At 44.5% G+C, this 72089-nt stretch overlaps 1 protein-coding gene across 1 annotated transcript; it reads left to right on the forward strand.

Annotated features, from left to right (window-relative positions):
- The first annotated feature begins 18922 nt into the window (after positions 1–18922).
- Positions 18923–51934, forward strand: ATP1A1 (ATPase Na+/K+ transporting subunit alpha 1). The gene is made up of 23 exons (XM_084630689.1): positions 18923–19102; positions 27801–27914; positions 29067–29126; positions 30647–30850; positions 31246–31359; positions 31956–32090; positions 32424–32541; positions 33754–34022; positions 35166–35364; positions 36669–36778; positions 37918–38052; positions 38589–38781; positions 39334–39509; positions 40375–40511; positions 43265–43415; positions 44189–44357; positions 45312–45466; positions 46458–46581; positions 47399–47544; positions 47681–47811; positions 48264–48365; positions 49556–49647; positions 51617–51934. The coding sequence occupies exons 1-23, from the start codon at positions 19091–19093 to the stop codon at positions 51643–51645; spliced, it is 3075 nt and encodes a 1024-aa protein (XP_084486815.1). The 5' UTR covers positions 18923–19090; the 3' UTR covers positions 51646–51934.
- The last annotated feature ends 20155 nt before the right edge of the window (positions 51935–72089 follow it).

Genomic DNA, 72089 nt, shown 5'->3' on the forward strand with positions numbered 1-72089 from the left:
GTTCTTGGCAGATCCACAGGGCCTGGCTTGGTTCTCCACTGCACCCCCAGCTCTGTATTATGTGGCTAGATTTGTGTTCCATTTTCAGGAAGGGGAGGAAGGAGTTAATAAAATTCCTGAGGGAGGAAAATTACCTGCCACAGTCTGAAGGCAAAATACCAGGTGTCAGTCCTGAAGGGAGGGGCTGACAAATGAATCTCAGTAAGAAACAGGCCAATAAAAGGAAAGGTTTGAAATGAGTAGAGCAAATTGATCTGAATCTTATGTCTCAGAGGATCCAATCTACAGAGCTCCCTAGTAAACAGCCAAGAGGGTGAGAGATTCTGTATTATATCCCCTCTCTAGAGAGGAGCCTCTGTGGGGGTAGAATGTGCTGTGATGTATTTTGTGCTCAGCACTTATGCACAACAACAATGAGGTGAGAAACAAACAGATACAAGGAAACTCCCAGCTGCACTAACTAACCTGCATTATGCAGGGGCTGTTAAGGGAATTATTCCTGCAGTGGACCAGGGAAGGTCTGAGCTGTTTTCCACTGCTATCCCCACTCAGTTTTCTGTCTGTCTACTAGGATATAATATTTTATAGTAACCGTATGATTGACATTGTTTGTTAGTTGTACAACCTAGATGTTTCACCAGTATACAAAGGTGATACCTGAGGAACATAAAACTGATGACATCATAAAACTTTTGGGAAGCTATTCAAAAGGCATATAGTCTGAGGCAAATGCTTTACCCACCTTCTTTAAATGTTAAGTCTGAATAGCCCCTTTGGCAAGGGGGGAGAGTTAGCTCATGCAGGGAACCTTGCCTCTTCCAGCTGATGCTGACTAGATAACTGAGTGGGAGCAGGGAGAAAAATGATTCTGTGGTGAAAGCTTGAGGCAGGTAAGGAATCTGTATGCCTGGTTCTGTCGTGGATTTGCTCTGTGACAGTGGGAAACTTGCTCCATGTCTGTGTGCCTCTGTCTTCCCAATCTGTGAAATAGAGATAATCTTCCCAAGGCTGCTGAGGGACTTATATTGTGAAAGCCCCTGGAGGTTTGTAGAGAAAGGTGAGGTTGTAACTGATGGCATTTCTCTGGTTGAAATACAACAGCCCCTTCATCTGTCTGGGAGCTGAGCTGTACCCACCAACTCACAGACACTGGGACAGGGAGAAGATGAAGGAGCAAAGGGGGCTGCAGCTATTTAATGAGCCCCCCCCCCCCCCCACTCTGGGTCAACACTGCATTGGCCATACAGAGGGGACCGTGGGATGGATGCTGTTAGTCGCTATCCAGCCTGCTTTTGAGTTGCCTGTACTCAATGCTGACCACCCTAGTAAATAACTGGATCGCTGCTGCTGTCTCTGACCAGGCTCATGGCTATACAGAGAATGAGATTCTAGGATGCAAGCTTCAAAACCGCAGCTCTGAGTGTGAGAAGGGGAGATAATCAGGCCCTTTCTTTGGGGCATAGATCAAAGCTGTTACAAGTAAAACCAACTGTGTCCAACAGTCTAACAAACCCCCTGAGCAGTGCCATCTACAGATAGTGTAACTGGTATGTAGTGCCCCTTATGTCACAATAAGCAGCCATCTGTGGCATATATTTAAAACACAGAAAACTGAAGTACACTCTCACAACTTTAATGTAGAATGTTATGGGTTAAACTCTATCTTATAAAACCAGGGTAACCCATTGACATTTGCCGAGGGTTTCTCTGCATTTTCATCAAGGTAACAAAGAATAGACTGTATCCCTAAAAGTTGGATTTAAGTATAGAAAATACACTTATCATATTTTCAGGGTCTCTTTTATACAATAAATAGGTAAATCAAACCTTTCTTTTAAGAGTCTGCAGTCATGTCACCTTAGCTGTCATCTGAACTCCACTTGCACTTAGAATTGAACATGAGCATCTTTTCACTCCCTTTTCTTACCTGTTGGGTAATATTGTTGAGTGCTATTCATCAGCTGCTGTGTTCTAGACCAGAAACAGGTGTATTTTCAATGGAGAGTGAAGTGATCACTGTACACTTACACTGTTCTTTGGGTTGAAAGATGGTGTATAATCATAAAATTATTATCCTTGTACCTAAACCTCATCCTAAAACCCCTTCATAAATTAGGATTCACGTTTTTGAGAACAAGTCTACCACTAGTAGAGAAATTGATGTTAAGATTGATTTGGCCGACTCTAGGATGTGAGCATTGTGAGAACATAAAATATCTTCTAGGCTATAGTTTCTCTGTTGGATAACTTTTGCTGATGAAGTGTATGTTTGTTATACAGTGTGGGTTAGTGGGATAACTCACAGCTCAAAACTATGATGACAGGAATATATTCATAATGTGAAATCAAACTCCTCATACCCATAGCTGTCTCACTTTATTCCCATGTATTTCTAGCACTTTTTATGGGAAGTGTAATTGTTAATAAGGCTTATTTTTTGTACATTCAGTTTTGGGGAATGGAGGATTCTATTCTGTTTTTGTTAGCATTTTGTCATGTTTTCTATTTGTTACATAGCTAAAAATAGCACTGTACAAAAACAGAACATATGCATGCACTGACATAGGCTTCTTCATCATCACCATCATTATTTCCATTACGGAAGCATCTGAAGGCCTCAGTCCAGACTGGGTCCCAATTGTGCAAGTCTCTGTACAAACACATAGTGAGAGACTATACCTCAATCTAGGGCATCCCTGCCCCCCCAAAATATTCTTTTTACATTGGCATAGCTAACTCAATGGAAAATCCCAGTGGAGACAAGGTACTATAGTGTTTTCTTCAATGTAGCTATTTGAGATCAACCCCAGGTAGAATGTATAGGGTTGACCTTGACTAGCTGTGACAAAGTTTAAAAAAAAAAAAATGACCATGCCTTGTCTCCACATAAATCCTCACTGTATCCAAGTTAACTGTGCATCTAGGATTGAGCATCCAGGTTAGCCTAACTTGCATGCAAGCAGCCACAGTGCAAAGCCTAATCTGAGTTCCTAGGTCCTCACTGATGCTGCGTTTACCCATGTGTGTCACTAGGACTTCTGGGGGAAATCTGTGCTGCAGTGGACTGCAGTGCTCTGTGAATTGTGGGAGAACTTGTCCGCCCTTATGGGCGCACGGGGAAATAGTATTCCAGTGCCTTTCCACCATCTGCACCTGTGTGATTTAGCCTGCATTTCCCCTGCAAAGTGGGTGAGTTACCAGCCTGCGTGAAAGTGGATTTCAGCCTATTGGCCTAGGCGAGCCAGCTAGCCCCAACTGAAAGTGCTGCTAAACTTTGTCAGTGATTTTTTTGTGTTTGTGGATGGGAGTGGGGCTAAGAGCAACACCTGAGTTACGGCCTTGTCTCTGCTATGAAGACACATCCTAGGATTTTTATATCAGGAAAGCTATCTGGAGTTAGGCCTGGCCTACACTAGAAAATTAGGTCGGTCTAACTGTGTCAGTCAAGGATGTGATGATCCACACCCCTAAGCAGCGTTGTTAAACGGGCCTAAATCCCCACTTAAGACAGCACTAGATCAACAGAAGAATTCTTCCATTCACCTGCAGCCTCTTGGCAAGGTAATTACCCGTCAGTGTAGGAAGTGTTTACACTCAAGTGCTAATGTGGCGCAGCTGTGCCACTGTAGCATTTTAAGTCTAGATGAGCCCTTAACTATCTTGATGCAAAACCTCAACTCCTTTATGCAGTGAAACCATAACTTCCACAGACTAGTCAGACCAGGTGTGGGAGGGAAAATGGAGAATGAGAAGTTAAATGATTTGCTCAAGGTCATGCAGTAGGTCAGTGGCAGAACAGGGAATAGAACCCACTTTTTTGCCTTTCCTATCCACGAATCTCAAGACACTTTACAAACAGCAGTTTAGAGCTGCATCCCTCCGGTAAAGAAAGGAAAGAGTATTAATCCCTGAGGCACAGAATGGTGAAGTGACTTGTCCAGGTCACACAGTAAGTTACTGTTAGAGAGGAATAAGGGTCTTGAAAGTTAGATTGCCTGTCCTGGGATTTAGGAGACCCATATTCACTTCCTTGCTCTGCCAAAGACTTCTTTGTGATCTTAGGCAAATCATTTAGTGTCTCAGTTCCGCATCTATAAAAAGGGGATAATGCACTGCCCTACCTCAGAGGGATGTTGTGAGGATAAATACATTAAAATTGTGAGGTGCTCAGATACTAAGGCAATGGGGACCCTATAAGTACCATAGAAACTTACTGGCAGGTCTTGGGAGCCAAAAACAAGAGTTCTGCTTCCTAGGCTCCTTCTATATCAACTAAACTACACTGCCTACTTCTCTTTCATACAAGAGAGAAAATCACTTAAGTGTTTTAGTTTCCAGCTTACAATGTGTTGCTTTATGGGCAATTAAAATAGAGCAAATAGTGTCAGATTTATATCTGTAGCACTTACACCAAAACAACAATGCCAGTTTTGTGGCACTTTGCAATAATCCACTTCCCTCAATGTGAAAATCTGCATGGGAACTGGATTATCCCAAAGTGAAATAGCACAACTGTGTCCTTATCGCTTTTGCTATGCAGTACTTTCAACACTCACTTGATAAAGCTTGGATGCGAGAATGGAAAAACCTTCCACAAGCCTATTTTGTAAAGCACCCAGAAAATTCAATGCAACCACAAGCAAGACACAAACAGCCTCAGTCCAAACTGAGCTCGGGCACCAGAGCTCAGACACCAACACTACAAACTGGTAATGTATCCTGGTACAGTAGATAGGGCTCAGGCCTGGTCATTGAGAGTTTTGAGTTCTGATCCTTAAAGAATCTTCTTTCTATATGGTCTACTAATGTCTGCACTGACTGCGCATAAGTGCCCACGCGATGATGCAGGGCTATAGGCTAGTCCCTGCCTCTTTGAGTGACGTGCCTAATCGATGAGTCCCTGATTCAGCTAAGTGCTTTGCTGAATCAGGGCCAGAATGCACATCTTGTGCAGGACTCGGCTGTCTAGCAAATAGCTTCAAATATTTTATTGATGTCTCTAAATCTAAATGATTAAAAAGATGGTCATCCAAGGCTCTAGGTGCCCAAACACATCATTAATACAATGAAACTCTTACAGCATTGATCATTTCAGCAGGAACTCAGCCAGTCAGCCACCTACATAGACTCCTTTCTACCCTTGCATTGTTCTGGAAAGCCTACTCTCAGCCTTTTCCAAACACCCTATCAAAGTGATGACACTGGCACTGAGCTAGGAAGGCTACCCAATTCGGCCTATTTCAGACCAAGAAGGGGAAGTCCATTCCAGAGTCCTAGGGAGCCCTCGGAGAACACTCTGCTTGCAGCCCCCTTCTCTTTTATAACAAAGGGATCCAGCTTGAACCCCCTTGCTGACTGGAGCTGTAGGAGTATGATGTGGAGAGAGAGAGAGAGGCAATCCCCTTGTAGGCCAGTTTAGCCCATTTAGGACTTATAGGTCATAATCAACATGTTAAGCTTCATCCAGAGCCCAACAGGCAGCCAGTGCAGGCTGTTAGTATGTGCTCCCAGCAAGATGCCTACTCAGTAAATGAGGTGCACCAGCTTCAGCCTCTGGAAGGATTTAAGGTGTATTGTATACAGCACAATAATCACTTCTCTATCTTACCGCTTTTCTTTTTAAAAAGCGTAGGCAATGCTACTTAAATAAAAGGACATTCCGAGAACATCAAGCTTGCAAAATGAAGAATTCAGAAATCTGTGAATGCCAAAGCTATGATTGCTCATGGAACTATAACTCTGCTTCCTTGAACAGATGCATTGCAATGTAAGACCAAATTATCTGCTAGTGTACATGGGTGGCTCCACTGGAGTCACTAAACTCGTACTCATTTACACCAGCAGCAAATTTGGTCCGCAGCCTTTATTTACAGGCTAACATGCTGTTGTTCCTGCCGAAACCCAGCCTTGTGCAGTACAGCAGCTGTCTGGTGCTTAGTGAATGAGACCGGTTTTCCAGATCTGTGCTTGTCTTTGGTCAAATTCTATTACCATTATGTAAATCTGTAGTAAAACCAAATGCACACAGGTGTAACTGAGAACACATTTTTACCCTCAGACTGAGTACAGTGAATGAGGCAGGGGTTCATTTACTGAACGAGGATAAAATATAAATATTGAACATTTCCTAGCCTCATTCACTGGGCACCATTCAGACTGAAAGAAGCAGGTGTTTTCATTTCCATGATCTCAAACAAATATTGGCATAAGACTATATCATAACGCATACCCACAAAGGGGAGAGTTAAGGTTGCATTTTGCCACTTTCTGACTTCACTTTGCAAGTTTAATGTTCTTGTAATGTAGTTTTTATATGGAATACTCTTATAAATGTAAGATTATTTTAGTAAAATGTAGATACCAAGCTGTTCTACAAGCTATACATTACTGGTAGCTAGAAAAAAAATGCAAAAATTTCAACTAGCTCTAATATAACGAACCACTCTCACAATCAAAATGCTGTCACCACAGTCATGTTAAGAACATGTAGAAGACATATTTTTGGCTGAGGATGATGGGGGTCAACCCCTACACATACAAAGGGTGCCTTGGCAGTTAATGTACATAGAGGACCATGGGCTTAGGGTCTGGTTCAAAAGAAGCATGTACACAGTATAAACTACATAGAATTCAGCTTATCTGCTTTGGAATGTTGACGGGCTCAGACAACCCTGGAGCAATTTGAAGCTGTGGTTCCAGGGAGTCTAGGGATTTCAAAGCTGCTTATCTTTCAGATAACTAATTGGCAAAGAGAGAGGCATCAGAGTTTGTCTGCAGCTAGAGAATGGGATCCTATAGTACAGGTTTTCCAAATGTCTCAAACATAGCTATGGAAAGTATGTCTAGTGGTTAGATCAGGGACTGCGAGTCAGGACTTAGCTCTGATTTGCTGTGCATCCCTTAAGTCACTCAGGCCACTTTTTAAAAATTTGTATTGGAAGTGTCTCAGTTTTTGAGAGCTCAGTTTGAGACACCTTGAACTTGATATTTAGAAGTGCTGGGAAATTGCCACTCCCATGTCCTTCAGTTGGAGGTGCAGTTTGCTTAAGCCCCAAGACTGAGACACCCCAAATCCACTGACCACTTTTGAAGTGTTTGTCTGTCACCTTGTGTGCCTCAGATGCCCCAAATTGAAAGCAAGAATACTTACAAGCACAGCAGGAGGGAGGAGCAGCAAGGAGGGAGTGGCACAAGGCTTCATTGTTAATGTTTTGAAGGGGATTTGAAGGCCTTAGATGAAAGGCACTAGAAAAATGCAAAGTATTATCAACAATGCAAAATGTTTAGATTCCTCCGGGCGGGGGGGGGGGGAGGGGAGCATATGAAGAAAATTAGCAAAGAATGGCATCCGATGAAGTGAGCTGTAGCTCACAAGCTTATGCGCTAATAAATGTATTAGTCTCTAAGGTGCCACAAATCCTCCTTTTCTTTTTACAGTGTTTGTATGTTTGTCTTTGGTATCCTTGATGCTTACCTGTGTGAAATGGCCTGGGTTAGTTTTCTGTTAATGGAATCAGGACCTTATCTTCCAAAATGATCTCATTAAAACTAAAAGACAAGCCAGTAGGGGGTGCGAGAGCTGTAATTACAGCCTGGGAGGTCGATGGAAATGTAGTTACACACAATCACCTTGTGTTCTGTGTCCTCGGTAAGTGAATTACCCTTTTAAAAAACACAAATCCCTTTTGCTTGCCTTTTTAACCTCCTTCATAGATGTTTGACCAGTAGCTCTCTCTCATTTTATCTCTGCCGCTGCTGCCTGGTTTGTGGGCTATAAGTAATGCCATTCTTTGAAGACTTCACCTTCAGAGATAAGGGGAGGGGTGGATGAAGAGAAACAGCTTCTTAATGGGAGCTGCAGGTGCGTGGCTGTTGGATCTGAAGGTCATTCTACTGTCTACAGGCCAAAGATTACCCCTATATATGTATGTGCAACAACTCCCACTGAAGTCAAGAGGAGCTGTGTTTATGTACTTGAGGGCCCCTATTGCGACACCACACACACTGCTTGTAGGTGTATTGGCACCACAATAAAAAAGGATCAGGCAGATAATGGGACACTTGTATACTCTTTAACTCTTTCTCACACACACAACCCCCAGCTTCTGAGTTCAGGCTCTGTCAGATGAGTAAAAAGCTTGGCTTCCCTGTTATGCCAATATATAGTACATTGTAAAAGCAGGTATATGTATGTGTGGAAGGCTTAGGCAGCATGTCTAGCAGTAAGAACAGGAGACTGGGAGTCAGGGGTCCTGGATTCTTATCCTGACTTTGCTATAGACATGCTGCATGGCCTTGGGCAAGTCTGTCCTCTCTGCCCCTCGATTTAATAAAATTCACCTTTGTTAAGCACTATGATAAAAAGTGATATGTAGTGATATGCATTTATATAATATGCTGAATCTCAATGTGATTTACCTTGTAAACTCCATCCGAGGTTCACTTCATCTGCCATTGAAATGTATCCACTTACAGGGTGGAACTTGGCAGCTGAAATGTGGTTATGACATTGGAGTCCCTGAGAAGTTGCCAGATAGAACTTTCAGCCCAATAAACCTGGGCTAAATGTAATCCACCAATCTAGAGGTGAAAGTCTGTGCGCCATTACTGACCCTCTGAGCCACCCAATTTCCCTACCAAATGTGCTTTTTTTTTTTTTTTTTTAAACTTATCAGGGTTGGAAGAGACCTCAGGAGGTCATCTAGTCCAACCCCCTGCTCAAAGCAGGACCAATCCCCAATTTTTGCCCCAGATCCCAAATGGCCCCCTCAAGGATTGAACTCACAACCCTGGGTTTAGCAGGCCAATGCTCAAACCACTGAGCTATCCCTTCCCCCCCGCCCGCGTGCCCGCACAGCTAGATGTTGAAAACACAGACTTACTGATTTTCTTATACTGCTATACCACTTTCCGCACAAAACATAGGCAGAGAGCATGTTTTCTATTTTTGCCCTTAGCAACTAAACACTCGTACACAGAAGTACTCCAGAGCAATCAATGGAGTTAACTCCTAATCTACACCAGCAGAAGTAGAATTAGCCTGTTTTCACCCAAGACTCTGTGGTGGTGAATTTGCAGTGGTGTACCATACTGTTTAGCTGCATATCACATTTGCAATCACAACATGTGAGGCATATGCCCCAGTGGATTAAGGGCATGGCTACACTGGAAACTTCAAAGCGCTGTTGTGGGAGCGCTCCTGCGGCAGCGCTTTGAAGTGCGAGTGTGGTCACATGCAAGTGCTGGGAGAGAGCTCTCCCAGTGCTCCTGGTAATCCACCTCCACGAGGGAATTAGCTCTGAGCGCTGGGAGCACAGCTCCCAGCACTCGGAGCCTGTCCACACTAGTGCTTTAAAGCCTTCAAACTTGCTGCGCTGAGGGGGGTGATTTTTCACACCCTGAGCCAGCAAGTTAGAGCGCTACGAAATGTAAGTGTTGACAAGCCCTAAATGTATAAAGTGGCAGAACTGCTGCATTGCACAGGGCTGAATGGCTCATGGAGTCTGGAAAAAGGGTCTGGTGTTTTTCACCTCCAAGTCGTAACTGAAAGTTGATATTTTTGACAGCTCTTTAGTGTAAGTGGGGGGAAAAAAGTGTGTCATTTCAGTCCAATTCCTAGGAGGCAAGTCTCCACAACAGGCAATAACTATCCCCTTTGCAGGCAGTTTAGCAGAGAGGTCAAGGCTGAGTCAAACTCATGAAGACTGTTTTCCCTAGAGGAGACGCTTCTGTCTAGGCCAGGGGTAAAGTATCTGGGCAGCACAACCTGGGGGAACACGCTGCACAGGCAGTATCTGTTTTCTGGATTGATAGAGGGACTGCAGTCTCAGGGACTGTTGATCCAGACCCTTTTATCGGTACTTGAAAAGAATGGACACCTTACATGCGGAGGGGGCCCTCAGAACTCAAAGCTAAAGTAAATGCTGGTAACACACCCTTGCCCTGAAAACAATTCAGTTTATCATTCTATAAATCAAATCTTAACCGTGTCCTGCATTGAGAGCCTTTGCGATGAGGGGCACTATAGCACAGTGCTTTGTGTGGATTGTGGCAGCACATACAGGAATCGCTTACTGCAACACCGCCTCCCCTGCTGTAGAACATGTTAGCTGGTTCAGGAGCTTGTGGCAACACCACACAACAGTTTAGGACAGTAAGGGAGGGGAAAAAGACTGTATCCAATTGAATTTTGGTAGGTAGAATGTAATGATGGTGACTGGCATTTGAGGGTTAACACACCAACTGAAAAGTGCCACAGAAGCATCTTTGAAAGTCGGCACCTCCAGCAGCACAGTGATTTCAGGCACGGGTTCACTCTTGAATCAAGGACCTTGTCTAGACCAGTGGCTCTCAACCTTTCCAAATTACTGTACCCCTTTCAAGAGTCTGATTTGTCTTGCGTACCCCCAAGTTACACTTCACTTAAAAAATTACTTGCTTACACAATCAGTCTAAAATTTTAAAAAGTGTCAGAGCACACTATTACTGAAAAATTGCTCACTTTCTCATTTTTACCATATAATTACAAAAATAAATAAATTGAAATTTAAATACTGTACTTACATTTCAGTGTACAGTGTATATAAAGTAGTATAAACAAGTCATTGGATGAAACTTTAGTTTGTACTGACTTCACTTGTGCTTTTTATGTAGCCTGTTGTAAAACTGGGCAAATATCTAGATGAGGTGACATATCTCCTGGAAATCCTCTGCGTACCTCAGGGGTACATGTACCCTGGTTGAGAAACACTGGTCTAGACTAGGATTTAAGATATATTAGCATGTGTTTACTAGATTTTTTTTTCTTTTTTTTTAATGTTAGCTTAGGCAAGGCACGCAGACTTTAATGCATGCTAAACTGGTTGAGCTGACACCTAGAGGGGAAGATGGGCTTTAACGGGACCAGCGTAGAACATGTTCAGGTATGCACTGCCGTGTCTACACTAAACTTTTGATACATGTTCCTTAGCATGTATTAGCGAACATCACCCCCTTTTAAATCCTAGTCTGGGACAGAGTGCTGCTTAATGAATCATCAACACCTGGGTTTGCCTTGAAGCTCTCCTATCCTAGTTCAGCAGAACCTTTTTCATTCAGATTGAATTGGAACCATGGAATGTATTCTGATCAATAAAATGTTGAATCGTGCTTTTCCTTGTCAAGGCACCTCACAAATTGGGGAGGGAGCAGTCTTTCACGCAAGTGATGCAAAGCGAGTAACATAACTGAAATGGAGAGGGGCCGATGAGGAGTTTCACTATACCGGTTTGACATGACCCGGCTTATATAGTTGTTTGGAGTTTTGTAGCTGTGTTGATCCAAGGATGTTAGAGAGACAACGTGGGTGAGGTAATAGCTTTAGTTGGCCCAACTTCTCATGGTTAGAAAGGACAAGTTTGCAAACTTTGCAGAGAGTTGTAGAAGAGCTCCGTCACTTCCACCAACTGAAGTTGATCCAATAAAACATCGCCTCGCCCACCTTGTCTCTCCCAGTTATATAGTGAGAGATCAAAATGACAGCTGCAGGTCAGTTTCTTAACAGGGGACTCAAATGGATTTAGGAAGGATAAGAGTGTGATGCAAGGACACTTGTGTTTAAGGTATAGGACTGGGAGTCAGGAGAGCTGGCCTCCATTCCCAGCTCCACCCCATTTTCTGCATGATGTTGGGCAAGTCACTGCCCTTCTCTGGGCTGGCTTCCCCATTTGTAAAATGAGACCATGATACTTGCCTAGCACATGGGGAGAAGAGGGGTGTTGTGTGGAGCTAAAATAATGTCTGTAAATTGCTTTGAGATCTCTGGCAGTATGATGACTAAGAAATACAAAAGGATTTTTTTTCCTCTCCTGCTGGTAATAGCGCACCTTACCTGATCACTCGTTACAGTGTGTATGGTAACACCCATTGTTTCATGTTCTCTGTGTATATAAATCTCCCCACTATATTTTCCACTGCATGCATCCGATAAAGTGAGCTGTAGCTCACAAAAGCTTATGCTCAAATAAATGTTAGTCTCTAAGGTGCCACAAGTATTCCTTTTCTTTTTACAAAGTGTTCTGAACATCATAAACAATGCTTGTTTAACAATAGAGTTGGTTCCCTTCCCCCAGATGAAGTGTCTAAAAAGAAATGTTTATCTAATCAATTTATGCCATTAAAACCTGGGTTAGCATGGTAACACCCTGTTAAAGAGAGACCCAATGATTCTATTACTGTGTAATGTTTCCCTAAACAAAAACTCACTGCTGTAGTGACTATTGTATTGTCTCTAAAAAAGAAAAGGAGTACTTGTGGCACCTTAGAGACTAACCAATTTATTTGAGCATGAGCTTTCGTGAGCTACAGCTCACTTCATCGGATGCATACCGTGGAAGTGAGCTGTAGCTCACGAAAGCTCATGCTCAAATAAATTGGTTAGTCTCTAAGGTGCCACAAGTACTCCTTTTCTTTTTGCGAATACAGACTAACACGGCTGTTACTCTGAAACCTGTATTGTCTCTGATATTCATATAGCTATAGTCTGTAAACCTGTTAAAATTTCCTAAATAAGACATAGTTAAAAAAAACAAAACAAAAAAAAAAAAACTGGGTTAGCACAGGTAATAAATGTATCTCCCACGACACAGAAACCTTCTTTAAAATTGAAAAATAAATCGGACATACCTATCTGAACAGTAATAATAAAATTAAGAACTTGTATAGTGCTTTCCATCTTCAAAGCACTTTACAAACATAACTAATTTAATCTAGGCCCTATACATAAACAAAGGTGCGTAACCAAATAACCGGGAGCAATACAAAGATTTTATCTTTGTTTCTTTTAGGAGGTCCAAAGACATGTTTGCACTTAAGGGCACTGCAGCTGTGCCACTGTAGAGCCTATAGTGCAGGCCCTTCCTACATGAGTGGAAGAGGTTTTTTCCATCAAAGTAGATAATCCACCTTCCCAAGCGATGGTAGTGAAGTTGATGGAAGCATACTTCATTGACCCAGCTGCATCTACACCCAGGGCTTAGGTTGGTTTAACAATGGTACTCAGGATGTGAATTTTTCCTCACACCTTAGCAATGTAGCTAGGTCGAGCTAAATTTTAACTGTAGGCCTGCAACAAGAGACATTTCTTTGACTACCGTGATTTGGCAAAAATCAATTTTGAAAACAGCCTTGTCCAGGCAGATCCCCCTCATAGAGAACATTGACATTTTAAATCATTCTATTTAGAAACTCTTTTTTGCCTCAGACATGACAGGCATTCTCTTATACCTCATCTGCACTAGCATTGTTCAGGAAATCTCCGACCATGGCAGCTACGCTGGAAGTTTTAGTGTAGATTGGCTTCTTTAAAATTTTTTTAAAAAATCAATCGTTATAAAATGAACACACCCATCTAAACAGTAATAATCTTAAGAACTCATATAGTGCTTTCCATCTTCTCACCCTGCTCTGAGGTCAGGATCAGGCCCAGAATTTTTATTTCTTTAAATTTCACATGCTGCTAATTCCCCATGCTGCTAATTCCCCTATCTAAAGGCAGAGTGCTCTGCCTAAAACATCACCATTTGATGCTGTGGAAATGATTTTAATAAAAATAACAGTGATGCTTCCTACATACACTGCATCTTTCATTCAAGGCTTGCAAAATGGCTTACAATTATTTGAATAGGATTGATCCCCGTTTTACAGAGGGAATGTGAGCTGGAGGCAACTTAAGTGATTCACCACAAAGACTACACTGAGTCAGGGCAGAGCAGAGAATGGAACCCAGGAGGTCTAATGCCTTCTCCGATGCTCTACCAACTAGGTCAGTGGTTTTCAAACTTTTGTACTGGTGACTCCTTTCATGCAGCAAGCCTCTAAGTGCGACACCCCCCCCCCCCCTTATAAATTAAAAACACTTTTAAATATATTTAACACCATTATAAATGCCGGGGGCAAAGCAGGGTTTGGGGTGGAGGCTGACACCTCATGACCCCCATGTAATAACCTCACGATCCCCTGAGGGGTCTTGACCCCCAGTTTGAGAACCCCTGAACCAGATGCACTAATCAGGAGGATGCTGACCATATAGGCCTCTAAACCAGGGCTAACTTAAGAGGATTTGAAACAAGAAACTGCCCAGGATGATGAAGTGACAAAATCTTACATGCTCCCATCTTCCCCTTTTTAATGATCTCTAGTCTATTCTGGTTTGGGGAATTTAAAGTCTCCTCATTAAAGGACTGGATAGCCATCCTTAATAAAATGAAGGTTCATCCACTTTGACAGCTACGTCAAATCCAGGAGGCACTCTAGTTCTTCCACTCCATTGAAAACAAGGCTTCATTCTCTCTTCGGCTAGCACCATTTCCTGCAATTGAGCTATTTAAGGATCCACATTTCTGTAATACTACCAAGCTTACTACTTGAAGAAAAGCTACCTCTGTACAGGCAGGTCTCCCTTTAAATTTAAATTAAACCTTTCATTAGGACTCAGCTCTGAAATGCGATTAGAGAGACAGAATAGTGGGTCTTCCTGTGTGTCCCTAACTCTCTCTGCCAGGGCTGAATGGGGTCTACTGGGCTAATGAATTTATTTGATTGGCTAAAATAGGATTTGTAAGCAAAGGAAGCAAACCTGCTGACTAAGGAGAATTTGTACATAGTCACTTTTCATAGGTTTTTAAGCCACAAGGAACCCCTGTGATCTGACTTCCTGCTTAGCACAGGTCATGGAATCTTCCACAGTAATGTTTGTGTCAAGTTCAGTGTTGCCAACTCCTGTGATTGATATTTTTTTTTTTTTGGTCATGAGTGTTTTCCTTAAAGCTCCAGCTCCTGGAGCCAAGTGGATATACGATGATTTGAGCCTTAATTCTTAAAGACAAAGTAAGTTTCCAGCCCCCTGGCTGCAGAGACAGCTTCAAAATGTGACCTTAGTGCACCCTAAAGCAGAGGTTCTCACAACAAATTTTTAGGTGGCCTCAGAGTACAACCACCAACTCTTGCTGGTGGCCACTCTCACAATTTTTCCTAAAATACTTAATTAACTTTAGGAAAAACAAACACATGTGCACATCTACATGTCCAAATCATTGTAATTTATTTATGTAGGACTTTTTTTGCAGACTCAATATTAAAAATGTACAGTTGCCTCTATTCTTTACTGGACCTAAACAGAATAGAAACACAAATAAGGTGCTTTGCACACTCTTGTCTTTTTTACTTGTTGCTTCTTTTGCGGTTTTTTTGGTTGCTTTTTTTAAAGACTTGCTAGAGAGTAAGTCTCTTGTGAAAAGTGCTAACAACGAACACACAAATATCACTTTTCACAGCAGAGATGGTATGGAGGCAGTGGAGCCAGTGACAATGGGGCACTAGGGGAGGCAGTGGGGGCCAGGGTGATATGTGGGGGTGAGCTTGGGGCCAAATCCCATCACCACACAGTCAGGGAACACAGCCTGGAGCCTGCCACCTAAGGGCTGAAGCCCGACCCCACTGCCCCCCGGGAAGGTGAGGAACTCACTGGCTGCCTGCTCCTCCAGCTTTAGCCTCCAGAGAGGGACATGGCCCAACCACTACTGACAGCTTTGGAGGAGGGGCTGATGCTTTGCCGCACTTGAGAAACACTGCCCTAAAGGCTCAAAAAGCAGAAGGCAAATAAAAACATCAGATCTATTATTTTTTTCATAAACTCATGATTTTAAAGCCAATCTCATGATTTTTGGTGAGCCTGACTCAGGATTTTTGAACAGTTGTGGCTGGCAATACTGCACTAGTCATAACTTTCTGGTCATAACTATGCTTGAAAGCACTGAAGTTGGCATGCTAAAGTCTAGTGCAATCTCTCAGCTGATTGCGATTCAGAAGCTATTTTTTGCCACCAAAAATATCTATATATATATTTACTGGCCTTGAACAGGCTTTATCAAGGCTTTAATCCTGGAGTAACAGGGTCACTGGAATTTCAAGTACCCTGTCATCCACCCCGGCTCAGGGCGGGTCTAATCAACATGGTGCCAGCAGCTACTGGCCCATCTCTAATGGAGTCCAGTATTGCAAACACCAGTGGAGCTGACGTAATGCTAGTGCTGAGAAGACTTGGGTGTAGAATGGTACTAGTTACAATCTTTTTAAAGGTTTCAGAGTAGGAGCCATGTTAGTCTGTATTCACAAAAAGAAAAGGAGTGCTTGTGGCACCTTAGAGACTAACCAATTTATCTGAGCGTAAGCTTTCGTGAGCTACAGCTCACTTCATCGGCTCTTTTTAAAAACTGTCACTGCTTAACAGGGACTTTTCTTCACTGAGGATGGTGACATTTCCAGTTGTGTTCTCATAGGGAGCTCTTTGGTCTACATTTACTTGGATTCTCTTAATGGCAAGCAAAATAAAGGATAGGTTTCACTCCTAAATGTAAAAAGAAAAGGAGTACTTGTGGCACCTTAGAGACTAACGCATTTGTTTGAGCATAAGCTTTCGTGAGCTACAGCTCATTTCATCGGATGCATGCAGTGGAAAATACAGTGGGGAGATTTTATATACACAGAGAACATGAAACAATGGGTGTTACCATACACACTATAACGAGAGTGATCAGGTAAGGAGAGCTATTACCAGCAGGAGAGAGAGAAATCTTTTGTAGTGTAATCAAGGTGGTCCATTTCCAGCAGTTGACAAGAATGTGTGAGGAACAGTGGGGGGAGAGGAGGGATAAACCTGGGAAATTTTTTTACTTTGTGTAATGACACATCCACTCCCAGTCTTTATTCAAGCCTAATGTAATGTAATCCAGTTTTCAAATTAATTCCAATTCAGCAGTCTCTCATTGGAGTCTGTTTTTTAAGTTATTTTGCTGAAGAATTGCAACTTTTGGATCTATAATCGAGTGACCAGAGAGACCGAAGTGTTCTCTGACTGGTTTTTGAATGTTATAATTCTTGACATCTGATTTGTGTCCATTTAGTCTTTTATGTAGAGACTGTCCAGTTTGGCCAATGTACATGGCAGAGGGGTATTGCTGGCACATGATGGCATATATCACATTGGTAGATGTGCAGGTGAACAAGCCTCTGATAGTGTGGCTGATGTAATTAGGCCCTATGATGGTGTCCCTTAAATAGATATGCGGACACAGTTGGCAACGAGCTTTGTTGCAAGGATAGGTTCCTGGGTTAGTGGTTTTTGTTGTGTAGTTGCTGGTATTTGCTTTAGGTTGTGGAGCTGTCTGTAAGCGAGGACTGGTCTGTCTCCCAAGATCTATGAGAGTGATAGGTCGTCCTTCAGGAGAGGTTGTAGATCCTTGATGTGTAGGAGAGGTTTTAGTTGTGGTGTAAAGGTGATGGCTAGTGGTGTTCTGTTATTTTCTGGCTTTTTTTCTCTCTCCTGCTGATAACAGCTCACCTTACCTGATCACTCTCGTTATAGTGTATATGGTAACACCCATTGTTTCATGTTCTCTGTGTATATCTAATCTCCCCACTGTATTTTCCACCACATGCATCCGATGAAATGAGCTGTAGCTCACGAAAGTTTATGCTCAAATTTGTTAGTCTGTATCCACAAAAAGAAAAGGAGTACTAACACGGCTGCTACTCTGAACTCCTAAATGTGAGGAGCTGATACCTATATCTGCAAAGGTATGGTTTGACTCAATATTTATGCAATGTAGCTGATATGGTACAGGTGGGTCCCATTGTGCACTTGAAGACTGTTGCCACAGACAAGTTTGAATGAATGCAAATAATGATTACTAGTGATAAATTGTGCAAATCTGGCAAAGCTTCAGATGCTAAAGTCTTGAAACAGTGAGCAGGGGTAAGGCGGAAAAGGTATGCTGCTATTTACAAATGGTTACAGCTCCTGGAAATTATTTGATTATAGGACTGGCATATGGTCTGTCACTCTCTCAGGAGAATAATTCTTAAAAAAAACAAAAACAAAAAAACCTAGTCCATAGTCAGCTTAAAGATAACTTTAGGAGGTCAAGCCCCCCAAAAGCTTGAAAAGATACTACATAGATATGATAGCAACAAGAAGGTTTTGTGTGTGAGAGTGAGGAGGTCTTGATATGCATGGAATGTGGATGTATATCTATTGCATGCATGCATTCAGTGCACATCCATGGTGGCCATGCATGCAAGGCTTGATTCTCCAATCCATTGCACCTGCTGATTTGGTAAAAATTCTACCACATCACAAATTATTCACTTATGCGGTTCATTAAGAGTGTTTTACACTCCCTTTGCACAAGTATAAATGATGGCACAACGTGTGTAAGACGGTTGGTATAGACTGACCTTCTTGCATGAAACCTTCTTGTTCCTGTGGTATCTGTTGTGCATCTACTTTGAAAGTGTGTGGGTGGAGGGGTGTGTGATATCAGACCCTTCTTCCTAACACTATACTCACTGGAAAGGAGCACTGGGTGTCTGTGTCGCTTCTTCCTAACACTGGACTGAGGGGGGGGGGGGGAGTGTATGTGAGGAAGAAGTCCTACCAGGAAGTGTTCCCTGAGACACGTTTACGTAAGTGTCTGTTAGGTGTGGACCCTGAAAACCTGTGGATATCCGCGGACCACGGTTGCAGATGGACGCGGCTCTAAACTTCATGTAGTTTTTGCCTCTTCCTCTCTGAAGCACCTGGTAGCGCCCGCTCCCCAGGCCCGGGGCCGAGCGCGAACAGCCTCCAGGTCTGGGACGGCGGGGGCAGGCGGACGACGGATGCTGTGGCGACGCCTCTGCCGATGCCGGCTGGGTTTCCCTCCCCAGCGGGAGCCCCCCCCCCCCCCCGCGCGGGCGCGCGCGGGCGCTGCCCGGGAGCGCGCAGGGCGGAGCCGGGGCCGGCGCTCACACACCAGGCCGCTGGCGCGCGCGCCCGCTCTCACGAGCGAAGCCGGCGAGGCGGGGGGCGGGGCCTCGCTCCCTTCTTTAGGCGGCGGGAAGCGGCGCCCGCAGTCGCAGCTCTGCGGGGGCAGCAGCAGCAGCGGGCCGGGAGTCGCTCGGGCGGGCGGGGAAGCCGCGGAGTCGCCGGTGCAGCAGCAGCAGGAGGAGTCCCCGCCGCGGCGCAGGACACGTGGCAGCCCCGAGTGAGACCGCGCGCCCCGGCACCGCCACCATGGGCAAGGGGGTGAGTGTGCGGGAAGCCCGGCGGGGCGGGCCCTTTGGCGCGCGGGCCCGGCCCGGCTCCAGGCGGGCGTGGCCCGGCCCGGCCCGGGGGCGCCTCGTGGCTTCGCCGAGGCCCGGCGGCGGCGGCCGGGAAGGAGGGAGGCGCCCCCAACGGGCGCCACACGCCGGGGCCGCCGCTGTTCCGCCAGGCGCCCGCCCGCCCGCGGGGCCCGGAGCTACGCGCCGGGGCGCAGTGCCCGTTGTGCGGCCGGGGCGGGGGCGCGACGTCGGAAGGGGCCGGTGGGCTCGGCCCTGGTTCCCGGGGGTCTGCGGGACCCTAGGCAGGCAATGAACAGCCGGCGTTGGGGGGGGGCGGTCACGCCAGGGGTCCGGCCGCGTTGATGCCGGGCTCTAACTTTACGCGATGAATAAGCCGCTAGGGGGTGGGGGGGGGGGTGTGAGAGACACACAGACACACACACAGAGAGAGCTGGTTTTTAAAGGAGCGGTACAACTATACAGTTTGTTTCCTTGAAAGACATCCGATCGCTTTAGGCATACAGGGGGAGGTTTCGGTTTTTGAAACTGATCTTAGTTTAAATCCTAACACTTAAAAGAATGAAATTTGCTCTAACACGAGTAAAAGCTGCATAGGAAGAAAATGGGGGTGGGGGGGGGAGGGAGTAAAGACCTTAATCTAATGTTTAAGCTATTGTAGAAACCTGGTGAGCAGATCAGTCTGTTAAAATGGAGAGTGCCCCATCTGACCAGGTTCTGTGTAACATTTCTGATAACTTTACTTTTTTTCCCCTCTTTTCCCCTTCATTGGGTCTGTGGCTAACAAATTGGCCAAGTTTTTCAGGTTGTTATAAAGGGCCTTTGCCTGTGGATGGTGTGGGTGAATGCATGTTCCAGGTTGAAGGTTATACTAGCAGTCCCCAGGTCAACATGGAAAAGAAATCTTAGTTGTATGGTAACCTTATCAGATGCCCTTCTGGAGCTAAACTTGAAAGTATGGTCATTTAAATATCTTCTGGCTATTATAAAAGTACTTTAAGGAGTGTAAAGTACAAGGCCCAGAGGGGAAAGTTTGCATGGTAATAGGTACTGCTTGTTTAGCAATAGTAACCAGAGCCAGTGATAAAAAGGGGAGGGAAGGAAGGTAGGTGTTCAGGATTGAGAAACTCATTGCATCACACCAAACCTGTTAACTGTTAGCATGGTATAACACAGTGCTTTACGTAGTTTTCCTCTCTTGGGTAAGGGGCTGGATCAGGGGCTGGATCGGCATTTTTGATTCCTTTCAGATTGCCAGGTTGTAACTGGCAATGAAAAGAGCTTCTTATGGCTGATTATTCATAATAATAAAAATCCCTTAATAATAAATAATAAAAATAGTAAGGTTGAGTGAAGCCAAGAAAGCAAAAGCCAAGACTTTTGGAACAGACAGAGAAGAACTTTGTGTCTTAAAGCTAGCATAAAGGAAAAACCCTCCCTAGTTGATCATTTAGACTCAGATTTAAAAATAAAAAGCATTGTCTGTTTTTAATCTGAATATTTTAGATGGTGTACAGGTAACTATGTGGAGGGAAACTTTTTTTCTATTAAGGTTCTTAAAACATTTCCTGAAAGGTTCTAAAATGACTCTGCTTATTTAGTAATAATATTTAGCAGCTACAGTGGTCTGTTTCCAAAGTGCTGTACAAATATTGACTGACCTAACGTTGGATTGATCAGTGCCATTTAGCAGTCACAATGTTGACGTAAATACTTGAATGGTAGGAGAGCCATGACAACACAAGACTGTGCAGACACTAATTAAAAAAGAAAAAAATCAGCAAAGTCCTGTTATTTAGTAGCCCAGAAAAAACATTGGAGCGTATAATGTATCTCAATCTGTTAGGTTGTTTAATTATTTACAGTTGTCCAAAAGGGTAATTGGCACTACAAACTTCGTGGCCACTGTAACTAGGTACAGTTAATCTACTGTATTATGTAAATTGGTTTTGTAAAGCTCCTGACTCAAACACGTTGTCAGAACATCCTGTAGAAACTGTTCACTGCAGTTATAGCCCAAAGGCCAGAGTGGGGGTGGATTAAGGTGTTCTGAGTGGTGGGGGTTGTGTTGGATATTTTAATGTTTTGTATTCTATATAAGAACTTAAAAATGTAAAGTGACACAGGTTATGCATATTAAGACTGTTTTTGACCTAGTATTGAAACTTAAAACGAAGGAGCAAGGAGGGGTACTAATGGAAAATCTGTGACAGAGTAGTTAGTTTGTGTGTATGTGTGTGTGTTCTTAGTCAGAATGTGTGTACTATCTTGTGACTTTGCAACACTGTTCTATTGAATGTGTCAAATCAGAGCCTGTTAAAGCAAGGGATATGAAATGGAACTAAGTGAGGAAAGACTGGTTTAACCACAAATATTGTTCACCCATCTTTGCTTGGTTTATCCAAACAGGAAAAGGGTTTTTTTGGTTTTTTTTTCCCCCTTTTTCTTTTAACCAAGTGTCAGTTCATGGGAAGGGAGAACTGTGCTCCTTATAACTGCTATATATGGGGAAGGTAGGGGGTATGAAAAGAAGCTGATGGAAACAGCCACTCTACTTACATGGTAGTGAGGGAGGAGGAATCTGATGACTGGCTGCTTTGCTGGGTTTTCAGCCAAATAGTACAGCTGTCAGGAGCTCAGCTCTTGTCCCCTCAAGACACACAGGATTGTGAGGAACAGAGGTAGCCAAGAGACTGTCTCATTCTCTGTATTATCCCGAACTGCTTTTTATACCATCTTGCCTGAAAATTGCCTAAGGAGGAGCAGCAGCTTACTCTGTTACTTTTCCCCTCTGCTTCCTTTTTTTAAACTGGTTGTAGGATACACTCACTGAAGCATACAGTTTCACCTCTGGAAGTGAGACTCAAAATTGAAGCCTGCTCAGCCCTGGCTAGGCTTCGTTTCTTGCCAGAAACTAGCAAAATTTGGGGGGAACAGACCAGCTGAGAAAAGGGATCTTTCAAAAGCAGTTACTGATTTGTGGGTGCCCAAATTGACCCCTTAAAAAGGCACTGACTTTCAGAAGGTGCTCTGTACTTCCAGAAAATCAGGCCCCTGTAAAGTGTTGAGTTGGGCATCACTTCGTACTTTTGAAAAAGTTGGCCAACATGATGATCTCCATTTTGCTTTATCTGTTTGTTTGACTCTACATGGCAAGTAGTGTGCTCTATATTGTCTTGAATATTGGAGCCTATTTGTGCTGTCCTACAGCAAGAACAAATCATGCTTCACATTAGGACAGCCCCACAAATCAGGAAGGACTGCTCAATCATGAGTTTTCTGGGTTTCAGAAGCCAGCTCTGCTTATGATTCTGATGAAAATAGTTCCATGGAACACAGAGGGTTATCTAGCATTTGCTGTCTTTTTATTCCATGAATGGCCCAGCTTTTGAACACAGCTAGTTTTAAGTGTGGCTTCCACATACTTCTTTCCATAAAGGGGGAGGGAGAAGTTGAGTATAGGACTGAAAACAGCAAGTCTGCTCATTGTGTCTAAGTGGGGTGTAATGAGGTCTCCCTAGCCATTCCGTAAAACTTCTGTGGCAGTGTGCTAGTCATTCATAGCAGTGGCTCTCAATCTTTCCAGACTACTCTACTCCTTTCAGGAGCCTGATTTGTCTTGAGTACCACCAAGTTTCACCTCACTTAAACTACTTGCTTACAAAATCAGACATAAAAATGTCACATCACACTATTATGAAAAATGTGCTTATTTTCTCATTTTTACTATATAATTATAAATCAATTGGAATATAAATTTTGTACTTACATTTCAGTGTATAGTATAGAGAACAGTATAAACAAGTCATTGTATGAAATTGTAGTTTGTACTGACTTCGCTAGTGCTTTTTATGTAGCCTGTTTGTTTGTAAAACTAGACAAATATCTAGATGAGTTGATGTACCCCCTGGAAGATGTTTGAGTACTCCCAGGGGTACCATACCAGCTGATTCAGAGTAACCATGTTGTACTGTAAAATCAGAAGCCGGAAGCTGAACATTCAAACTTGGCTTTTTTTGAGAGGGCAGAAGGGGAAAGGCTAGCTATAGCATTTCCTAAATTTGATGAGGGGCAGTTTTGCTGTCCATCACTGGGAAAGTGGTCCTTGCCCATGACTGGAGAATACAATTACTGGAAACTGTCTTTGAGGCAGCAGGACAGTAACTCATTCTGCCTTGTGCCATACTGTTCATAATGTAAATATCAAGAGGAGGTCTCCAATCCTTCTTTTTTTTTTTTAAACTCTGGCTCTCATCATGCATCACTTCAATCAGCATAGATTGAGACCTTATAGAATGGTACATCTGAATGTCTCTTCTGCTGCCCTTCTCCCCCGCCAAGAATCATTGCTTTTGTTGTTTACAGTGTCTACCATAACCTGCTCTGTTAGGCTTCCTGCTCTCCTTTATTTGGGACCCAACATAGTCACAGATCTGGGCTGTGTAAAGCCTATAAAGCTCTGGCTAAGAAGCTCTGACTGGACCAGTGGAAAACAGGGACATTTCCCAACCTCTTGTAGGGATAGTTTCCTTGTGGATCACTGTCATTTGGCGAAATCAGGGGTAGTCAATTCCTTTTTGTCAAGGTCCAAATTTCTTGATCAAAGTATAGTCAAGGTCCAGACTCCAGAAAAACATTTTTCACACCGCAGTAACAAAAAGTAAATAAGATTTCACAGTCTAGTCAAATGCAACTGGCAGTCTGCATTTGGCCCGCTGTCTGCCTATTGGCTACCCCTGGGCTAAGTGAAACACCTGAAGTGTGGGTGCTTTGCAACTATAAGGGCTTGGAACTTTTCACTTGTGAAAATTGAAAACCTAAGTACCTGCAATTCTCGCTGAATTTTGTAGGTGCTCAAGTACATCTGAAAATTAGGCCAACTTCAGTGCAGTCTTAATTTATGTAGAAACTGCTGATTTAGGCCTCCCCTCCCCACCCTGGCTAGGGGTAAATCCCATTTTCAATCCCTAACCAGATTATCACACTCAAATATAACTGTGTTTAAGACCACTTGCAGAAACTGTGCCTAGCTGCTGTAGCTTTAGGTTCAGGGTGAGAGCAGAATGGGATTTAGCGATTAATAACAAGAATTTTTGTTAAACTGGGGACGCATTGCTGGGAAGTAACAGAGGAGGAGAAGGACCTTGGAGTATTGGTTGATCACAGGATGACTATTAGCTGCCAATGTTATATGGCCATGAAAAAAGCTAATGTGGTCTTGGGATGCATCAGGCGAGGTATTTCCAGTAGAGATAAGTAGTTGTTAGTACCATTATACAAGGCACTTGTGAGACCTCATCTGGAATATTGTGTGCAGTTCTGGTCTCCCATGTTTAAGAAAGATGAATTCAAACTGGAACAGGTACAGAGAAGGGCTACTAGGATGATCCAAGGAATGGAAAACCTGCCTTATGAAAGGGGACTCAAAGAGCTTGACTTCTTTAGCCTAACCAAAAGAAGGCTATGAGGAGATATGATTGCTCTCTGTAAATATATCAGAGGGATAAATACCGGAGAGGGAGAGGAATTATTTAAGCTCAGTACCAATGTGGACACAAGAACAAATGGATATAAACTGGCCATCAGGAAGTTTAGATTTGAAATTAGATGACGGTTTCTAACCATCAGAGGAGTGAAGATCTGGAACAGCCTTCCAATGGAAGCAGTGGGGGCAAAAGACATATCTGGCTTCAAGACTAAGCTTGATAAATTTATGGAAGCGATGAGATGGGGTAGCCTAATTTTGGCAATTAATTGATCTTCAACTATTAGCGGTAGATATGCCCAATGGCCTGTGTTGGGATGTTAGATGGTGTGGGGTCTGAGTTACTACAGAGAATTCTTTCCTGGGTGTCTGGCTGGTGAGTCTTGCCAACATGCTCAGGGTTCAGCTGATCACCATATTTGGGGTCGGGAAGGAATTTTCCTCCAGGGCAGATTGGCAGAGGTCCTGGGGGTTTTTCGCCTTCCTCTGCACAGGTCACTTGCTGGAGGATTCTCTGCACCTTGAAGTCTTTAAACCAGGATATGAGGACTTCAGTAGCTCAGACATAGGTTAGAGGTTTGTTACAGGAGAGGGTGGGTGAGATTTTGTGGCCTGCGTTGTGCAGGAGGTCAGACTATATGATCATAATGGTCCCTTCTGATCTTAAAGTCCATGAATGGTGTCCATGTTTAGATTGGAAAATCTCCATACTTAAAAACGAACATTCAATAAATGAGTAGAAATGGGAATTGTGAGTCAGAGCAGTATGAGATCTGAATTATGCTTTCAGTTTAAACTGCTAGATTGAATTGGCTTTTTGATGTGTAGGCCTTGCAAGGACCACTCAGTATATTTTACTCATTCAAACAGGATTCTGGGCAGCATGGTTGGGTCAGAGTGCCCTCAGGATGTGGCTTGGATTGGGGTGGGGGGTGGAATACAGGGCTGAAATGAGCAAGTTAACCTACAGCTACTTTCTGAATAGGCAGAATTACAAAAGTATTATGGAAAGTAATGTGAAGCAGACAGATTTTACACAGTACTGTGCACCCCGCCCTGTATGTACATTTGGAAATCACACTTGCCTTTTAAGCTTCAGGAAGATCATGAAATGTACATTGTGTACAGCAGAGGGTAAACGCCTAGTATCAATTCATAATTTAAAGTCAAATTTGTGTCAGACTGGAGGATGTGGATTGAAATTATGGCAACTTTTTCTGTACTCTGAAAATATCTTTCAAGTTGCCTTGTTGCAGATTCTTGTGATCTTGGAATGTCAGTACTTACAAGTTCAGTGCTGTTCTAAGCATGTAACACTGCTTCCACCTTTTTTAAAAAATGTGGTTTTAGTATGATGAAGACAATGTCAAGAATGCTGACAATCTTTAGCTGTACTTCATTCTTTACAGATAAAAGAGGAGGTAAAGGACAAGTTCCACTCTATTCGTTAAAAATAACCTGCAGTGTTCTTTTGACTGTTGCACAGCTCTCCTATGGCTGCATGCAGAAGTATGAACATAAATTCTCACCTCTAGTAAAGAAGGGAATATGGTTCCTTATGGAATCTTTTCTGTCAGTGTCGGCAATGAAAATAGACTGCTTGGTTTCACTTGTTTAGTTTATGGTCAGTTTTACGTTCAGATGTACAGTGTAACTTAATGGTTTTCAACCTTTTTTTCATTTGCAGACTCCCAAAAAAAAAAAAAAAATTTCAGATGGAGTTGCAGATCCCTTTGGAAATTTTAGACATAGTCTGCAGACCCCCAGGGTCTGTGGGCCATAGTTTGAAACCACTGGTGTAATTAAATATTTCTCTTTATCCTAGATTTTGTGAAAGGTCATTCCTAATGCTTGAATATTAGACCCTGTTAACAGGTTCTTGGCATGCATTACTCTGACTTGCCAGTAATCCAATTTCTGATCAGAGGTGCATGCACAACATAGTGAGTAGGTTATTGTATTAGTTTTATTATCATCCATTTCTCATAATAGCCATTATAGCTTAAGGTTTTATCAGAGCCTGTCATTTTAACTGTGGTGGAAAAAGTGCCAAAGGAAAATGTTAGTAATTGTTAAATGTTACGCAAAATGGAAGGGGGAAGAGTTGTCACTAGAGGTTTGTGCAAGTATGGAAATCTACCTTGCGATGGGTGGAGCAGAGGGAGATTGTATTTGCATTTCATGGTCCCACTGCAATAGGCAGGGACACAAAGTGCCTAGGGCTACTAGTGCCTCATAGGGAAATTCCATTTGTTTTTCGATTTAGAGAGGTTTCTGCTGCTTAATTGTCCTATACTTCTCCTCTTCCCGTGTCTCTTGATTGCCACAGACATCTGTATGAAAACCATCTCTATTGCTTTGGTGCTTGTCTGCTGCTGCTTATTACCCTCCACAGCCTGAATTAAGCATCAAAGATCACAATTTCATGCAAACACCCTATGTAATTAAGGGGAATAAGTCTATTTTCAGGCATCTCTTATGTAAGCATAGTCAGTTTGTTCCATGAGGCATACACAGCTCTAAGTGGGTGGATTATTTGTTTTTGTGATAACACACATCCTGTTTATATGCCAAAATATTTATAGGAGGATCTGCTCTATAAAATAAAACCAGTCTTCAAAAATAATTTGCACTGTTTGTTTCAGAGACTGTCAGAGCAAGTATGGAAGTATCTTGAAATGAACTCTTGCCAAGTTTTTGGGATGCATGAAATGTCAAATCTGTTTTCAAATTGATTAAACTATTGACGCTCTTCTCTTCCTGCCCCATTATCACCCCACTCACCCCCTTAGATTAACATGAGAAAACAAAGAGTTAATACACATCTGAAGGAATTTTGTATGTAGTCTGGAGCTGGTTTCTTGTGATGTGGATCACTTCTGGTTGGACTGAGGCTCAGACCCCAAAACTGATCTGTGAGTAGGGTGCAGCTTGCTATTTGTCTAGTAACTTCAGCCAGCACTTGTGCAATCCCTGGCAGTAATCCGTGCAGCATAGGGATGTTATTGAGCAGACTAGTCTTTTTAGCAGCTTGTTTATAAGAAAGTAGCATAATTTAAATGTAAGTAGTTGTCTGACATAAAATTCTGTGCATGGGGAATATAGAAACCATACACACTACTGAAGTAGTTAAACGTCAGCCATTTCTCAAAACGCCTTTTTTTTTTTTTTTTCTCAGACTGGACATGACAAGTATGAGCCTACTGCTACATCAGAACATGGTGCTGGGAAGAAAAAGGGGAAGAAAGAGAAAAAGAAGGATATGGATGAACTGAAAAAGGAAGTCTCATTGGTAAGAAAGTGAGGAAGGGGAAGAATGGGTGGCTCTTCAACAACATGCACTGCCTTGAAAACACTGTCTTCAGGTGCCTACCTTTTAAAAATCTGACATTGGTACAGAAACTAAAGGCATCTAGTAAGTTTTCAGTGCAGCCATATTATAAATGTATACCCCCCAGAGTAAGCGCAGCTCCGGCAGCAGAAGTGCAGTTTTCCCCACATTGTCCTACCTGTGTGACTCTGGCCTGCTGTGGAGCAGCTGCCTTTTTAGCCAGTGAGTTCAATCTCTCTGGCTAGACTTAAACACTGACCCCTGCAGAGACTGTCAGCAGTAGTGTGCATTAGTGCTAATCAGTTTTAGTGTTGTGGACATCTGTCCACAATGAGTGAATTGTGCATTACATTTGGCTAGTATCCAGATTTCACCAGGTTCTAGTTTAGATCGTGTTTCCTTGCTGTGATGTATGATGTGGAAACAAAGGTGTATAAGCTCTTAACGAGTTTCAAGTTTGCTGTGCATGTTAGGAAGGGGAGGTTGGCTTGCTTAGCAAGTCTTCTGTATGCCTCTTCCCTTCCATTTAAAAATAAATAAAGAAAAAAACCCACCAAAAAAACCTCTTGGGATGCAGACCACTTTCAGGGTAGTCTACGTCATTAGAAATGCAACCACCTCTTGGATGGAGCACAACATCTTTTAACAAAAAGAAAAGGAGTGCTTGTGGCACCTTAGAGACTAACCAATTTATTCGAGCATAAGCTTTCGTGAGCTACAGCTCACTCAGTGAAGTGAGCTGTAGCTCACGAAAGCTTATGCTCAAATAAATTGGTTAGTCTCTAAGGTGCCACAAGCACTCCTTTTCTTTTTGCGAATACAGACTAACACGGCTGTTACTCTGAAACATCTTTTAACAACACTCAGCAATGCTACCTAGAATAAATCCACTCTGAACAGTGGTAAGCAGGGTGAGAGGAATGAAATGGTGAGGTTACAACTTTGGAACCATCTCCGCTTTAGCTCTCTTCCTTGCCATGAAAACCTCCATCTTATGAAGCTATTATTGGCAAGGGAATGAAGAGTAGAAAGCCAGTAAGTAGCCTCTGCTCACTGTTATGCATGAACTGTTATTACATATTCCCACTCCAATCTCTTCTCTCTTTCCTTCAGGATGATCATAAACTCAGCCTTGATGAACTTCATCGTAAATATGGAACAGACTTGAGTCGGGTAGGTAGATTTTTTGCGTGTCCCTTTTGTCAACTTCTAAAAAGGAACAGGTGCACTGATATGATAAGCCTGCTGTGGAAGGAGATCTGGGTGCTGTCAAATTTGTTTACCACCACTCTTTCAGTTAGAGCTCACAAATATTTGTATCCTTCCTCCCTTTATATTGATTGGCTCAAATATTTTAGTGACTGTTCATTAACAAAGTTGGGATTTATTCATTGACTCTTAAGTATTCCAAGGTCAAATTGATTCTTAGGTTTTGCATTGAGTGTTCTTGCTTGTGTTCTCTTGCACGTGTATTTGTCTGGTAATCCTCTGCTGTAAACCAGGACATGGCCACAAACCTAACACTGACCATCAGTAGTTAAAATGTTACTTTTATAACAAAGGGTGCTGGAATCTCAGACGAGAAGCAACCTCCCACTGAGTTATTTTACTTGATAACTAAAGAGCATTTTGAAATAGTCTTTTTTTTAAAGAGGAACTTAATGTCCTGATTGTTTTGTACAAGTATATTTCTACTCTCCTAATAAAGGGACCCTCAGCAAGAGAGAAACTGACTGTACAGGATGCACACAACCTGGAAAATTTTTTCCCCAGTTTTCAGGCAAAAAAAATCTTGTAGGTAGATGGTGTAACTAGTTGGTTTAAAAAAAAAAATCTTCAGACAAACTTTAAAAAAAAAAATTCTACATCACTTATCTCCCACTTGACTTTTTTCTGAGGATTGTAGAAACATGTAAAATGTGCTAGCTTGCTAAGATTAATATCACATATATGAATTGGTCAGCACTTTGAGCAGGGTACAATGCTGGTTTTACACCTTGTTTGGTACTGTTTAGTTGATGGCTGTTTCCTACAAGGTTTGATGCAGCAAGACATCTTTTATTTTGGGTCTTTTATAGCACAGTAGGGTGAGAAACTTAATTCTTCTCATACAAGTCAAGCTTTTTGAAAACTTGAGAGACTTTTTTGGGAAGACTAAAATCAAAATAGTCACATAAAAGGCCATTTTGATTTTTGCTTGTACCATAACTTCTGAGCCTCTGACAGTCTGTTGTGGACTGTTCGGGAGGGGGGTCATAACTTCCACAATTGTGGTCCCATCACACCTTTGACATAGAAGGCCCATCATCATTGTGAACTCCTGTACTATTCCTTTCACCTGGCCAGCTTGTACTTTCATCTGAGAGCTGGAAATAGAAGTTACTTGTGAGGCTTTTTTTATAATGCGGATTTGTAGTACAAATACTTACCTGGAGACACCAAAAGGCTACACAAGCTCCCATTGTCTTTGTCCTTTTATTGTAAGGAAAGTGTTCTCTCCTTTAGCTTACAGGAGCAGAAGGGGAAGCAAAGCAGAGGCAGGCCTTTGTTTTCATTCTTGCGTAAGAGCAGGAATGAACTCAGAATGGCTTGCTCAATCCACATTTGACCAGTGCCTCAAACTGAGGAAGAGCATGGTGGTCTGACCTTACTGCAGCGCTATAACTAAACTACCTTCCCAACCTGCATTCTAGGGTTTGACAGCTGCTCGTGCTGCTGAGATTTTGGCTCGGGATGGCCCAAATGCCCTCACACCTCCCCCTACCACTCCTGAATGGGTAAAGTTCTGCCGGCAGCTGTTTGGAGGATTCTCCCTCCTGTTATGGATTGGAGCTGTTCTTTGTTTTCTGGCTTATGGCATCCAGGCTGTAATGGAGGAGGAGCCAAATAATGATAACGTGAGTACTTGTGTACTAGGCTTATTTGCATGGAGCTAGACATGTTGTTTGTCTTGCATCTAAACCTTCAGTCCAGGAACTTTTTTTCCTAAGGTTTTTAGTGAATGGCAGTATTTTCATAACTATAGTCTCAGTCTGGTTTAATTCCTGTGCTTCTACATATATGGTTTTCAATCCATGCCTTCAGCAGCTGAATTCCAGCTCACATCAGATCTCATTAATGGAAGTTTCAGCTGTTTCCTGGAACATAAAATTGACTGTAGCTCTTGATTAACTTGTGCACATGCACTATGCAAAGACTGCAAGTAGCTTTGCAATTTAGTGTAAGCATTAGAAATTGAAAAATAAACCCTTCAGTCAGAATCTGCTCTCAGTTAACTCTTTGTTCATTGCAGTTGTATCTGGGTGTTGTGTTGGCTGCTGTCGTTATCATAACTGGCTGCTTCTCGTACTACCAAGAAGCAAAGAGTTCTAAGATCATGGAATCCTTCAAAAACATGGTGCCTCAGGTAAGTAATGTCTGATCACCCAGTGGTCGATCAGGCTTTAGCTAGCTCAGGATTGTTAACCAGATTAGAATCTTTCTGTCACTGCAAAATACGTGACTGGATTTAGGGAGTATTTTATTAGTTTTTAAGCAGATTTTACTTCTTTAATGCCAACCTGTCAGTATGGGTCTCCATCTGTTAAAAGTGGAAGTTTCATATTTCTCTTGGCATTAGCAAAGTTACTTAGTGCACAATAGCAAATGCTAGCTATACTCCCCGCTGGATGAGTATCACCAGTTATTGGTGTCCAGTAAAGCACTTGTCTGCAGCTTCTTAGTATATTGGACTTCTGTTGGCCTGATTATAAAGCACTTAAAGAAATTTAGCTCTGATTTGGATTAAATAGCCCACGTCGCACATAACCGCCATAGGGCCTTATTACCATGGCATAAGGAGCTTTTAATGACGGGAAAACTAAACCCATTAGTTTTCTTCAACCACATTCCTGTCTGTGATAAATAAGTTGACTTACCACCATGAGAGGAAAGACCCTCTGGCCCCTTTAAGCCTTTTCTGAATTATATTTAAAGTAGTGTATTCCTTGACTTTTTTTATAGCAAGCCCTTGTGATCAGAAATGGTGAGAAGTTGAGCATAAATGCTGAAGGTGTTGTAGTTGGAGATCTAGTGGAGGTGAAAGGAGGAGACAGAATTCCGGCTGATCTTCGTATCATAAGTGCTCATGGCTGTAAGGTGAGTGCATTTTCTAAGGTCTCTGAAAACCCCATTCCATACTAAGGGAGTCACTTTTCTAACTAGCTAAATTCAATGCTGAATTTATGGGATGTTAGTTTTTTGATGATGATGATATAGAAGTGCCCTAGAATTCCAGTGTTTTCCCCTTAAATTCAGGGCTTTGGAGCAGAGCCTGGAGCTGGAGCAGCTCCCGGAGCAGTGGAGCAGCAGGTTTTTGCCTGGAGCTGGAGCGGAGCCGGAGCACAGCTCCAAAGCCCTGCTTAAATTTCTTCTCCTTCCTGGGTATTTATCCGCTTGCGCAAGAAACATTGTGATATATCTTCTATGCAGGTGGATAACTCCTCACTCACTGGTGAGTCAGAGCCTCAGACCAGGTCTCCAGATTTCACGAACGAGAACCCACTGGAGACCAGGAACATTGCTTTCTTTTCCACCAACTGTGTGGAAGGTATGTGGCTTTAATACTCCATAAAATGTGCACTAATGTAACACCGGGGGGTTAAAATATTAAATCAAGAAACTGCTATGGCAGTATAAATGTTTAATGTGTAACTTTACGTAGTTGGAAGCACATGGACTCCACTTCCAAATCCCCTGCAAACAACCAGGGTATAGGCTCTTGGAGAGAGGCTGTATCTGATAGGAAATTGACTGTGTGTAATTGGACAGTAAGCTTCTGCAGCAACACTACCTTTGAGTTTCCTGTTTCCTTCAAGATGTTGCTTTATTCTACTTCTATTAATTTAACTAATTCAAACCTTTAGAAAGGACAAGGAACATGGGTTTTTATAGTTCCCCTGGCATCGTTCTCCCCCAAAGACCCAATTGAGGTCAGACAGAGGTGTTTGAAAATAACACAGCTGCTTTAGAGAATTCCAGTGCCCATCAAACAGAACTAGTATTCCACCTTCAGAATTCTTCAGTAGACTCAGTGGCTATTGTATAAATTAGCCCCTCCCTTTGTCATTTGTGACCCAACACTGTGTGACATGATGTGTCCCAGTGTAACCAGATAGAGTACAATGAGGATTTACAAATAAAAAGTAGTGTCTTTTTGGTAAACATGTGGGGCTCAGTTCTGCCCTCAGATATGCATGTATATATCTTTATGGCAACACACATAATATGCCTAGATCACATTGTCAATCCAGTGTTGGAGGAGAAATGTTGTACTGCATAGCTGGTTGACACTTGTCATGTTGTACCAGAGGGATAGGCCCCAAAATAGGGACTGGCATTTTGGAAGGGATTCCCTTCTCCTTCTGCTGTAATAAGCAAGCAAAAGTCTGTGCCTGCTTATGTCATTACGTCATCCATTTAGCAGAAAGCTATCTGCCCTCTTAAAAATCCTGTGGATGCACCACCATGCGGCAGGTCCTTATTCACTAATTGGAATCCAAGGGAGGAGGTCTGCAGGAACTTTATATGGCAATGGTGATGGTATGTACACAAGAATTCCTGCTCTGGGGCTGGGTTAGAGATTCATCCTCACCTATGCTTGATGTGGATGAGGGTGTAAAGGCTATTGTGGTGTGAACAAACATGGTTGTTTTAAATGAATCTATGGAGATCTGATTAAGCACCTCCAAACTCAAACCAGAGCTTTCTGTGTTTGGCATCAGTGAGTACTTTATTAAAGCCTGTTGTCTCTCACTTCCAGGCACTGCCCGTGGCGTTGTCATTAACATCGGCGATAATACTGTGATGGGCCGTATTGCCACTCTCGCATCTGGACTGGAAGGGGGGAAAACTCCCATTGCAACTGAGATTGAGCATTTTATTCACATCATCACTGGAGTGGCTGTGTTCCTGGGAGTCACCTTCTTCATCCTCTCATTGATCCTTGAGTACACCTGGCTGGAGGCTGTCATCTTCCTCATTGGAATCATTGTCGCCAACGTTCCTGAGGGTCTGCTTGCTACTGTCACGGTGAGCTGGTGGGGAATATCAAGATAGTTTGAAATCAGTTGTACTTGAAGGCAAACTATAGTGTAGCAAGGGGTATTCTCATCGCTGAGCAGTCTTCTTGGTCTGTGTGGGTAGGGCCAACCTGTGATAGTGATTAATTTAGTCTGAGAAACAGTCACATTATTCTGCCTAGTACCAACTCATCCAAACTACATTGGAACCCTTCTGCAAAATTAACCACAGTTTTGATACTCTTCAGCTAGTGTACATGGGCCCCAAATTACTAAATCATAAAAAAGTTTCATATTGCAAGACTGTTAACTCTTTAGTCAGGTTTCAGAGTAGCAGCCGTGTTAGTCTGTATTCGCAAAAAGAAAAGGAGTACTTGTGGCACCTTAGAGACTAACAAATTTATTTGAGCATAGGCTTTCATGAGCTTCAGCTCACTTCATCGGATGCATTCAGTGGACTCACTTCATCGGATGCATTCTGCATCTGATGAAGTGAGCTGTAGCTCGTGAAAGCTTATGCTCAAATTAAATTTGTTAGTCTCTGAGGTGCCACAAGTACTCCTTTTCTCTTTAGTCAAAAAGTCAGGACTATATAAATGCAGTTCCCTTTCTGATACAGTGAAAAGCAGGAGACTATCCAGTGTGGTGACATTTAACCTCTTTAAAAAAAAAAAAAAAAAAAAACACAAACAAAAAAAACCCCCACTATTTTGAAGTAAAGTAACTTCAAGGTTACACAAAGGTACCTTCCACCTGCAGAGTCTCATGCCTTTGAGTTCCCAACTGAATGGCTGGGAAAGGCCATTCCCACTTACTTTGGATGGTAAATCAGGGCCATGTCTGGCTAAACTGTTTCAAAAACTTCTCATGTTCTTGAATAGTTTCTGTACTCTCTTTATTGGCATTTCATTTTAAGGCCTTCTGACCCAAAATGTGATGTGATATAGGAGATGTTTAAATTTTAGACCAGACTGTGTTTTCGCCTTCATAAACAAGTCTAAGAATCAGTGCTTTCTGTTCTTATGGGGGCGTGGTAACGACAGCTTCTAAATGAAAAATTACTGCACTCTAGTGCCAGTTGTGGGCTATGTAGAACTAAATTAGTGTACAAGCACCTGTCTGATTCTTCCATCTTTCTCACTTCCACTCCCAGGTGTGTCTGACACTAACAGCCAAGCGCATGGCTCGTAAGAACTGTCTGGTGAAGAACTTGGAAGCTGTGGAAACCCTGGGCTCCACATCTACCATCTGCTCTGACAAAACTGGTACCCTGACTCAGAACCGCATGACAGTTGCCCACATGTGGTTTGACAATCAGATTCATGAGGCCGACACCACAGAGAACCAGAGCGGTAAGAAAAGCGCTCTCAATTCGAGTTTCTGATTAGCATGTTGTGCTAGAGGTGTCTTGACTTACAGATAGCGTAAAAAGACTTTGGTGTCTGGAGGGCAGAGTTGGGAGGATTTAGAACTTGTCTGCTACCGTTCCTGGTTAATCAATATAAACCTCATTATGGCCCTGTGCTCTAACTTCCTTTCCTCTTTATCTTGAATGTACAACTCACTGGACTGGTGATTCCTAGACAGTGAGCATTAGAAAGATCACTTTCCCTAGTTCAGATTCACGTTTTGGATTTGATCTCAGACCTTGATGTTACCTACCACTTGGCAAAATATCCAAGTCTTATCACCGCTCAAAGTGCCTGTAAATCATGCGTTTCAATGCTAGCTCTGCCACTCTCTAATTTTTTCTAAACTAGAAAATGTTGTTTTGGTTATCAGGTGCACTTGCACTGGTGAGGAAGACTTGATTTTTTTTTTTTCCATAGGTCTGATCGTGCTTGTCTGATCCAGTTGTGAAAGTGGCTGTGTCTGGTCTACACTAGTACTTCAGCCATGTTTAATACAGTGCAAAGTATCATCAAGCTATATAAATACAAAGCATTATTAGAAGCCGTATAAACATTTGGGCTGGCGACAGTAGGAATAAACCAGTGTTTATTCCATGAAGAAAAATCTTCAAGGCTTAATAGTTTTGTCCCTCCCAACTAGCAAATGCCTTTTAAAAAGGCTTTTGCCTGGTTTACTGTTTCCAGGGAAACCATTTCATGTTCAATTCATGTCATTTGAAGCTCCTCAACAATAAACATGGGGTAAATGGAGTGGAGGAGTCCTTTAATTGTCATCCCTGTGATAAACTTTCACATTTAACCTTTCACATTCATTTTGCAGACTTGTCATAGTGAGGCCAGGACTTCCCTAACAGTGAGTGGGAGAGCTGGAGTGGAACCCAAGAATTTTGATTCCTAGTGTCCCAGTCTATGAAAGGAAGTCAGTCTGACCCTTGCCACTACTGAAAGCATAACTACTAGTATATAGAATCTAAACTAAAAAAGCCTGTTCTTAAAATGCTTAGCTACTCTGTTAATCCCCAGGCCTTTCCCTACTCACCACCTGCTCCCCAGAGCAACTTGTGACTAGATGAGTGGCTAAAATTTAGGGAAGAAGAAGCAGATGCAAAACTCCCAGTAGGACAAATAATGAGCTTTTTTTATAGCCTGAGGTAGAAAAGACCGAGACTTTACACTAAGCTGAATGAAGCCTTTTCCCTGATCTATTTGGCACCTTAACATTTCCCTTCTCCCCCTGCTTCCAGGTGCCTCCTTTGACAAGAGTTCTCTTACCTGGGGTGCTCTGTCCAGAGTTGCAGGTCTCTGCAACCGTGCTGTGTTCCAGGCTAACCAAGAAAATGTACCTATTCTGAAGGTGAGTTCAATAAATGCATCCTAAACTATCCTGACAACAATTTTTGCTCTGTTTTGTTGGTGTTACAATCCAGTTGTCTAGACTGGTGAAGGCAGTGCAGTAACAATTTATGTCCAGTCTCTGTGACATGCCCGCCAGGCCCAGGATTGCAGTGACATGTAGGGCGGGAAGGCCAGCTACTACTACCTACTGCTCCTGGCTTTTCCTGCAAACAGACCCATAGAGGAAAGCTGGGGAAGCAATCTCCCTTTCTGTGCTTCTGGCAGGAGTGGGGGGTGGTTCTGATGGTGGTTGATGTATGACTCCTGCAGCATGATCTCTGCCTTCTGCTGACCCCAGATATCTGCAGGTTAAGGGAGTAGAACACAACAGGAACTGAAAATGTTCCAGAGCAAGGTTTCATGCACAGCTTGGTGCATTTTCTCCCCTCTTTTGGTTATTCCCACATAGTATGTGAGGAGTGGGTTCCATGACAGTATATTTTGCTTTAAAGAAACTGGCAGTTGTGGGCATAGGAGCAGAGTGAGCCGCTATCATAGGATCTTTCATTAACTTCACAGTACACTTGTGCCTAATCTTGTCTGACCTTCTGACATAATTGTATGTCACTAAAGCAAATGCCACATGGCAATAATCATGGAGGAGAGATGCTAAGCTAAGATCCAGCCTAGTCTAATGTCTGCAAAAGTGAAGCATTGTTCTTGTGTCCAGCGTTTGACATGTTAATTATGTCACTTAATGCATTAATGGAAGGTGCTTGTATACTATGCTTCATAGCAGCAGTGTAGGAGATCCCATGCAGAACACAATAACTGTCTTGATTATTCATCAATACTGGTTCTGTGACTATATTAAAAACAGAGGATTTATAATCTGCTACCATAAAATCTTATACCTATTGTAATCCTGCTTCTTCCATCTCTTCGTTCATAACTTGAAGCTGTTAAAAATAATTTATTACTGTAATACGTGACTGCCACAACTCTTCTTCTTATAATGTCCTGTTGGTTACATAACTTTCTCCACGTTCTAGAGGTCTGCTTGACTTTGGCTTCAGCCTTCTTTGAAATGCTTGGTCCATTTTCTGAAAGGAGTGAGCGCATGCAAGTTTACAATGTGAAACTTTTTTATTTTAACAGAGGGCAGTTGCAGGTGATGCATCTGAATCTGCACTTCTAAAATGTATTGAAGTGTGCTGTGGATCTGTCAAAGAGATGAGAGAAAGGAATGCCAAAGTAGTGGAAATACCATTCAACTCTACCAACAAATACCAGGTAAAAGGGAACGAGAACCTCCTGAGGAAGAAGGGTTCCCAGCCCCCATAGGTTAATTTATACAGTGCCTCAGGGACTAGATCAGCCCTGAATAACACACACCAGTGTCTGCAGTGGGATTGCATTGGCTGCAAATAGGTTTTTTTTTTTTTGTTTGTTTGTTTTGTTACATATCTGAGTGTTGTGATGGGAGACTAGGAGAGGTTGAATCTGGGGAACTAACTGAAGTGCAAATGTTATCTTTTAAAATAAATGACACGCACACTAGAGCGTTCTCGACACTCGCATATAACCAAGGTTGTGGGAGAGAACTCGCTGGAATTCCTGTGTTTCCAGAGTACCTTAAATGGATCTGCCTTAATTCTCCAATTCACTGCTGTATACTTGGAGTGAGTGTTAAGCACTTTCTGTCTATACAACTCTTCCAAATCACTGTGGAAACTAACCATTCTGTGTGGCATTTTTAATGGGAACAGTCCCATTAATCTCATGCTATACAAATATAAAGCAGTAAAAGCTCTTCTCTTACAACCTAGCTGTCTATCCATAAGAATGCCAATCCATCAGAGTCTCGCTACCTGCTGGTGATGAAGGGAGCCCCAGAGAGAATCCTGGACCGCTGCAGCTCCATTTTGATCCATGGAAAAGAAAAGCCGCTGGATGAGGAGGCAAAAGATGCTTTTCAAAATGCCTACCTTGAACTGGGAGGCCTTGGGGAGAGAGTACTAGGTAAGGAAATGCAGTCGTCATGCAGTGGTTTTGGCTCCACACAGAATGCCACAGAAGCAATGGGTTAAGTACAGGGGGTTGTGTTCTGTTCTGGCAATGCAACTGTCTCTAACCTACCGGGCACGTCGGCATTGATCTGGAAAGACCCTCTCCCTTGGGAGGGATATGCACTTGTTCTAATATTGGGTGCAGCCTACATGGACGTTTTGGGGTCCCATCATACAGGGTAGCCAGACTGCTTGGATCAAAATGAATCAATGCATGCTGGAACCTATCACTTTCCATGGGCTGCATTATATTAAAAATTGCTCCATTTAAAGTAAATTAAGTAGTTCTTGGTCACTTGGCATTGGCAATTAGCCACTAGTGTAGGAGAAACTTTTAAGCCATCAGGAGCTATGCTTACTTTGAATAACATTGACTGGGCTCCTGAGCAGAAGACCTGGCACTAACCAGAGCTCATCACCACTGTTGTTCACAATAAGTGAATTCACCACTAAACCTGTCTGCTTAGGGGCACAAACTAATCATAGTTTTTGACTTTCTCTGCAGGCTTTTGCCACTTGGCTCTGCCAGATGATCAGTTCCCGGAAGGCTTCCAGTTTGACACCGATGACATCAACTTTCCTGTGGAAAAACTCTGCTTTGTTGGGTTGATTTCAATGATTGACCCTCCTCGTGCTGCTGTGCCAGATGCTGTTGGCAAATGCAGAAGTGCTGGAATCAAGGTATCTCTTTTTGAGTGTGCGATGACAGGAGCTAAAATACAAATGAACTGAGTGAGCCCAATATTCAGACCTGGAAGAAACTAGGTTCTCCTTCAAATGCTGATCCTTGTGTGTGTTCCACATATGTGTACTGCATGTGCCTGAGACTGGAGATTTGTAGCTAGTAGTGAATACTTCCCTGGGCCCAGTTCACTCTGATGCTGTTCTTAAAGGCTAAGACACTTAACAATGCTTTGGAAGTTTGCCATTTAACTTAACGGAGTAATGCAGGGTCCACGGTAATCAAATAGCAGACTGAAAAAAAGTTTTTGATGGAGAGTCCAGATTCCTAATATCCAGGGGCTGAACTTGTCTGAGTCAGACAAAGTTGGGCCTAATATTCTGTTGGTTAGCTCCTGTCTCTTAACCCAGTGCTGGTCTAAAAGTATTGATGACAGTCCTGTAGATGGAAGTAATCTTCCTGACCAGGAAATGCAAGCTTCCCTGCACTGCTCTCTTTTCCCTTCCTCGGGGAACCACCTGGGCATGGGGAGCTCTATTTCTATGTTCTGTTAATTTCTTCTTGGCCTCCTGAGATCCCCAGCAAATGGGCCTGTTGTAATGCCATGCCTATTAAATATCTGGCTGAGCTCAGATTTGCTTCCCAGATGTCACCTTGCTGACTCTCTCGCAGTCTGAATTGACGTGGCGGGGTTCAACAAGAACAGAGCAACTCTGGAAATAAGACTTAATCCTTACCACAATTTACTTGTGACAACAAAAGGAAGCGTTAACACTCCTTCAGTATGCACTCTGTCTCTGTTCTACAGAGTGCTGCTCAACAGAAGGGGTTAGGCTTTCACAATGTCTGATGTTTGCATTGCAGGTTATCATGGTTACGGGAGACCATCCAATCACAGCCAAAGCTATTGCCAAGGGTGTCGGCATCATCTCTGAGGGCAATGAAACAGTAGAGGATATTGCTGCTCGTCTGAATATCCCTGTCAGCCAGGTCAACCCCAGGTACTGAACAGAAAAAACATTGTAGATAGAAAGGAAAAGGCTGTCTTAGAATAAAGACTGCCTCTCATGTCTCCCCTGCACAATCCCCTCTTAGCTTTACTTTATCTGAGACTAGAAGTTAACATGTCTAACGCTGCACACTGTATTTCTTTGGCACTTGTCACACACCCAGTGAAATGTTCACTTGACCCCAAAATGTTCTAGTAACTACTAGATTTTTACATAAGGGCAAATAACTTTGAAGCAAAACTCAAAAAGCTTGTTTGCCTCATGTTAGTGTGCATAAAACAAAAGCAGGACACACCTTCCTGATTTCATAGCTGCCAGCACTGATAACTGTGTCCTGAGTGGAGATTGTGGAATTATTAACAGGGAATTTAGCAGATGCACAACTGACCAAATCGCCATTGAAGATGTATTTAATGTTAAGATTAATAAATGTTTCAGTACTTAAGTACTTGAAGTACTTAAAGTAAGGCGTGAGTACTTAAAGGTCCAATTTTAGTCCTGTTTTCACCCAAAACTTATTTAAGCTTGTTTATAATAGAACAATATTGTTATGCTTGGAAGGACTAGATTGTTTTATTGGTAAATGTCAGAAAACATTTTCACTGTATACACACAAACTGATGAAAAAATCCATCAGTAATTGAAATTTTGAGATAAGCAAAGTAAGGAAAGCACTGCTTGAGAACGAAGTTTGACTTAACGGTATTTACTTAAATTTTTATACGTGATGTTTGTGTCTTACTATTATAGTTTTAACTTTTTTGAATCTCAATACCTACTGTCATTAAATTATTGTTGGACCCCCCCATAATTTCTTACAACTGTGAAAATTTAAGTAGATAAATGTTTTAAGTGCATAAAAAAAGTCCGATACAAGTTGAAATTTAAAAAAAAAATAAAAATTGAATTCGGCCAAGCTTAATTAAAGAAAAGCTTAACTATTAATAAACTACATGTCAAAACTGAACTAAAAGCCCCCTTTGAGTGCCGAAGACGCTGAAACATTGATTAAAGGTTTGTGGAAGAACTCAAATGAAAAGTGATAATGGCTAGGCTGTTTTAACTGTCTAATCTGAGTGGCCTGCAAAAATTCAAACAAGATAGTTTATACTGAGTGTAAGATTCCTTACTTGTAATGTAAGGAAATGTAACTGGAACTCTCTTAAAAGTTGACCTCCCATTCAACTCCAAAGAGAAATATTTTAAATTTTAAAATCAAACCAGGTGGCTAAGGCTCTCAAAAGTCAAAACAAGGCCCTGTTCCCTCAAGAGTTTCAGATCTGAATTTTTTGGGTGGGCAGAGGAACTGAGGAGCTCTGGGGATAGCATTCAAAACTGATCTTAAGGTCCATAGCGCCGAAGTAGGGTAGATAGGACCTATGGACAAATACTTGAGTTCCCTTCAGGACTTCAGTTCCCCTCACTGGTTAATACAGGGTGCCTTCACTACCTGAGAGCACAGCATTTGAAATAGTTATCTGGGAAATTCACCCTATTCATAAGCTGGCTGCTTATATGGTTACTGGGCTGCCTGCATTGTTTAGCCTGACCAAGCCTTTGTTTTGCTTGGAGGATCTCTACAGAGCACTTGTGAAGTGTGAATAGACAGCTTGTGGAATGAATTGCTGACGAAGATGAAATATTGTGGTTAGATTTTTTGACAGGGTAACTTCATAACACTCATTATGTGATGATGCAGGCTAAGGAGGATAAATGGACCATATGTTTGAGGGTAGGGTGACCAGATGTCCCTGATTTTTGGGTCTTTATCTTATATAGGCTCCTTTTAACACCCCCCCCTCCGGGTCCCGATTTTTCACATTTGCTGTCTGGTCACCCTATATGAGGGTCTTGGTGTGGCTGGCTGTGAGGTCAGAAAGGAATTTCCCCTTATGTACAATGTTGCATCATTAGCTACATGTATTATCCTTTTGGCCAGTAATGGGTTGGATGCTGGACTAGATAAGAGCTGGTGGTCTGATGTAGTCTGGCATGGATATACACCCTGTGTGGGTAAGAAAATAAAAAATATTAGAGCATAACATGAGCTGTGTGTGTTAGAATATTTTGTAACTGTAGACTAAGCTCTTTGTAAGCTGCGCAGCCAACGCCTTAGTGCCACGCAGGCGCTCAGGGAACATGCCTTGGGACCTGCCAGGGTAGAGGTGCCCCTAGCCTGGCCCCCAACTCTGCTGTGGCACCCCTATCCCGGCCTGGACCTGCCAGGGGAAGGGTGCCTTTCCTATGACCCCAGCCCCAGGGCTACTGTGGTGGGGAGAGGTGCCTCTTCCTTCCCCCCACCCCCACAGCCCAGGTGCTGCTGCAGGGGGGAGAGAGCTGGGGGGAGTCCTCTCTCTCCCCACCATAGCCCCAGAGCACCCTCCTGCACCTCCGAACTCCTCAGCCCACCCCTACCATATTAATTTTGTTATGTGCACTAATATGAAGATGTGTGACACATCACCTCCATATTGGTGCACATAACAAAATTCATTCCACACATCGGTGGGAAACATTAGAGGGAACACTGACCGTAGAACACAGGAACAGTCTTTCTTCCCTCTCCTACGGTAAGAGTAGGTCACACAAGATATGACATCCCAAACATTATAAAATGTGGAATCTCCTCCTCCTCTGAAGGCAGTACTTTTTAAGTATATTAAAAGCTGAGGCTTCCCTTTTGTAGTGTACATAAGAGTTGTGGGTTAATGGAAGATGTGTGAGTGTTTTTTGTTAAATCCCAGGGATGCCAAGGCCTGTGTTGTCCATGGCACAGATCTGAAGGACATGACCAGTGAACAACTAGATGACATTCTGACTCATCATACGGAAATTGTGTTTGCCAGGACATCTCCTCAGCAGAAGCTTATAATTGTGGAAGGTTGCCAGCGACAGGTAAGGAGAAAGTGCTAAGCTATTTGATCATCCATAAAAGTATTCGCTTTAAGCTACCAGCTCAAGTATGCAGCATGTTCAAGAGCAACAGCACGGCCTAGACATCTCTCACCACTCTGCAGTATGTCTGCCTAGTTGTTCAGGGTTTTCTTTATAGTAACAGCAACAGCTGCAGAAGCACTTTGTGATACTGGTCTGAGCCATAGCTAGGTATTCTGTATAGATGTCATATATGAATATGGACACTATGAGGAAAGGTGTATGATACACATTTTCAAATCAGTGCCATGCATCACTGCAGGCCTCATAAGTGACCTGCAAGGGGAAAAGTTGTTGCTGAAGTTAGGTTTAAGGTCTGAACACTTACGGAGAGAGGGGCTTAAACTTTCAACATTATTACCACCCCACCCTAAGACCAGAGGCATCCAATGTGTTCTCCAGAGAAAGCAGCAAGTCCAGATATGAAATTCCTGACTGACTGCAGGCTTCAGAGAAGCGTACCAGGTCTCTGTACTTCAAAGAAGACACAGGGTCTCTTTCAAAAATCCTTCACTGATCACCTACAAGACCTTGATCGGGTCCCAAACATAGCACTAAAAGAGCCGTTTCCAGCTACAGGTCCTGTTCAGAAAAATTGCTATTCAGGATTGTGACAGACCCTTGGGGAGGGGTTAATGGTAATACCCTTGGAAGACTCGTACGTTGCCTCGAGGGCATCCAAGTTTGCACATTCCTATTGTGGGAACTGAACTCTTCTCTTTCCCTGTGCATAGGGAGCCATTGTAGCTGTTACTGGAGATGGTGTGAATGACTCCCCAGCTCTGAAGAAAGCAGACATTGGTGTTGCCATGGGTATTGCTGGCTCTGACGTCTCTAAACAGGCAGCTGACATGATTCTCCTGGATGACAACTTTGCCTCCATTGTAACTGGTGTAGAGGAAGGTGAATTTCCAAGCCCCTGTTGAACTTCAATTAGCACACTAAGTGTAGGCAATTCTAGTTTATCTCACAGGGTATCACCAAGTATCTCTGAAAGACTTCTCTTAACTTGGGTTTATAATTCACTTTCACAGTAAAGTCTTACCAAACCTACCCAAGCAGGAAATTCTATCCCCAAAAAAGTCATTGGGATCTGTACTTAATCTAGGTTAAGGGTTTCCCCTGGCTACTAAGTGAAGGGATTCCAAGGCTAGGGCTAGGCCTGAAGCCTGTTGTAAGGTAGAGGGCTCCCCGAGCTAGATTAGGGTTACTAAGGGTATGCCTGCTCAGCAAAGAAAAACCTATTGCTGGCCTATGCCAGCTAGCTGGGGGTTGCGGGCCTCCAGATCTTTTTACTGCTGTGTAGACTTCCGTGCCTGGGCTGGAGTAAGTTAACTCGTTATCTCCCTTCTGTTCTCTAATATCCGTGTTGGTAGCTGTGGAAGTAAGGATCCTGAATTTTATCTGGCTGTTCACCTCCAGCAGAAGTGAAATGGAAGGCAGTCCAGCCATAGGGCTTTCCTCTCCCATGTCTGCTGTTGAATCCCCAGCCACAGCTACTTGCGATGCCTGAAAGGTGTTGGGTTTTGAGAGGGCAGTTGGAAGTGGGGGCTCACAGGAACAGTTATGTCTGATTCCCCCCAGTGAACTCGAAAATGAGGTGGTTTCCTTTCTCCATATTCAGTGGAACCTGCTGGTGGTGAACTGAGATAGTGATACTGCCTTCATGATGACTTGAATAGAATACCTGAACTTCCACTGCACTGCAGTTCTGCTTGTGATAGAAGCTCTGCCTGGAGGGAAAACTAGTGTGTCTAGGCTTTCAAGCACTAGTGTGTTTAGCTTTAGGAATAAAGCCTTCTGTAAGCCACCTGGCTGCCATGTGGTAGTAAAGAATCTGTATTTGTTCCTTCCTAGGTCGTCTGATCTTTGATAACCTGAAGAAATCCATTGCTTACACCTTGACCAGTAACATCCCTGAGATCACACCTTTCCTAATCTTCATCATTGCTAACATCCCCCTGCCCCTAGGAACAGTCACGATTCTCTGCATCGACTTGGGCACTGACATGGTAAATACCTTAGAATACCAGGGGTACATATGGGTTCTACATAGCCCTAAAGAACTTCACATTCAAGAGAATATGGAACCAGCTTGTTTCTTAGCCCTGTAACATAGCTGGTCACTAGATACTCTTTTTCCATAGCCCAGTTTACCTGTCTCCTGAGAATCAAAGCTTGATGGCTTACAGAGTGTTTTTTGATCCTCTCTAAGGACCAATAGAAGGGCAAGGTACTACATATAGGCCCTCAATCTAACTTCATTATTTGGCAACAGGCCTGTATGTTTCTTGGTCACTATAATGCAGAGGTGGGCAAACTACAGCCCGCGGGCCACATCCGGCCCACAGGACCATCCTGCCCTGCCCCTGAGCTCTCAGCTGGGGAGGCTAGTCCCCAGCCCCTCCCCTGCTGTCCCCACAGCATCAGGTCATCACCACACCGCCAGCACTCTGGTCCACCGCTCCTGCTGGGGAGCGCAGCAGCATGGCTGCGAGATCCTGCCGCTCTGAGCGGCATGGTAAGGGAGCAGGGGTTGGATAAGGGGCAGGGAGTTCTGGGGGGCAGTCAGGACAGGGAGCAGGGGGCGGTTGGATGGGGCAGAGGTTTGGGATGGGGGTCAGTCAGGAGACAGAGCAGGGGGGTTGGATTAGGGAATGGGAGTCCCAGGGGGCCTATCAGGGGGCGGGAGGATGGATAGGAGTTAGGGGTGAGTGGTCAGGGGACAAGGAGCAGGGGGGGTGGGTGGGTTGGGAGGTCTGAGGGGGGCAGTCGGGGGTGGAAAGTGGTAGGGGGCGGGGGCCAGGCTGTTTGGGGAGGCACAGCCTTCCCTACCCAGCCCTCCATACAGTTTCACTACCTGGATGTGGCCCTCGGGCCAAAAGTTTGCCCACCCCTGCTATAATGGGACAGAGGGGAAGCCATCCACTCCTTTTTGAAAATAGAAAAGCTTGTTGTTTTCAAAGCTCCCTAGAATGCCAACTCTTATCCTCCACCCCAAAGGTTCCTGCTATCTCCTTGGCATATGAGCAAGCTGAGAGTGATATCATGAAGAGACAGCCCAGAAACCCCAAAACGGACAAGCTAGTGAACGAGAGACTGATCAGTATGGCCTATGGGCAGATTGGTAAGATGCTGCTTCGTTTCATTCATTGGGACTGTGCTCGGCACTGAGGCTGGCTTGGCCTCAAGGAGGATTGTGCAATCAGTCTAGGGCTGTAGCTGCTACCATGTTTTTGTAGCGTACAGGCTTTTGGCCATGTAGGCCATATTGTATTTGGGAAGCTGGAAATTCAAGCTTTTTAAGAGACCTCCAGGCAATTGCACATGGTGGCTTGTGCAGCTTACTTCATCCACTGAATCACTTTCACAGTAATTTTATTTAATTACACAGCACTGCTAAGTAGCTGGCAGCCAACTAGTTCTCCTTGGGTTCAGACTTGTTTGGAGGAACATAGAACCCATTGTTAGTTTAATTAGAAGTAAAAGATTCTCTCCAGTATACCCCTGTACACATATCATTAGAGGCTGGATGAAAGGAAGTACAAAGATGTGCTACAGTTCACAGGGTGGTTAATTGCAGCAGACCTTGAAGCTTCATAAATGTAGCGGTTTGTGGGGAACATGGGATGAGGCTTAAAATGGGTGTTTTTATCCTGTGTCCCTGATCCAGAGTTTCGGGCCTTTACAGTAAAGTATGGAACATGGGTAACAATACAAAATTGGAGACATTTTCCTTGGGGAGGGGGAAGGAACAGATGTTGGATGGTGGTCAAAGGAACAAAATCTTCTAACTACAGAAATGCAAATTTCCCGTAGTGAGGGGTCAGGTAAATGAGGAAATTAATGTCCATGTAAGAGACAACTCATGTCTAGCAAATCACTTCTCATGACCATGTTTCACAGATTGCATAGCTTTATCTGTCACTTTCTAATCCAATCAGGTATGATCCAGGCCCTTGGAGGCTTCTTCACGTACTTTGTAATCCTAGCAGAGAATGGGTTCTTGCCGCCCTCCTTGTTAGGGATCAGAGTGAAATGGGATGACCGGTGGGTGAATGATCTGGAAGACAGCTATGGGCAGCAGTGGGTAAGTTTGAGCACAGCAAGGGGGCTGCAAGCCAAATTACTAATGTTCATATCCTGCATTGGGATACAGGTAGATCTGCACATGGAATGGATAAGGTGAATGTATAAGAACTAATGCTCTTCCTTCTCATTTCCAGACCTACGAACAGAGGAAAATTGTGGAGTTCACTTGCCACACAGCCTTCTTTGTCAGCATTGTGGTAGTGCAGTGGGCAGACTTGGTCATCTGTAAGACCAGAAGGAATTCAGTCTTTCAGCAGGGGATGAAGTAAGTGGTGTGGGACGGAAAGGTTTTAAGGAGGAGTCCGTATGCCACTAAGCAGAGCGGCCCAGCATTATATGGAAGTGTATCTCAGCAAGCACCAGACAATTTAAATTAGGTGCATTAATTGTGGCGTAGTGCTGATTAGGTGCATTAATGGGTCAAGTAGAGAAGCTTATGGCTTCTGAGCAATCCACAGTTCTCTGTGATCAGACAGGATGTGATTAGGTGGACAACTGATTTTCTCTGATCCTTGGCTGTAAGAACATCTGAAAATAACCCAGTCTCAAATATTATCTGCGTTGTGAAGGCCATGTGAAGAGAAGGGTGAAATAAAGAGGGTATAATTCCATAACTGTTTTGTACAAAAAATGTCCTAGCAAATCAGATTTCCCCAGTGAAGATCTGCATGTTTGGTGAGGAAGATGCCTTGGCACTAACTTTTCTGTCTTTCCTAGGAACAAGATCTTAATATTTGGTCTCTTTGAGGAGACTGCCCTGGCTGCCTTCCTCTCTTATTGTCCTGGCATGGATGTCGCCTTAAGGATGTTTCCACTGAAGTAAGTCATGTCTTGATATATTTCAGCTCACGGTTACTCCCCAACAGTTGCAAGAGAACAAACTTATTGCTAAGATGTGGTTGCATAAATGGACTCTCCCAAGAGTTTGAGTAGCTTGTAAAATGTAGCTTTGGAACTCTCCACTGGGTCGAGATTGGAGAATGACCTCTTAAGTCACCCACCAGAAGTCTCTCTGCTTAGCTTGCCTTGCCCATGAGAAATCAATCAATCTCTCTCTCTCCCCCCCACCCCCCTTTCCCCACCCCCTTGGCAGGTGACCATGATGAAGGAATCTCTTCAAAGCACAGGGCTTGCCTACACACAAGTTGTACCAATTCACCTATGCCAGCGTAGTTAAGCAGCACAACTCCCTAGGGTGCCTGCAGTTACACTAGTAGAGTTTATTCATGTGCAGGAAGGGGAATAGCTCCTCTATCCAAAATAGTTAGTGCTTTGAGATCCTCAGATGAAAGGTACTATGGATGACTTGTCAGTCTGTAGGAACTCCCTTCCCCAGTTGCTGAAGTGCCGCCCTCTGCTGCGGTGGGTTGTGGCATCAAGGCAGGAAGTGGAAAATATATCCTGTATCTGACTGAAACCAGAATGGGGAATTTAGCAGCAGAATGAAGTTGAATTTCTCCAAAACTAAACCACCACTTACAATTACCCCATGTAGTCTCAATGAGAAAATAACTGGGACTTTTAAATCTACAAAAGCTGGCATTCCCAGCAGTACGGTGTCACCCAGTGTGATGCTGAGGCACTGGTATCACTTCTGCAGCTCCTAGATGTGATAGTCTCCCATGTGATTTGGCTTGTGCAGTGATAGCTTGGATTCAGAAGGTTATAGGTTCAAAGGTTACCTGTGCTTGGAAGGAAATCTTCCTAGATCAGTGTGGTGGGGTGGGAGGAGCTAGTACTAAATGGGACAAAGGTGCAGCAGAATCTTTCGTTGGAATCTTTTATCTGGGATCAGATGAGCTTTTTCTGTGGGAAAACTCAGTGGTGATTCTTGGTTCAGCAGAGCCCCTTGCAGAAGCTGCTGTATTGGCAGGTCTGGACTTGCCTTCATTCAGTGATCTACACAATTCGTCGCATAAATGCAAAGATCTGCTGCCAAATGCCAGTTAATGAATCTTTCTGCAATATACTGTCTGTATTCTTACTCATGTCTCCTTTCCCCGAAACAGACCAACCTGGTGGTTCTGTGCCTTCCCATACTCTCTCCTTATCTTCGTGTATGATGAAGTCAGAAAACTAATAATCAGACGCAGTCCTGGAGGTAAGAAGATATGGTTCCAGTGAACTGAGCACTGTTACATATGCAGTACAAATCCCAGCACTGTTAAGCAGTGTGTTCTTAGTCTTCTGAGTTTCTCTGAGTCTCTTAGTCTCTGAGTTCTACCCTAAGTTTCTTCTTAGGGTAGAAAGCTGGCTAAATTGTCGGGCTCAACGGGTAGTGATCAATGGCTCCATGTCTAGTTGGCAGCCGGTATCAAGTGGAGTGCCCCAGGGGTCGGTCCTGGGGCCGGTTTTATTCAATATCTTCATAAATGATCTGGAGGATGGTGTGGATTGCACTCTCAGCAAATTTGCGGATGATACTAAACTGGGAGGAGTGGTAGATACGCTGGAGGGGAGGGATAGGATACAGAAGGACCTAGACAAATTGGAGGATTGGGCCAAAAGGAATCTGATGAGGCTCAATAAGGATAAGTGCAGGGTCCTGCACTTAGGACGGAAGAACCCAATGCACAGCTACAGACTAGGGACCGAATGGCTAGGCAGCAGTTCTGCAGAAAAGGACCTAGGGGTGACAGTGGACGAGAAGCTGGATATGAGTCAGCAGTGTGCCCTTGTTGCCAAGAAGGCCAATGGCATTTTGGGATGTATAAGTAGGGGCATAGCGAGCAGATCAAGGGACGTGATCGTTCGCCTCTATTCGACATTGGTGAGGCCTCATCTGGAGTACTGTGTCCAGTTTTGGGCCCCACACTTCAAGAAGGATGTGGATAAATTGGAGAGAGTCCAGCGAAGGGCAACAAAAATGATTAGGGGACTGGAACACATGAGTTATGAGGAGAGGCTGAGGGAGCTGGGATTGTTTAGCCTGCAGAAGAGAAGAATGAGGGGGGATTTGATAGCTGCTTTCAACTACCTGAAAGGGGGTTCCAAAGAGGATGGCTCTAGACTGTTCTCAATGGTAGCAGATGACAGAACGAGGAGTAATGGTCTCAAGTTGCAGTGGGGGAGGTTTAGATTGGATATTAGGAAAAACTTTTTCACTAAGAGGGTGGTGAAACACTGGAATGCGTTACCTAGGGAGGTGGTAGAATCTCCTTCCTTAGAGGTTTTTAAGGTCAGGCTTGACAAAGCCCTGGCTGGGATGATTTAACTGGGAATTGGTCCTGCTTTGAGCAGGGGGTTGGACTAGATGACCTTCTGGGGTCCCTTCCAACCCTGATATTCTATGATTCTATGATTCTGGGCATCAGGGCACAACGTTGCAATGCTGGAGAGGGAATCCACAGTTGCCATTTCACATATATCCCATTGCATTTCACATATATCCCATTGCATATAGGGGTTGAAATTTCGGAGTTACACTGTCACTTCATGTCTTTAAAATGAGATTACAGTAATTTTAAAATGTGATCAGACTCAAATTAGGGACAATACCAATTGAATAGTGATACTTAGTCTTGAAGCCCAGTTCTTCCTGTGTGTGAATGTGCCATAGGCAAAATTCATCTGAATTTGTCCCTTATCACTGTTCTGGTGTCCTCACTAACAAATAAAGTTCTGATTCAGTATTTTGTTCCCCCTCTTGCCAATGCTGCTTCCCCCCCCCCCCCCAAAAATCCTTGTTCTAGCTAAACAGCATGAAGGGCAGAGAACTGCAAAGGGTGTAAGAACTACCCTGAAGACTTACTACTGTGACTTTAATCTCTCTAATATCTGAGTTCTTAATATGTTCAGATTATGAAATGCTCCCAGGGAAAGGAAAGAGATGGAGGGGGGGGGGGTATTTCCACGCTACTAGAAAATAATGGTTCATGTTTGTCTAGCTCAGGGAAGTCAGAGCAGTTTGAAAATTGCAAGTCATCACGTATTTTGAAAGACTTTCCATTACAGCAAGGTCACTTAGTCTTGTACTGACATTCATTTGTGCTACTGCATTCAGAAGTTTAATGGACAAGCTAAGCTGCTTCATGAGATTGACTTAGTTCTTTCTTTCTCTCTTTTTGTAGGTTGGGTGGAAAAGGAAACATACTACTAATGCAACTGCAAAACCACATTCCATGCACAGCACAGCCCTCCATCTCCCCTGTGTATGTGTACTTTCAGCATTTGAATGCAGAGTTGTGCCCTGAAAGGAACGAAATGAAGAACAAAGTGAACCCGAAGAAACGTGGACTGGCGGAGAAAGGGGGAGGGAGTTTTTGACATATCAGTCTATGGTGATGAAAGGCAGGAGTAGTTTTTATGTGCCTTTTTTTTTAAAAAAGGAGAGAAATGTTAAGATTTTATATTTGGATTTTTACAAATAAAGATGGATTATAACAGGATGCTTCTTGTGTGTATTGTACATATGCTGTCTCAAATAGTGCCTGTATCACAGCAGCGTATGGATAAGAGTGTTCAAAATCCATAGAGCTCCAGACGTTTGCTCCTGATATGTTCTGATCCGCCATGATCCAAGCAACTCAGCTTCTCTACTGGAGCAATTCTACGCTGGCACCTGTTGCCACCATATTTTAAATTCCGCTCTGTAACCGTTAGCTTCCTGTCAGGAATCTGAATTACAAACCTATGTGGTTCATAAAACTCTTTGGGGATCACCTAAGTCAAAAAGCCACCTTGCATCTTCCTCCTTTTCCCCCTCTCCCAATATAATTGGAGCAGCTTTCATGGCTGCTTTTTTTTTTATTGAGACTATGAATGAAGCCTCTTGTCATTCTCTCCTCCCTGGTCAAGCTTAGTGACCGAAGAGACATCACCCTGCCAAGCCACCACATCTTGTCGTGGAAGGACTGCAAAGATTTTCTGCATTTTTATACAATTCTAAAACTATCTTTTACTGCAGCGGGAATATTGGCTTCTTGTTTTGATTCACCAGCTCATGCTGGCTGACCTCGGTAGTGAATTCCTCCCTAGGACTCTTTCTGTAATGATGTGCTCTTGGTACTTAAGAGTGGAAGCTGTGGATTTATGGCATGTGAAGGAGGGGCATTAAGAGAAACAGGAAAACCTGCAGTTAATGCACATGAACCTGCATTGCAGCTCTATCACAATGGAATCTAGTTCCTTCTGCTTGACAAGCACCGAGCAATTTGTATGAAATGGTGATGGAGATAAAGCTGCATGTGCAATGTCTGTATGGGGCAGCTTGCTTCTCTTTTCCCCACCCAACCCCAAAACAAAATCCCTAAGGGGAATTCTACCTCTTGATTTTCTTCCTTCATGGTTTGTTTCTGCTAATTGCCCAATGTACTCCCCACTCTCCTCACTAGAATTCAAACAGCCTTTCCCAGTCACTGCAAGCTGCTGCTTCCAGACTCGGCCTCTTGAGATCCTCCCTGTAAGTCCAGAAAAATGCTTCATGGGGCAGGGAGGGTCCGCTGAAGTTCAGGGCTCATGCCTAAGGAGTTCAACATGGACTTCTGTACAGTGCACTAAGAACTGGAAAGAAAACTGCCCATGGGGGAGGGGAGGAGGGATCTGGGTTCTAAGCATGACTTGCTGTGTAACCACTTCACTGCCTACTGCCCATCTACAAAAAGGGACAAATCTCTTTAAATGAAAGGTGGCAGAGAATTGCAAAGTATGTTACCAAGGTAACTCCCTGGAGCCTTATCTCTGCATCTGATGAAATGAGAGAGATCATACCCAGCCACATCCACTTTAAATGACCTAAACAACGGGGCTTTCACCTTCCTTTGTGGAGGGAAGGAACTACCTCAGGATCTTGGATCCCAGAATTTTTCCTGTTCAGCTTTTTAATGGCCCCTGTACTGAAATTCTTTGATATTTATAAACAATGCTGAGCTGCTAGCTACACCCCAGATAGCTGGGAGCTCAAGATTAGAGTCCATATTTAAAGAGAATTCTGAAGTAGAAATAACCAATATTTAACATACTTAATTCAGTTGGAATGAACTGGTAAAGATAGCCATGGCTTGGCACGTATGGGAGGGGTGGGTTGTTTGGTTGGGGGGAATGGGGCTTGGAGTTGTACAGGGCAGGGATTAGTTAAAGAATTGGGGGAGGGGGGGTGAAAGGGAAGCTAAGCACAGTACGAAACAAGCCCCACAGGGAAGAGTAGAATCAATGAGTTCTCAGGATGGCTTTGCAAATGCCTCGGAATTCCAATCTGAACAATGCTTTAAACTTTTAATGCTAATCCTAAAATGGAGTGAAGGCTGAGTGCACATGGCACTGAAACTTAAGAATGGTGCAGTTTTTAAATGAAACTCCTACAACCCCTCCCCCCCCAATGTTGGAAAGACTGAAGATTGAAAGTGTGGAACTGCACTGTTAAAACTTAGCTTTAACTCTAATCTCTTCTCTGGGAACAACCAAAGAAGCTTAGAATCAAAGGGGTAGCCGTGTTAGTCTGGAGCTTACAATGAATTTGCTTGTTAGTATTTTCTATCAGTGTCCCCTCCCAAAATGAAGAGCACATCCCAGTAAACTCACTTCTGCTTAGTAGTTAGAAATACCATGGTATGCACTCACTATTCCTCTTGCATTTACATTGCGAACTCCCATGATACCTGCACGGCCTGTGTACTTAGCCACTTGTGAATCCAAAATATCTACAGTGGAGATGATGGGTAGATTCATTGTTCTGAACGGATATGTATGTGCCTCCAAACATGGATGGTGCAGAGCTGTGCCCAGAATGCTGAAATTACAGGACTCGCAAGGTGAGAGTATAGGGCAATGTGATGGCAAAAAAAAAGTATACTCATTGGGAATGTCTGTGTAAAATCTGGTGTGCTATGCTAACACTGGACAGCACCTGCAATCTGTGTAAATCGTGTGTGTGGATTCTTCAAGCTCATACAGAAATAACAAAATGTGTGTAAGCAAAATCTTTACTTCAATAATACTGTCTTACAAAGGTGATGAGTGATGGCACATGAGAAGTTGGCAGTGGTGGGAAGGCAGAGGTCAGGTTATTTTAGACATGTCTTTGCTTTCCAGTGTCTAGATTTTAATTAAAACTTAAACTGGATTTCCTGGCTGGCTGAAGCTTGAGTTTTCGAAACACAATGTTCTCTTTACTTTGGTTCTGTGTCTGCTCCATTGTCATTCAGGCTTTGAAATCCACAGTGCAGGGCCCAATCACCCAGCTCCAGCAAGCTCCATAGCTAGGATGGAGCCACATCTTTCTCCATCTGAACACAGGCTAACAGGCAAAGAATCTGATTTTGGCTGTGGATTAAGCCATTTAGAGCTTTGTGCTTAGTAACTCCATTTCTTGACTTTAACCTGGAAGTTAATTGGCAGCCAGCGCATGGTGCCAAGGATTGTTGTACTAGCACCTGTGTGGTCACAGTCTCACAAGCCAACTACTTGAAGCTTGACTCCCGGCAGAGCACATTGCAGTTGTGTAGACAAGGTTGCAAAAGTGTGAGGCAGTGATGAGCGCTGCATCAGTGAGGAAAGGATGCAATCTGTCAGAGTTCAGGGCAACTGCTCCTGTATTTCCCCTCAGTGGTTCAGCAAAGGCACCCACCCTCAGCTTCCAGCTCCCACCTATTGCCTTTCTCAGTGGAGGCGCACATCTTTCCCTTCTCACCAGGGTATTTCTGGTCTGCACGGTTCCCTGCCTTCCTGGCATATTTCCAGCAGCTGTTCTGCCTAAACAGCCCTGCTGGCTTTCTCTTCAGAGTCTGATACCAGTGATTTACCACACAGCACTTCCTATGTCAGTCTTCTTTAGTCTTAAGGTAGTAAGCATTATGGAGAAAAATGTATTAAAACAATGAGACCCTGCAAGAGTGCTAATAAGCTTACCAGAGATCATACTACCCTAGGGGTTTCTGAGTGGTCACAAGTCCATCACAGCTTCTGCCCAGAACAAGCACCCAGTCTTATGAGACCTCAGTAGACCAAGTCCTTCCAATAATCCCCCCAGGATTGGGGTCCCTCTGTGGACCAGGGTGTCTTGTCTGTTTTCTGGATCAGTAAAAAGGCCCTGAGTCACCTAAACTCAGACATTTTATGATCCAAAATTCTTTTCTATTGCTGTTGGTCTCTGGAGAATCTCATTTGGACAGCTAGGCATATACTAGGTCAGAGGGCTTCAAAGGCTGATGATGGAGGAAGGTCATTAACATTCCCCTCCGCCTCACTGCTGGAGAAGGTACATAGATTGCCACAACACCACATACACAAAGGCATTTTTAATACAATGTACCTGAAGAGTATTAACTCTAATTCAAAAAGGGTTCAGTTAATTCCATAAATTTTCTTAATTCCACAGGGTTTGTTCAAGATATTGTCACTCTACAGGGGGCAGCTGGGGGGCATGGCCCCATCACTTTTAAAAGTGAGAGGGCTATGCTGTCACACTTTTTACCTGCTGTCAGGGTTCCCTCCCCACTCTGAACTCTGGGGTACAGATGTGGGGACCTGCATGAAAGACCCCCTAAGCTTATCTCTACCAGCTTAGGTTAAAAGCTTCCCAAGGCACAAATTCTTCCTTGTCCTTGGAACAGTATCACTGCCACCACCAAGTGAGTTAGACAACGATTTAGGAAAAGGACCACTTGGCGTTCCTGTTTCCCTAAAAATATTCCCCAAGCCCCTTCACCCCCTTTCTTGGGGAGGCTTGAGAGTAAACCAGGTGAGCACAGACCAGACCCTTGGGTTTTTAGGACACTAAAAACCCCACTCAGGTTCTTAAAAGCAGAACTTTATAATAAAGAAAAAGTAATAGAAGCACCTCAGGATGGAAGGTAACTTTACAGGGTAATCAGATTCAAAACACAGAGGATTCCCCTCTAGGCAAAACTTTAGTTACAAAAAAACCAGGAATAAACCTCCCTCTTAGGATAGGGAAAATTCACAAGCTAAAACAAAAGCTAATCTGATGCATTTCCTTCCTATTAATTAAAATTTGTAATCTTAGATTCTTTGTTCAGGTATGGCTTTAGGAGATGTATTTTTCCCTGCCCTGGTTCCTTGCTGACCCGGAGAGAGAACACACAAACACAAAACAAAAGCCTTCCCCTACATATTTGAAAGTATTTTCTCCCCTTATTGGTCCTTTTGATCAGGTGCCAACCAGGTTATCTGAGCTTCTTAACCCTTACAGGTAAAGGAGGGATTTTATGCTACCCTTAGTTGTGTGTTTGACACCTGCCTTAAGGGTGAGTGACCTGGGGAGGGGGTAGAGAGGAGAAAGTGCAGGTGGGGCCTTAGGGGAAGAGGTGAAGTGGGAGTGGGGCCTTGTGGGGATGGGCCAGGGCCACATTTCAGGTGCTGGTGGCTCCCCTATGTCTAGGGAGCTTCCAGGGGGTCTGTCACACTGAGGAGTTTTTGTCTGAGAAGCCACACGGAGAGCCCAGTACAATCCACTTGGATGGAAAGCCACTTTGACATCATTATCACCTTAATCTTTCTTACCCCCATTGAGCCTCCGTGGGTTTCATCCAGGTCTCTACTCCTGGCAGACACTGGGCCTCAAAGGAAACATTGTACTCTTGATCCTGCGACAACACAGTGTAGCACTGAATCAGACACTAGTCCAGAACATGTCTCAATCTTCCCCAACAGTTTCACATAAATATTGACTAGGACAAGGCCTGAGCCTGAGCCGTGTAGACCTCCACACCAGAGACCATGGGGAGGAGACAGTTGCCCAACACCACTCTGAAATGTCTCCAAAAGCCAAGCAGGGCCCCACTTTAAAGTGAGTCATAGAATATCAGGGTTGGAAGGGACCCCTGAAGGTCATCTAGTCCAACCCCCTGCTCGAAGCAGGACCAATTCCCAGTTAAATCATCCCAGCCAGGGCTTTGTCAAGCCTGACCCTAAAAACCTCTAAGGAAGGAGATTCTACCACCTCCCTAGGTAACGCATTCCAGTGTTTCACCACCCTCTTAGTGAAAAAGTTTTTCCTAATATCCAATCTAAACCTCCCCCACTGCAACTTGAGACCATTACTCCTCGTTCTGTCATCTGCTACCATTGAGAACAGTCTAGAGCCATCCTCTTTGGAACCCCCTTTCAGGTAGTTGAAAGCAGCTATCAAATCCCCCCTCATTCTTCTTCTGCAGGCTAAACAATCCCAGCTCTCTCAGCCTCTCCTCATAAGTCATGTGTTCTAGACCCCTAATCATTTTTGTTGCCCTTCGCTGGACCCTCTCCAATTTATCCACATCCTTCTTGGTAGTGTGGGGCCCAAAACTGGACACAGTACTCCAGATGAGGCCTCACCAATGTCGAATAGAGGGGAACGATCACGTCCCTTGATCTGCTCGCTATGCCCCTACTTATACATCCCAAAATGCTATTGGCCTTCTTGGCAACAAGGGCACACTGCTGACTCATATCCAGCTTCTCGTCCTCTGTCACCCCTAGGTCCTTTTCCGCAGAACTGCTGCCTAGCCATTCGGTCCCTAGTCTGTAGCAGTGCATTGGGTTCTTCCGTCCTAAGTGCAGGACCCTGCACTTATCCTTGTTGAACCTCATCAGATTTCTTTTGGCCCAATCCTCCAATTTGTCTAGGTCCCTCTGTATCCTATCTCTGCCCTCCAGCGTATCTACCACTCCTCCCAGTTTAGTATCATCCGCAAATTTGCTGGGAGTGCAATCCACACCATCCTCCAGATCATTTATGAAGATATTGAACAAAACCGGCCCCAGGACCGACCCTTGGGGCACTCCACTTGATACCGGCTGCCAACTAGACATGGAGCCATTGATCACTACCCGTTGAGCCCGACAATCTAGCCAGCTTTCTACCCACCTTATAGTGCATTCATCCAGCCCATACTTCCTTAACTTGCTGACAAGAATACTGTGGGAGACAGTGTCAAAAGCTTTGCTAAAGTCAAGAAACAATACATCCACTGCTTTCCCTTCATCCACAGAACCAGTAATCTCATCATAAAAGGCGATTAGATTAGTCAGGCATGACCTTCCCTTGGTGAATCCATGCTGGCTGTTCCTGATCACTTTCCTCTCATGCAAGTGCTGCTTTGAGGACCTGCTCCATGATTTTTCCAGGGACTGAGGTGAGGCTGACTGGCCTGTAGTTCCCAGGATCCTCCTTCTTCCCTTTTTTAAAGATTGTCACTACATTAGCCTTTTTCCAGTCATCCGGGACTTCCCCGGTTCGCCACGAGTTTTCAAAGATAATGGCCAATGGCTCTGCAATCACAGCCGCCAATTCCTTCAGCACTCTTGTATGCAACTCGTCCGGCCCCATGGACTTGTGCACGTCCAGCTTTTCTAAATAGTCCCTAATCACCTCTATCTCCACAGAGGGCTGGCCATCTCTTCCCCATTTTGTGATGCCCAGCGCAGCAGTCTGGGAGCTGACCTTGTTAGTGAAAACAGAGGCAAAAAAAGCATTGAGTACATTAGTTTTTTCCACATCCTCTGTCACTAGGTTGCCTCCCTCATTCAGTAAGGGGCCCACACTTTCCTTGGCTTTCTTCTTGTTGCTAACATACCTGAAAAAACCCAACTTCTGACAGTCATGTCACTTCACGCTCAACAATATGGAAGGGCACTGAAAGGTCTAGTCACACAAGCAAAGAGAGCTTGCTGAGCTTTGTCTAATGGCCTGAGGGAACCACTGACCACCGAGACAGGGATAAACAATGGCACTAGCAGGTGCCCAAATCCAAAGCTACCTGATGCTAAAGCATCTTGAGTTAGGAATCAAAAACAGCTGCTTCAGCTTCCTTACATATAGTCCCTGTTGTCTCTTCCCTGCCAACTACCCCACAGAGCTGCCTTTCCAGCTCTGTGATAAGAGCTGGTGGGAATTTTCTGACTCCATGATGTTTTTGAAAAATGCCAAGTCATCAGACTTGTTGAGGGAATCTGTCAGTTTTGATAAAACTTTCTCCGGTTCAGGATAGAATTTCTAGTCACACCCAGAAAGAGAGAGAGCCCAGACTAAAGGCTGCATCTCCCATCTCCCAGGTGAGTGCCCTAACCACCAGAACGGAGGACTGAGAAATCTGGCCCATGTGACCATTAAATGTACAGGGCTGATCATGTGGCCTTCAGGTTTTTCAGCTTGGCCATGCCACATCCTGCATAAAGAGCAAATGTAAAGATTGCCGCTGCAGGGTGCTTGACTCAGTCAGCCTTGTGTTTGGCAACTGTCCCATTCCACGGACTCATTTTTGGGCTTGGTTTCTTGGATGTCCTTTTGCATTTTGCAAAAGATTATTTCAATGACAAAGGGTGCCTCGGGGGTGTTTGTGTGTGTGTGCTGCTTCCTTTATACAGATGAACCTCATGAATTCCTAGGCGTTGGCCTAATTGATGAATAGACCCATTGTAATCTTCAAACCTTTAAAAACAAGAAACATTATTGGCAATATCCATCTCATAGGAAGTACGGGACTGAATAGTGTCCTGTGAGAAAAGCAGCCATGGCATTGGGCTTCGCTGGCACGTGGTTTTGTGGGAATGGCAGCAAGGCTGTATCTGTAGCAATTAATCAGGCAAGACCTTGAGCATCTGGCTGCCAATCATACCAGAGTTGCTAAACCACAAGGTTTGTTTCTTGAGCACTCCCACCGCTCCCCCGATAATGCTGCAGACAAGTAGCTCAAAAAGACCAATGTGTTTTTGTTCAGTCCCCTTTTATCCAATTTATCCTCACTCAGAAAGGTTTTTTTGTTTCAAGCTGAGGGACTGGAAATGTGCCAAGATACGCCAGGAACTTACTGTTCCCAAAAGGGGGAGTTAGTTTAAAAGAAGTAAGAGCTTTATTAGAAAATATTTTGAAATGCTTTATTACCGAGCCCTCTTTGTCATTACAAAAATGTTAGACCCAGTTAAAACAGTCCTAATCCTTGTCTCTACTGGGTGAAAAGGTGGTGCACCAAATCTTTGCCTGCACGGCCTTGAGTTTGGAATGCCTGTACAACTCCTTGGGGGCCACACAGAATAGCCATTCCAGGCATTTTGCAGAGACTGTTTTTCCCTATTGGTTGCAACCCCTGGGAAGAGGGTCTTTAGTTCAGGTCTAGCTGAACCAGTGGAGTTGATAACAGCTTCTCTTCAGTGAGGCGGAGAAGGCACAGGGGTTGATGACATACTGGTTCCACCAGTCTTCCTAACCCCACACCCTGCTAGCTTCTTCTTTGAGTGATGGTCCCTATTGTATTCCACTGAGGGTTGTACGCATGCTCCATGTGCCCGGAGCTGGAGAATTTGAAAGTAGTAGTGTCCGTTGGTCCTCAAGAGACCGAACAGTGGCATAGCTACACATACTGCATCCCTCCTCTGTACTGTATGGGGACCTAGACTTGGAATAGCAAGAGGGGGAGCAGGGCAGGGATGAGGTGTACTAGCAGAGCTGGGGCAGGACTGGAGTAGCAGGGATGTTGCAAGTCAGGATTTAAGAGATTTGATAGAATTGTATATATGGGAAGCTTGGCCAGTGCCTACTTGCCCTGTGCCTGACTCGAACCAGGGCTTTTAATCCTTCACTTTCATGAGCCCCATATTCACACAAATTAAAGAGAAGAAAGAAAGTAATCAGGCCCAGAGATCTGTTGCCAATGCATAATATTCCTCAAGGGATAAAACATTTTTCGACACTATCTACAACTGTTTTTCTTCTGCTCTACATATTCCCTTGGTTGGCTATGTTGCCTAAAAAAAACTCCAAACAAACAAAAAAGCCCCTCAACTCTTCTAGGCTTCTAAAACAGCTGATTAGCTAAATCAGGAAGAGGATTACTACCAATCAGGTGGAAATGTGTAAACGAACATACACTCAGCAAAATGAGGTGATTAGCTGAGTGACAGATTTGATGCAACCTGCTTGATACATGCACCCTGGGAAGTTTGAGGCACAGTAATACAGCCTAGTGCAGATGCTAAGGCCCATCCACACTAAAAACACAAAGGTATTTTGTAACCAGGTTGTGACACACTCGCCAGAAAACACACTGTAGTTTGGTTCCCCCAACCCTGCCAGTGCAACCAGGTGTCAACCAAGTCTGAGCATCCATCCCTACCACACTGCCTAAGCATGTATCAGCGCATTCTGGGCAGCACCTCAGCAGGAGATAGAGTGGCCCAGAGTGGCCCAAAGTGGCCCAAGCAGCCCATGGACAATGTACTCTGGACTTGTTCTACTGCACAGAGACTTGGAGAAGGACTGGCCAAACTGTAGCAGGCACAATGTGCCAGTAACCCGCACTCATTCAAAGTGGCACTCTGTCCCCCTCTAGAAGTGGCTGGGCCACATATAGTGGTTAATGAGCCTGTTGCAGCCTTGGTTAACAGAGAGGGTACTTCTAGATCAAGAGGGCCTAGGTTCAATCCCTGTTGCCTGCGAGCCCTCCCAGGGTGTTACACAGTCTAGGCCACTTGCCGGGGTGAATCACTGATAATTGCCATGGCTACTAATGAGTATTAACCATGTTATGTGGGGACACAAACCAGCATTTCCAGCACAGCTTTTCTGGCCTGTATAATGAGCCAAACCAAAACCCTAGAGCCAAACACACTCTGGCTTTGGAGGGCTGCAAAACCAATGCCAAACAATATACCAAAATCACCTCACAAATCTGCAGAATAAAAGTAGCAACTAGGGATTATTTATTCTTTCTCTGTAGCTTCCTAAGAAGGCTGGCCCTAGGTTGTGACCTCCAATTACTGCCAGACTCTCCACACTAGTTTAAATTCAGCATCTCCCCGTCTGCCCGTCCCCCACAATCCTTGACTCCCACTCCCTTTTATGAGGGTTAGTCAATTTAAGAAGATGTTTCCTTAGCTGAGGGGTGGGGGGAAGCCTGTGCTCTGTATCAGAGATCAATCCCTTACTCCAAAAGCTAGCAAGAACATGGAGGGGGGGTCACCCATATATTCCCTCCCCATCTCTATTTTTTTTCTCACAGTAGCGTGCTCTGTTTTCTCACTCTCTCCTACTCTCCACCCCACCAATTTCTCAAACCCAATCGCATCAGAGTTTGGGTGAGCTTTTGAACCCGTGACCCTCAAAAGGGTTGAAAGTGAGGTAAAAATAAGTTTGCCCATCCCTAGTAATAATAATATTCATAGCATCCCTCATTTCCATGCTTCTCACTTAAAAAAAACATATATTTCCAGCGTCATGTACACACATGGCCACCTCTGGAGGGTCCGCAGCAAACAGGCAAGGAACCAGTACACAAGTTGGAGGAGAGATTTGGCCAGGACACAGACAAACCCTTCATTTTGCATCGGGACAGGACCCTGGATTGTTACATTGCCTCCCAGAGATCTATACCTAGTGCACTGTGAGGCAACGTATTTCAAACCTGATCCATTGAGCCGGCTTAAAAAAAAATCTGAAAAACACCAGGGGTACTCTTGAAAATGTCAACAGCAAGTGATGGAAAATGTCATTACTTGGACGGAACAGGAAAGTTCCTAGACTCAGCCAGCCAAGGAGAGCTGTGTTATTAAGGGGGAACTGGAGGGCAGGCAAAGTGAAGAAAATAGACTTTTCTCATGTAAAAAATATTCTTTACCCTGAATCAGAAATACAGACCAGTCCCAAAGCAAACTGAAGTCAATGGAAAAGCTTATATGGACTCCAGTGGACTTTGGATCTGGCCTTATACGAGTTAGTTCCAATACACTGTGCAAAGTTTTGTTTTCTATTTAGGGCTATTTAACCTAGCCAACAGATCATCATGTATTATGAAAGTCATGTCAGCTTTCATAACTAAATGGGGCCGGGCTTAGAAAGGAGACGGCCAAAGAGAAAGCTTTCAGAAATGTTACTGATTCAGGCTGAACCCTTGAAGATCTGAGGTTTGAGTACATATGTTTGTGTGTTCTCATTGGGTTGCCTCCTCTCTTTTCCAGAGCAGGTTTTATTTTGTTTCGCCCTTAGAGAAATTCAGGAAAACAAGTTTTCCCTTGGAGGTGAAGAGAATCAAAGCAAGCGTTGGGCTTGAAACTTTTGCAACGAGACATTCCACTCCCCCACCCCCCCTCCCCGGAGAAATCAGTTTAAAATGAGGGGATACATTTGCCAAAACAAGAGGGGTAGCTGGAAGGCTAAGTAAGTCTAGCTAGCTCAGGTAGGATCAGGTGACCTGCAGCTGCTATTGCAGTCCAGTAGAACAAGATGGAATTAGCATGATCTTCTGGAAATGTGAAGTGATGATATGAAGCAAGACTGTTTTGTCTGTATCTGCTTGTTGATATCAGGATGAGCTCCGGATTTTAGGATGTGATTCAAATAACACCCAAGGGGCTTGAGGACCTAGGGTACTGGGGATGGGATTCACAGCCTGTCCCATCCAGTTCAAACCAGGCCCAGGCAGGTAGTGACTGAATTGTAATAATTTGCTTGGCCTATCACCTTCCCTCCAAGGATTTCAAAGCATTTTACAAACAGTTAACAAAACATTTCTCCACCCTTGGGTCTGCTAACACTGCTACAACTAACTTCCACTGACATCATACTGAGCCCACTCCGTGATGTAGACTCGTATCATTATTCTCATCTCATCAGTAAGGAAACTGAGGAAGGGCGCTCAAATCCCTGAGTCATTGGCAGCTCAGGGAAGAGGGCTGAAATCCCCCAATTCCTAGGCCTGTGCCTTAGCCATACATTCATCCTTCCCAGGCTGAGTTCCTCATCCCTTGCTGGGAACTGCCTTGCAATGGCTGACGTGGAATGACCTGTTAGCCCTCCTCAGTCCATTTTTCTGACAGACACAGGTGCCCACATCACAAAAGCCCAAGTATAACTCCACACTGGGAATTTTATTGGGAGGGACAAACCTGCCATAACGGGGGGGGGGGGGGGGGCGATTAGATGCAGTTTGAACAGGCTATTTCCAACTCTAATTTCTGTTGTTCTTCTTGGTCTTCTTGTAATCAGTTTCAGTGGAGAGGCCAAGGAGCCTGGAACTTGTTATATTCATGGCATACATACAGAGAAATTACATACATAAATACTTTCAGCGGAAGGGTGCAAGGTAACACTATTTTATGTTTTAGAATTCAGAATGCTAACACACGAGAAAACAGAAAGAGACAAAGGCAAAATTCAGCCCACCTTGCTTTAAGCTGGCTCTGTCCAGGCTGATTCTGATTGCACTCTTTGCTACAGAGCTTCCTAGCAGGACCAGGAAACCCCCCACTCTTAAAGTGATAACTTGTAATCCCAGCCCAGTCCTTGATACACCACAGAATTCCCCTCTCACTCCTGGAGCTGGTCTCTTTAGTACATGGCTACAGATATACCTGGATACATGGGCCCCATCATCATCGTACTAGGAACACCTCCCAGTCATCAATGTATTTACCTTCACAACATCCCTGTTGCAGTCCTATTACCCCCACGCTCCAGATGTGGAACCATGGTACAGAGAAACTGAAAGACTTCCATTAGGACTTAGATGCCTAAATACCTTTTTGGATCAGGGCCCAGGGGACTTGCCCAAGGTTTGTAGCAGAGCACAGAATTAAAGACAGGCCTCCTATGCCCCAGGGTAATGCCCTAGCCACTGGTCCATCCTTCCTCTATACTTACAGATCTAATCTGTATGGGAGCATCCCATCCTCAGAAGGCTTTCAAATGTATTCCCACAAGGGGTTAGGTGTAACACAGAGCAAGCCCAAATCACTGTCCCACTCCTCCCATCAGCAATGGGATCTGAGCAGGAAACCAGAAGAAACAGGTCCTGGTGAGAACACAGCCTGTTTGAGAGCGGATAGCAGATCTAAGGGGCCCAAACAATTGGCAGGCACACCCGCCCTAAACACATCCCGTGGACCCTCCCACTTTGCATTGCCCATAGGTCCCAAGCCAAGTTCTTATCTGCAGGGAGCTGAACAATTAATCTCTCCATGCCCACGCCCACTTCCCTGGGGGAGGCACCTGGTGGTTGCATTAAGCAGATTAAAAACTCTTCCTCCTAATGTTTTGCGCCCATTTAGCACTGATGGTTTTTGTGAGAGCAAGGCAATTGGCAGTAGAAAGCAGCACCTTCCAAAGCGCTCGGGAGAAGGGGAGTTTGTTGACATCAAGCCTAGGCCTGGGCTACACCCAGAACGTAAATCGACCTAGCCACATTGATCAGGGCTATGAAACTGAGGTGGACCTAACCTCCCCTGTAGATTCAACTTGGTTGATGGAAGAATTCTTCCATCAACCTAACTACTCCTCTCAAGGGGGTGGATTTACTATAGCTTCGGAAAAACCCCTTCCCTCGCTGTAGCAAGTGTCTATGCTACAGTGGCATAGCTGAAGTGTTGCAGCCATGCCACTGTAGGGCTTGCAGTGTAGGCGTGCCCCTTGCTTCCCATTTACAGTGACAGTGTGAAGAGGGAGTAAGTATGAGGAGTGCATGCCCTGACTAGTTCCTTAGTACTGGGCCTGAGCAGCAAGGACTGAATCTGCACTTGAATGTTCCTAAATCTACACTGCTCTTCTGGGCAGGGCGCCGGAACGGGGCGGTGGGAGCAGGAGGCCATGGCCACATCACTTTTTACTGGCCATAAGGGAGAGCAATGGGGGGGAGGGGGCAGCGAGGATGGGGTCGGGGGCAGGGTCTTGGTGGGAAGGGGCGGCACAGGGGCAGGGCCTCAAGGGAAGGGGCAGTTTGAGGCAGGGGCTCAGGGAGACAGGGCAGCGTGGGGGTGGGGACTCAGGGGGCAGCACAGGGCCTCGGGGGTGTAGTGGCACAGAGGCAGGGCCACGGTTCAGGCACCGGTGGTCCCCCCACTTTTAAGGAACTTCCGTCACTCCTGCTTCTGGGCCCAGCTCTATAATTCATTCCTACTTGCTCAGCACAGTCAGACCCTTATACTATATAAACACAATAGTGTCCGCAAACACAACAACTCATATGCATTGTCTGTGTCCTGGTGGGGTTAAGTCCCCTGGGCTTCCCCCTACCATCTACCGGGGGGAGGGATAGCCCAGTGGTTTGAGCATTGGCCTGCTAAACCTAGGGTTGTGAGTTCAATCCTTGAGGGGGGCGATTTAGCGATCTGGGCCAAAAATTGGGGCTTGGTCCTGCTTTGAGCAGGGGGTTGGACTAAATGACCTCCTGAGGTCCCTTCCAACCCTGATGATCTATGAATCTAGTCTCACAACCTTGTAGGTCAGGATTGTTAGCCAACCTCAGAGTCAGGGCTTTTTGCTTCCACTAGTTAAAGAGATGCTCCCTTGAGCACCGAAAAGCACTCACTGTCTAAATGAGACAAAGCCCCAACACGACAGCTGGGAGAGGCTGGGCTCCTGAGGATAAGGGGGAGACAGGACAGGAGTGCTTGAAGGAGGAGAGAGGGGGCTCTTGGTCCCTTGCCCCTTTCACGGCACGTGCGGGCAGAGGGCGCACAAAGAAGGTGCTTGTTGTGGTCCCTTCTACAACAGGCTCTAATTTAATTCAGGGGGTGCATCCTGCATTAAAGTGTCATGTGAGCCAAGCCATTTGGCCGCCTTGCGATCCAGTCGCTCTATAAACCTAGCAGTGCTACACTGCAGCGATCTACCCAGGCTCAGTGGTTCCCATGAAGCTTTTGTGCTCACCGTGTATTGCTGAATCCTTCTAAAACTTCCCAAGTGTCCACAGGTCCCTTGGACACTGGCCAGCCTGCAGCAGTTAAAGCAGAGCCCACCTACACAAGCGGACAGATGAAGAAGGAAACTGACAAGGATCGCAGTGGAAAGAGCTTGAGCCAGGACTAGTCGCATGCCTGAAGGCTTTACACTTTCACGTGCAAAGCTCTGCCGAGGGCCAAACAGCAGGGATGGCTGGATTAGATCAGATTACTGTCATCTTTACATGGATCCTCTCGTTCTACCTGCCACACTCACTCACCCCTGGTACTACCTGTGGAAAGAGCCACAATATGGTTTTCCTCTGGGACACAGGCACAACTAGCTGTAGATCGCACCCCCCCCCAATCCCTGACAACTTTTAGCTAGCCAGTTCTGGCCCCCTCCAGCAGCTGCAGGGTTCCTGCATTTTTCACTCTTGGCTCCTCCCCCATAACTCTTTGCGAAAACTGGTATCACTTCTGCTACGGACTCCCACTGGCTTCCGGGCCCTCTGCTGTGACTCACCCCATGTTCCCCGCCTGGCACACGGGGTGTGGTTTTGCTTTTTTAACAATTTCTCCCTGGAACATGTTTGCTGTCCTGTATCTTGACCGATGTGAACTTCACGCTGCACCTGAAGAGGCATAAACTGAGTTCGTGTCCCTCTAACCTTTCTCCTCCACACACTGGAGCTCGTTCTAAACCCTGCCCCCACGAAACTTTCTCAAGCCTTCTTGCAACCTACCCCAACTCTCCACAAAGAACCCCAGTCTGACCCCTTCTTCCTGGGCTGGCTCCTTCCCTCTCCTTGCCCACCTTGTACCTGCTTTAGCCAAGCACAAGTTATTGGGTTCCATACAGGAGTAACTGGGTGAAATGTAAGGGCCTGTGACATACAGGAGGTCAGACTAGATGACCCAATGGTCCCTGCTGGCCTAAAACTCTATAAAGCTACGAATAAGCCACCAGCCTGCCTCTTGGTGAACATCTACACTGCTGTTGGAGGTGTGATTGCAGCGTGGGTTGGCATAGCTTTAATCTAGCTAGCATGGCTAAAAATAGCAGTGAAGACATGGCAGCATGGGTTTCAGCACAGGCTGGGAAGACGAGTACATACCCAGAGGAACTGGGCAGACTTGTACAGCCCAAATCTCTGCAGCTTCATTTAGCTACTTTTAGTCACGCTTGCTAGATTAAAGCTAGCGCAGGTCTGGCTCCCCATGCTACAACCACACCTCCAACTGCAGTGTAGATACACTCTTCCTTGACACCCATGGATGTGCGCTCCTGGTTTCCACGCCCCAATGGCAGGAAATAGAAACGTTAAGGCTGAACATATGATCTTAATGCTCCCTGTAGGTGTGCATACCTTGTGACAGTTTTTCAGTATGAACAACGAGGAGTCCTTGTGGCACCTTGGAGACTAGCAAATTTATTTGGCATAAACTGGAGCGCATGACTTATGAGGAGAGGCTGAGGGAACTGGGATTATTTAGTCTGCAGAAGAGAAGAATGAGGGGGGATTTGACAGCTGCTTTCAGCTACCTGAAAGGGGGTTCCAAAGAGGATGGATCTAGACTGTTCTCAGTGGTAGCAGATGACAGAACAAGGAGAAATGGTCTCAAGTTGCAGTGCGGGAGGTCTAGGTTGGATATTAGGAAAAACTTTTTCACTAGGAGGGTGGTGAAGCACTGGAATGGGTTACCTAGGGAGGTGGTGGAATCTCCTTCCTTGAGGTTTTTAAGGTTCCTTGACAAAGCCCTGGCTGGGATGATTTAGTTGGGGATTGGTCCTGCTTTGAGCGGGGGGTTGGACTAGATGACCTCCTGAGGTCCCTTCTAACCCTGATATTCTATGATATTCTATAAGCTTTTGTGGGCTATAACTCACTTCATCAGATGCATGGAGTGAAAAATACAGTAGGTAGGTAAGCTTATGCCCAAATAAATTTGTTAGTCTCTAAGGTGCCACAAGGATTCCTTGTTGTTTTTGCTGCTACAGATTAACATGGCTACCACTCTGAAATCTTTCAGTATGCAATCACACACTTTAAAAAAAAATTGAATGCATCTAGGTGTCTAAAATAATTGGTGATCTCTTAATTGGAGCCAGCAGGCTACTGCCTGGTCACCCACTGGCAGACACAACAAACATCCCAGGGGAGGTTCTGTTTGAGTTCCCTGGGATCAGTGCTCTCAGCTGGCAGCCATTCTAATTCCACAAAGAAAATCTGATTAAAGCTCCCTGGGAAGCACCAGCCACAACCTGCTCCTTTAATCTCAGTGGGGGAGGAAGGGGAGGTAGCCAAGTTTCAACACCCCCTGCCAAAACTCCCTCTTTGGATCAGCATCCCCAAGACCCAGCATACCCCTGCAGGTGCACTGAGCTTTGGAGATGAAAGGACTGCAAAGTGCAGACAGCAGTCCAGGATTTAGGGTGACAGCATGTCAGGGTTCCCGCCCCACTCTGAACTCTGGGGTACAGATGTGGGGACCTGCATGAAAGACCCCCAAAGCTTATTTCTACCAGCTTAGGTTAAAAACTTCCCTAAGGCACAAATTTCTTTGCTTGTCCTTGGACGGTATTGCTGCCACCACCAAGTGATTTAGACAAAAATGCAGGAAAGGGCCACTTGGAGTCCCTAGTCCTGCAAAATATCCCCCCAAGCCCCTTCAGCCCCTTTCCTGGGGAGGCTTGAGAATAATATACCAACCAGTTGGTTACAATGTGAGCACAGACCAAACCCTTTAGCTTTTAGGACACTGAAAATCAATCAGGTTCTTAAAAGAAGAACTTTATTATAAAGAAAAAAGTAAAAGAATCACATCTGCAAAATCAGGATGGAAGGTAACTTTACAGGGTAATAAAAAGATGTAAAACACAGAGGATTCCCCTCTGGGCTCTGTTTCACAGTTACAAAGAACAGAAATAAGCACAGGCTGTGTGAGTCAATCTGGGAGCTAAAGAGCTAGAGAGATCCGCAGGGTCTTTCTGTGTCCAGTGGCCTCAGTGAGGGATCTCCTCTGTCTTCATCACACCCAAGTTCTGCCTCTTCTCTACCCCACAGGATGCTACCACACTAAACAACATCAGGGGAAGCTGCTGCCCCCTGAAATTGGGCAGGTCAAGCTCTTGAGGAGTCTGGGGAGATGCTCCCTGGGAGCTGGCTAGCAATTTTTGATCCCCCATCCCTTATTTGATATTTGTGGGATTATTTTTTTATGGAAGGAAACAGTCCATAAACCAGACAACAAGGACAATGTCTCATGGCTTGTGTATATTCCCAAATACCCACCCTCATTGGTAAGACTACTCGTGACAAAAACAATGCCCTTATTTTTAATAGCGCTCCCCTCTCACCTAAGCACTTGTGTGTTTGTAGTTCCTCCCCCTGCTTTCCATAGCCTGATCCTCTCAGATTAGATTTTTGTGAGCCTTTACTCCAAGCTGACCCAGTAGAGAGGGCTCGGCTGCTCCCCAGGCCTTCCCTGGTGCATGGGAGGTGCACTGTGCTGCTGCAGGTGGTTCTGCAAGCAGTGCATGGTCAGAAGCAAAACAGGACCAGGACCAGGTTGTGGGCTTGCCTCCTGACCACAGGAAAAAACCCAGGGCACAGAGAGCATACATGGTTAGGGGTCTATTTCAGGAGTGGGTGAGCTTCTGTGGTCTGCGATGTGCAGGAGGCCAGACTAGATGATCATGATGGTCCTTCTGGCCTTAAAGCCTTTGAATCTGAGAAAGAGAAAGCAGGGCAGTGCCACTTTAGAGAGCACCCCTTGCAGTTCAGGCACAGAGACCGTAGCTCCAGGGAATGTCACTATGGAGACACCCAGGGATGCTGTCTGCACAGTGGCCTGTTGCTTCTGGACATCAGTTTATATGTCTGCAGGTGCTAGCTGGGGTGGTTAAGCTTGGCACAGAGAATTACACAACCCCTATGCTATCTGGATAGAGAGGGGTCTTGGCATTGGTGTCACCCTGCAAAGAAAGTCTTGAAAATGCGACCCAAGTGTGCATAATTCCTGCCTGAGTCTGCCCACGGCCTGAAGTAATGTCTCCAAGAGGTGTGAACTTCCCCATTCATCTTATTCACCAGGAAACCTTCTGCCATCACAAGGCAGGGCAGATAACAGTACAGGGAAGGGTCTTAAGATGAGGGTACAGCCATGGTGCCACCATATGGGGTGTGCCTGGTGCCCCACATCATCTTAATTTAGCCCTGTGAGCAGCACGGTTTTGGGTGGGAATGGAGAACAGGCAGCAGAAACAGGATCTCATGCTGCTTTGCTGCAGCACACTGTGGGGTGCATCTTGTTTCCCGTCCTGTCTTCAGGCCTAATGGGTGGAGAGCCTGGAGATGAACCATGCAGGCAGTTCTCCACCAGCCCCTGAAGTAAACCTTCTGGAAGGGGCTGGTACAGGAGCTGTCTGCCCAAGTCTACAGCTCGACGGCTTGAAACACTAGCACAGAGAGATGCATAAGCTGCCCCATTCATCTCAAAGGGCATCACCTCCGAAGCTTAACAATGACCACGTGAACCACTGAATGTCAACATTGCTGGCTTCTCTGCTGGTGATTTTGGCAGAAACATCCAGCTGCTCCGGGACTGTGGCCAGTTCAGGTTGAATAGAGGCCACCGCTTTCTTCTGTCACTTTGACCCCTGCAAGTGAGGAGCACTGGACAAGAAGGAGAGAGAGAGAGACTGCGGATGAGCCTAAGTGCAAAATGGGGGAAGCAGAAGCAAACGAAACAAAGTGCAGACATCACCGCCGTTGAAAGGGACCCGAATGCAGCATCTTGGCTGCCACTTGTTGAGTGCACGGTGTCATTGAATCCCGTGCTCAGCTGCGGGAAAGCAGCCCTGTAATCGTGCATTGTGATGGTGAAGGAGGATAGAAAGGCAGCTGATCCCGGTTGGGTCAGTATTGCCCAAACGCTCACAGACAGGCCATTGTT

The sequence above is a fragment of the Lepidochelys olivacea genome, assembly GCF_965140295.1.
Source record: "Lepidochelys olivacea isolate rLepOli2 genome assembly, chromosome: 1".
NCBI lineage: Eukaryota > Metazoa > Chordata > Testudines > Cheloniidae > Lepidochelys > Lepidochelys olivacea.

Bases quoted from the DNA above. Each gene is read 5' to 3' on its own strand.
- ATP1A1 (XM_084630689.1), top strand. The intron at 43,416-44,188 runs GTAAGGAGAAAG...CCCTGTGCATAG, and splicing joins TGGAAGGTTGCCAGCGACAG to GGAGCCATTGTAGCTGTTAC. The intron at 44,358-45,311 runs GTGAATTTCCAA...GTTCCTTCCTAG, and splicing joins TGTAACTGGTGTAGAGGAAG to GTCGTCTGATCTTTGATAAC.